The 72,089-nt window shown below is 42.3% G+C and overlaps 1 protein-coding gene and 1 long non-coding RNA gene across 3 annotated transcripts; one reads left to right on the top strand and one right to left on the bottom strand.

Moving 5' to 3' along the window:
* Positions 1 to 23,564: 23,564 nt before the first annotated feature.
* On the bottom strand, positions 23,565 to 32,369 carry LOC309373703. Its single transcript, XR_014170135.1, has 3 exons — positions 28,485 to 32,369; positions 24,341 to 24,551; positions 23,565 to 23,670 (listed from the first exon to the last, which is right to left on the bottom strand). It is a non-coding gene; the product is annotated as an uncharacterized lncRNA (long non-coding RNA).
* Positions 32,370 to 32,693: 324 nt separating this feature from the next.
* TMEM200C (transmembrane protein 200C) lies at positions 32,694 to 43,115 on the top strand. 2 transcript variants are annotated; one of them, XM_081918099.1, is made up of 2 exons: positions 32,694 to 33,063; positions 38,645 to 43,115. In XM_081918099.1, exon 2 carries the CDS (start codon positions 38,688 to 38,690, stop codon positions 40,377 to 40,379), a length of 1,692 nt encoding a protein of 563 aa, XP_081774225.1. In that variant the 5' UTR covers positions 32,694 to 33,063; positions 38,645 to 38,687; the 3' UTR covers positions 40,380 to 43,115. The 2 variants fall into 2 exon arrangements, with proteins under 2 accessions (XP_081774225.1, XP_081774226.1); XM_081918100.1 differs by lacking the exon at positions 32,694 to 33,063 and adding an exon at positions 33,348 to 33,686.
* The last annotated feature ends 28,974 nt before the right edge of the window (positions 43,116 to 72,089 follow it).

Here is a 72,089-nt window from a genome sequence, read left to right as displayed (position 1 = left end):
TAAGAAATATTTTGAGTGGGGACAGGAACTATCCATTCTTGTGCGTTTTGCAAAAGGATCATCACCCTTCTCTCCATTTTCTATTCAAGGTAGCCTTGCAAATGCAGCCCAAACCACACCACCCATGTACAACAGGGAGAAATAAGAAGACTCAGGTGAACTGTGAGGTATGCACAGGTACAAAATATATTTTGGGGGTGGGAAACATAAGGGACATAGTGGCATAGATGGGGGACTCCCCTCCCACTTGCCTTTAACAAGTTTCAGGTCTTTATATTTTGCACAGCACCTTCACCCTCACCACCCACAGATGATTTCCCATCAGTTTTTGTGCTTCTTGGGAAATAAAAATAATGATGAGGACACCCATCTTTATCTACACAAAGGCAGGTAGCAAATGAAAGGCAAGGCTGTCTGCATGACTCATGTTCCCTGGGATCAGCACAGAAATAATTCATTATATTTCTGGGGCATAATTAAGACTATGCTCCAATGCATTTTATCATCTTGCTTTTCAGAGTTCCCTATTTCTGTAAGTTCTATGCAATGTTTCCATTTTTAATTTGCAAATCAGAGCCTAGGCTAGCAGCAGCTGGTACAGCACTGGCTTTATTGCCAACCAAACTAGGCCATATATGCTCTCACCAGTGGGAGAATGCTCTTTTTTAAAGGTGTTAGTGCCCGTGTGCGTTTGCCTTCATGTGTTTGCATGAGCACATACATTTCCCATTCCCAGGTGCAAAAAAAGCATGAGAGCTGAGGTCAAAGTCTGCCCATTCTTTTTCATTAGATGAAGCACTGATTATTTGAGTTTAGATCTTGACATTGTGATGACTCGTGTGAAGACTTAATGTGATATTTTGGCAGTAGCCAATTATGATGTACAAAAGCAGACCCCTGGATGTTGTCAGACTGCATCTCTCCTGAGCCCCAGGCAGCTGGGCCGTTGTTCAGAGAGCATTGGAGTTGTGGTCTTAAACCTCTGGAAACCACCAAGTTGGGAAAGATATTTTCCATGCTAATCTTCCCCATAATAGCCACACCTACAGCTGTCTCAATGGGGGGTGCCCTTTGTCCCTCCTATTTATGACACCTTTCCATTCATGAGATGTGGGCTACTATTCTGTTATCATTTTTTTCGGGGGGGGGTTACTTTTAATCATAGTGAACAAGGCTCATTTAAACATAGGCCCCATCACATATTTAAAACATCATCATGCCTGGCTTTAAACAGCCCTGGCTTTCTCCAAAGAACCCTGGGAACTGTAGTCAGTTAAGGGTACTGAGAGTTGCGAAGAGGCTCCTATTGCCCTCACAGAGCTACAGCTCAGTTTGGCAATCAGGCACTCTTCCCAGGGAATTCTGGGAATTGTAGCTCTGGGAGGGGAATAGAATTCTGGGACAGCATGACAACTGTTTAAAGTGGTATAATGCTGCTATAAATATATAGTACAAATGGGGTTTAAGTCTGCATTTGCCTTCTGCTTTTGATGTTTTTTTCTTCCTGATTGAAACTTGTCTTTCTTTTTTAAGTCTTTCCTCAAAATTATTCCATCAGAATCCTATCAAAGCAACTTTGTGTTCCTAGGGAACCTTTTAACCTACATTTTTCACTTCCTGAACCAATCATTGTATATTCCATCATATGCATTACATAAGACACACAGAATTTGCACACGTTAGTATTTTAAGTATGTAGGCATCATTGCATAAAAAGAAGGAACAGGCATATATGGGAAATATTTGTGTTCCCCACCCAACCCTGGAACCCATTCCTCTCTCAAAAGCCCTTAGTTAGTAGATATAGTCAAAGAGCTTCTACAAAATCATCCCAGCAGGGCTTCACAGCTATGTAGATGACTGGAAACCTCATTCACAGGCAAAAGCCTCCTTGCTTATGTCTGTGGGAGCACTAGTGAAGGAAGTTATGGCACCAAGCCATCTGCTAAAACGTGTAATTAACTCAATGTAATATTTGCATAATAGGTACTATATACTTAAAGACTCAGTTAACATGATACAAGCAATAAAAGGACTTTTCATTATGGCATGATTGCTTATTTGATTCAGTGTGCATATCTATGTAATGAGACTGTTGATTAGCAATATACTTGAGTGTCTCTGTACTCCCTATGGCTGGTTCTTCAAAATACACCACCTATTTCTGATGACAGTCATAAGGTCTCGATCGCTTTCCCCCTAATAGTTTCAAACTACTTTCACAGTTACTTCTTATCTTAAATTTGGAGCACACCTGCTTCAAAGATGCACATTATCCTATTGTTGCAACTTGTATAAGTGACTCGTACCTCAGCCTTAATGCAACTGATTCATGAGTACAAGGCTCATCCACACTTAGCTTTGCTCCACATTTCTAGGCATGGGTTCAGGCTTTTTTCTTCTGCCATTTCCCCCACGAAAATCCACTCTTTACCACTGAATCAGAGCAAACACCATCTATGGAAAACCCGAATTGCTGTTTGTTCTGATTCAATGGTAAAGATCAGCAGCGATGAGGGAGAGGGCTCAGACACAGACCAGGAAAGTGCAGATCTGTACTCCGAGAGCACAGGACAAAATGTAAGTGTGGATGAGCCCACAGCTGCTTCAGAGTAAAGAAAAATATATTAGGAGATCCAGCCACAAACTGTTTGCATCATGTGTAGTTTAGCTTGGAATCCCTTGCTAGTGATAGATAAAGGGTGAGTTCCGGTCTTCCGTCTCAATACAAACCAATTACTAGATAAGGAGGAGTTTCACATTTCTTACTGAATACAAAACAATCTATTTCTAGTAGTCAGGGGATTAATACTTGTGTTCTGCCCTGTGTTATCTGCAGAATTTGTTACTGTGCACATTCAAAATATGCTAGAAGTGTGCTTGGCAGTAACATATTTTCTGTATCTGTAGATTTTTGTTTTTGTTGCATCTGTTCTCAAAGATATTTTTTCTGGGAGGCAAAGACAAAATAGACAGAACCATATGAGTAGATGCTGAGCCACACACATAACCCATCATGGGCCAGGTTACTCACCAAGGCAACATGGTTTGAACATATAACACCAATTTTGGCCAAACTGAACTGACTGCCAGTTAGTTTCCAGGCCCAATTCAAAGTGCTGCTTTTGATTTATAAAGACCTAAATGGCTCAGGACCACAGTACCTCAAGGACCACCTCTCTCCATATGAACTGACCCAAACCCTGCAATCATCATCCGAGGCCCACGAGCGGTCAGGAGGGCGGCAGCACGAGAACTGGCACTTTCTGCTGTGACTCCCCATTTGTGGAATGCTCTCCCCATGGAAGCTTGTCTGACACCTTCATTACATATCTTTAGGCACCATGCAAAATCATTCCTCTTGTCCCAGGCCTTTGGCTAATTAAGCAATCTATGGCATTTTAAACTGTGGAGGTGGGCTATTTTTTTTTGTTTGTTTGTTACTATGTTACACAGTTTTGTGTTTTTATATTGTAAACTACTTTGGATGAAGGGCAGTATAGAAATGTAATAAAAATAAAAATAACGTGGAACATGTGACCCTCCAGATGCTGCTGGACTACAGTTCCCATCATCCCTGGCCATTGGCCATGCTGGCTGGGGCTGATGGGAGCTGGGTCCATCTGGAGGGCCACAGGTCCCCCCCCACCTCTGACTTATTGCTTCCTATTCTAGATGCAATAGAGCAGGCATAGGCAAACTCGGCCCTCCAGATGTTTTGGGACTACAACTCCCATCATCCCTAGGTAACAGGACCAGTGGTCAGGGATGATGGTAGCTGTAGTCCCAAAACATCTGGAGGGCCGAGTTTGCCTATGCCTGCAATAGAGGATGCATGCCCAACATATGCACAAGTGATTTTGTCTTTCCCATCCACTATTAGCCATTTCACAAATGCATAAAGAAAAGAACGTGGTGGGAAGGTCAGTGCAGTGCAAACATGCCAACAGAGCCCATCCAAAGCTCTTGCCAGTGTGTTTGCACCGCATGGACTTTGCTGACAACTCACCCATCTATGTCCTGGTATGCAGTGGTGAATCATCTGAAGAGAGGTCAGGCGAGTGCCACAGCCCCACTATGCCTTCTGCTACTGGGCAAGAGTAGTGGAGGCACCCTGCTAGCCTTCAACAGGCCACCTTGTTTATCAAGACTGATCGTTGATGGTCCAAACCTAAATCCACTAGCATTTAGACCAGCCTTCTCTGATCGGGTGCTTTTCAGTTGTTCTAGACTACAACTCCCATTAGATCTGGCCAGTGCTGGCCAGGGCTGATGGGAATTGTAGTTCAAAGCAGCTGGAGAGCACCATATGACGAACACCGACGTAAATAATCTCCCATGAAGGATGTCAGCCTTGGTATTATAAATCAGTGTTTTATGTATTGGTAAGTCTCCAAGGCTAAAACTTGGTATATGCATATTGCAAATCCCAGGGGAGGGGGTGCAGTTTAATGAATGTGTTTCCTGCAATGTGCTCACTACATCTTGCATACTATAGCAGAAGGAATAAAATAACTCCTAGTTGCAATTTACTTCTCAGGCAGTAAGGGACTATGGTAATTCCAGGATTAGTTCTTCATTTGAAAGGTCTGTTTGCTATATCTAGGGCATTAAGCAAGCCCTAGTTTGTAAATCTTCTGGTATCCCCCCCCCTTTAATTAACAGCCTTAAATAGGACTGTGGGATTATAAATTAGACACAACATGTTTTCTTTTATCAGGTGCCAGCTTCATCAGAGAGACACAATTCTGTGTACGATATGCTCTCATTTGACCATTTCTAACTAACCTGATTTGAACACTTGGATTGTGTCCTGCTTTCCTCCCTATTTGGTTTTTTCTTAATAGGCTGCAGTGTTTTCTTCAATCAACCAAGGTCTGCTTAACAGCCTGTAAGATTGTTGCAACAAGGTTTCTTTCTGTTATTAAGCAAACATAGTGCATCTTTAAAATTAAAAAACCCTTATGACAGAAGACCTAGATTATGTGTTGTCTTTTATCTTGTATATGGAAAGGAAAATATTAATGATTTCTGATTAATTTCTCATCTTATTTGATTTTTGGTTTGATGAGTGAAAACATACAATGCATATCATTATCAACAACTCATTACTTTTTGTCTATTATTTGTGTCGCTGTCCCCTCCTCCCCCTTAGTTATTCTAAGGCTGAAATCTTATGCGAATTAACCGGCAAGGAAGCTCCAGAAAAGTGAGACTTATTTCTGTGTAAACATATTTATACCCTTAGGCACTTACCAGGGAGTATGTGCAATAGAAAACTGTGGGGCTTACTTCTCAATAGATATGTATGGGATTTCACTGCATGAAGTTCTGGTTTTGAATGCCCCTGCCACACTCACACACTAAGTCAGCTTTGGGCATTAATCAAGTCACAGTTTCTCAGTTGTTGCCCTCTATTTGCTAATCATTTAATGCTTTCCCCTATGATTCCTTTTTAAAAAACATTATTATTATTATTATTATTATTATTATTATTATTATTATACATCAAGGTTAAGATACATAAATTAAAACATACAGAACAATATTAATTGCATGTCGAGGTCCCCAGGTCCACCCCAATAACTCACACATCACACAGAATTTTTGTTTAAGGTTTTTGGCATAATTTTTGGCCACAACTTTATTAAAATACAAATTTGTGAGTGGTTGCTTAGGCATTGGTTGCGACTATCTGCCCCCACCATGGGGGACAGACTGACATTCCGCACGATGCAAAAGTCAGAATGTGGGAATACACTTGGGGGTTACGCGGAGCAGGGAACCTGCCCTCACCCCAAATGCAACCAGGCATTGGTTGTGACTATCTGCCCCCACCATGGGGGACAAACTGACATTCCGCACGATGCGAAAGTCAGAATGGGGGAATACACTTGGGGGTTACGCGGAGCAGGGAACCTGCCCTCACCCCAAATGCAAACAGGAGCTCATTGCTATGGCCCGAGCCCCCTTGACAGAGTGGACAAGCAATAGTTAGCCCCCAATTCCTTTAACGGAATCCCTTGCAGCAGCAGCATTAGAGGGGAGGGGCAGGCACAGCCAATCCATGCCCCTCAACCAACCAAACCATAAACCAATGCCTAACCGCAACCTTACAAGTTGTGACGATTTGCTACGCAGTAGGCAAAAAACCAAATGGCCCCAGCCAATCAGCCAGATGGACAAAATTCCTACCAGGCCCCCGCTCCAAAGCAGACGACCCCATGACAGGCATAGCAAGGTCAAAGCGAACAACCCTATTCTAGGGAGGGAGGGACGGGCAATCCGCTGCACGGGCGAAAAGAGGAAGCCCTAGCCTCGTGCAAGGAGTTTTAGCATTTCTGGCTGTCAATCAATAAATGGCAACATTAATTTCTTCCCAACAACAAGGGAAGCCCCAATCGCATCAGTGGCCAACGATCAGTTAGCCCGCCCCCAACTTTGGAGTGTCCTTTTGGCCCCCACCGCAACACGTGCTCTCCATGAAGGAGAACACGCTTAACAAAACAAAAAATGTGAGACAGTCACATATTAAATCAATGGCATGTATGTTCCGAATCTATGTCAAATATACTCCCGAATGTTCCATGACTACTGGGATGATGAAGAATACCTTCAAAGTTAATTATATGCTCAATAAATTTATACCATATGACATAAACTTTATCTGTTTCCGGACCATTTCTTTGAGCTTTTACTTTAAAGGTAAGCTTTTCCAGCAGAGCAATTTCCACATTTCCTTATACCACAGACTCAGCAAGTTGTAGTGTGACTGCTTCCTAATTTTTGGCAATTATGAATCTAGTTTTGAATGCCCCAACCACACTCGCACTAAGTCAGCTTTGGGCATTAATCAAGTCACAGTTTCTCAGTTGCTGCCACAATAAAGGAAAATATTAACTCTTTAAAAATAATATTTTGAGACTTAATTTTTTTTTTAAAAAAGGTGACAATGCCAACTGAAGGCTCATTTGTATATTTTGACCAGTTATTTGGTTCATTTCATTAAAAACCTCTGACCAGAATGTGAATGTTTCTTTGCACGACCACCACATATGGAAAAATGTACCAATTTCACCACAATTTCTGCCACAACTGGGGGATAAGGATGCATTAATTCTATTCAATTTGATGTTTTGGGTCTACAGTTCCCATCATCCCTGACCACTGGTCCTGTTAGCTAGGGATGATGGGAGTTGTAGTCCCAAAACATCTGGAGGGCCGAGTTTGCCTGTGCCTGTTTTAAAGAGTTTTCCCTCATTCTTGCTGAGACTGATTTAAAAGGAATTCTAAACCAGACGGCTTCCCACTGATCTGATTCCTCTGTGCTTCATATGCTTTTCCCTTTCTGCTTTCTTTTTTCTAAATACAACAAATAAGACATCAAACTAAAACGCAACATAAAAATAACCATAAAGGCAAAGAGGGGTAAAACTACAAGATAATAAAAAAATAAAGCTTTTAAAAATAATAACAATAAAGCTTAAAAATGAATGGAGACTAAATGGTGAGATACAAGGTTCATATTTATACAAAATGTATCAAGTTATTCATAAATATTGCTAAATAAAATAGTAGTAATTTGTGAATCATGTTTGGTCATGTGAGTCATGAACAGTCTCTAAAGGCATACTGTACAAAGATGTAAGATGTTTGTAGGGTTGCGGGTGGTGCTGTGGTCTAAACCACAGCACCTAGGGCTTGCCAATCAGAAAGTCGGCGGTTCGAAACCCCGTGACAGGGTGAGCTCCCATTGTTCAGACCCAGCTGCTGCCAACCTAGCAGTTTGAAAGCACATCAAAGTGCAAGTAGATAAATAGGTACCTCTCCGGAGGGAAGGTAAACGGCATTTCCGTGTGCTGCTCTGGTTCGCCAGAAGCTGCTTAGTCATGCTGGCCACGTGACTTGGAAGCTGTCTGTGGACAAACGCTGGCTCCCTCAGCCTATAGAGCGAGATGAGCGCCGCAACCCTAGAGTTGTCTGTGACTGGACCTAACGATCAGGGGGTACCTTTACCTTTACAAAGATGTACAGGACTGCATCATCCGTTGTGGCATGTATCTTATGATTCTGTTTTTCATTTTCCTACTGAAACTGAACTGAGCACATCGTCTTCCCTTATTCATCTTCAAATTCTGTCTTCTTTCCTACATCTTCCTGTGTCAAATTCTAGACAGTATAAGCTTCTCGGGAAAGGGGCTTAGCTTTTCTTCATTACACAATAGCAGCCTTCCCCAACCTGGTGCATACAATTCCCATCAACCTCAGCCACCATGGTCAACGGTTAGGGATCATGGGAGCTGTAGTCCAGAATCCCCTGGGGGGGCTCCTTGGTTTGGGAAGGCTGCTCTATTAGCACATTACAAAGAATAAAAAGAATAGCAGAAAAATCATCATATTGAGTTTGGGCAAATAAAATGAAGGTTGTGTTATTATTAGGATAACTATTTGTGCCATCTTTTTCTGCCAACTCACTCCCGAAGATTGAAAAGATATAATAACCTCTCATTTCTAATATACATTAAAAACTTGGGACAGAGCCTAGAAAAGTTTTCAGACATCACCTTTAGCCATTTTCATTTAAGTTAGTATATAATTATTTTCCACTTCCCATGTAAAACAAACAAAGGAGAGACAGAGAGAAAGACTTAGCAAAAAAGGTTGACCTTTCTTGGCATCTTTCCCTACTCTGGCATGGCAGATATTTTGAAGTACAACCACATCTGGAATAGGCTGAACACTATTTACTTAAACTGAAGGACTAGCTACCCTGAGCACAGCAGTCTTAACAGGACGAGGCCTCCATTTTCTGGATGTTTACCCTTACAATAGGGGAAATTCCATGACTAGTAGCACATCAACTGGAATGGGTTGTAAGATCACTACTATCTTCTTACACAGTTAAACATAGAGATTACTTTCAAATTTCTTCAAATAATAATACTTTCAAACAATTGCATTATTATTATTATTATTATTAATAATAATAATAATAATAAAGAAGACTAAACTAAGCAGGTATAATGCAGCATGTGCAGTAGGACTTAGGGGTACATTTTCAGTTAGGCTCTTTGCGCTATTTCTGCTGGGTGTTAATTCCCACATAGGTATGGCTATTTATTATGCTACCTGACTTTGTTTGCAGTTTCTGGAAGAAAAAAAATATATACCTTTCCCAGTTGTAAGAAACTGAAAAATTGATGCCTTAGTCTTCTCACTCACCATTTCCTCTTTTTTAATCTGACACCTAGGAATCTACATTATCTTAGGCCCCATCTACACTGCACATTTAAAGCAATTTCACACCACTTCAAACACCCATGACTTCCCTCAGAGAATCCTGTGAAGTGTAGCTTGCCAAGAGTCCTTAGGAGATCCTGTTCACTTCAGAGAGCTACAATTCCCAGACTTGGAGAATTTATTGATAAACCACTCAGTGAGGGGCATAGGACTCTCCAGTTCTCTGTTGTGTCAAGATAATCTTTGACCCTATTTCCGCAGTCTAATGTGTTAGCTACCCCATCCAATTTTGTGTCATTTGCAAATACTCCTTCATCCAAATCACTTATAAAGAATTGTAGAAGTACAATTCTGTGATTCTGTGTTGATCCACAACTAACTGAGGACAGTACTAGGAATGTATGTACTTCCCTCAATCCATTCTCACATTCATTTGCATTTCATTCAGTATTTTCCATTTTACTGCAATTGTTTTATTTTGCAAAAGTCTTTCTTGCCATTTGCCACTATATATCTCCCCTAAATGGAGTGGGTGAGAATGTTACAAGATCACAGGCAAGTAATACTGTTTGAGCAAACCATATAATAATGAGCAAATATGCAAATGACAATTTTAAGCTGACATAATGTTTACTTTTTCTTGAACTATAACACCAATTTAATGTGAGTTATGCAAGGAACTGTATTATAAGTCCACATATTTGACTTAGGCTCTTGTGAACAGCAGTTACCGAGAAGCAATCCTTATTATATATTGGCTAAATTAATATCTCAAGCATATTTTCGCAGTTCTAATTTTACCTAAATATGAATTTGTATGTACATGTATAAATACAGATAAATAAATATACAAAAGAAAGTAATAAAATAGTTTTAAAAGTCTGTTTTAGCAGTTACTTTCCTGCTTCAGATAATGATCTTAGCATGGGTACAACGTCTTATTATTTAGGGTTACAGTCCATGCCCAAAAGCAATCTCCAGAACCCGTTAATAATCCCATGGATAATGCCAGTGGACTTCTGTTCATAAATTGTAATGAAAGAGTGTTTAAACAATGCAGGCTAGTCTGGCCACTCCTACCCACTGCCAGCCCATTCCCTATCCATGCCTCCTCCTGTACTGCCACTCACAGCAGACATACTTCCTTCGATGCTAGAAAATGCATATTGATGTCAATGGGTAGTGCTCCTCTGTGCAAGGTGGGTCTCTGCCTGGCCCAGTCAAGGTCACTTCATATATAGTAGAGCTCTATCCAGACACATCAGTATGTGTGGAGCTGCTTCTCCACAGTGTCTGAATGAGTGCCATTGGAAGTGATTTGTTGTATCAGTGGCAGGCAGCAGGGTCTGTGTCAACTTTGCTGAAGACGTAACTTAAGAGAAGGACTGTCTGCTAAGGCCTCAGCTTTGTTTAATAGCAGCTGACAGGATGGGGTGACACTGCTCACCTGGCTTCTCAAGCAGATGTTGCTTGAGAAGGGCCTTCTCAGTAGTGGCGCCTGCCCAGTGGAATGCCCTCCCATCAGATGTCAAGGAAGTAAACAACTACCTGACTTTTAGAAGACATCTGAGGGTAGTCCTGTTTAGGGAAGTTTTTAATGTTTGATGTTAAATCTATTATTATTATTAATCTCTTGGGAGTTGCCCAGAATGGCTGGGGAAACCCAGCCAGTTGGGCAGGGTATAAATAATAAATTATTATGATCTTTATTACCAAAAGTGGGAAGGACAAAGAAAGACAGAGTTTGTTGTGGTGCACAGAGACATACCTAGGCTCCCTTGCACCCTTGGCAAGAAGTCATATCAGCACTCTGCCCTGTCCCTTGTGCCTTTGTCCATCCATTGCAGCCTGGCAAGGAGATGTATCGACACCCCTCATATCCAGAAAAAGCATGACACAATTCAATAATACAAATGACTCTTAAACTAGGCATTTAACAGCACAATCCAATACAGCATAGAATTGTAGAGTTGGAAAGGACCCTGAGGATCATCTAGATGACAGAGTTGATGTGCACAATTATGTTTTTTTTTATATAAATATTTATTAGAGTTTTTGAATAAAAGAATACAGTAATAATAAACATGTTTTGACAAAATTTCATGATATCCTTGAACTTCCTCACGTCTCCCGCTCCCACTTACATCATTAATAAATTTTTGTCCAGCAAATTATCATCTTATTTCCAAATCTGTAACCACTTACTTAAATACCATAAAATAATTCTCCTGCAAATTTGTTTCTCTTAATCTCTCTTATCACCAATTCCTGATCTATTTTAGTGATGGCCAATTATTTATAACCAAGCATCCTTCTTAACATTCCACTAAATCACAATATTTCTGTAAATAAATCTTGAATTTCTTCCAATCTTCTTCAATCCTTTCTTCTCCCAGGTCTCGGATTCTGCCAGTCATCTCCGCCAGTTGCATATAGTCCATCAGTTGCATCTGCCATTCTTCCAGTGTGGGTAGATCTTGGGTTTTCCAGTTCTTAGCGAGTAGTATCCTTGCTGCTGTTGTTGCATACATAAAAAAAGTTCTATCTTTCTTTAACACCTTCTGGTCGACAATGCCCAGAAGAAAGGCCTCTGGTTTCTTGGTAAAGGTATACTTAAATACCTTTTTCAGCTCATTATATATCATTTCCCAGAAGGCCTTCACTTTAGGGCAGGTCCACCAGAGGTGAAAGAATGTTCCTTCACTTTCTTTACATTTCCAGCATTTGTTGTCAGACGAATGGTATATTTTGGCAAGTTTAACTGGGGTCATGTACCATCTGTATATCATTTTCATTACATTTTCTTTCAAAGCATTACATGCAGTAAAATTCAACCCAGTGGTCCACAACCTTTCCCAGTCCTCAAACATAATGTTATGCCCAATATCCTGTGCCCATTTTATCATAGCCGACTTAACCATTTCGTCTTGTGTGTTCCATTTCAACAGCAAGTTATACATTCTTGAAAGTACCTTAGTCTTAGGTTCTAACAGTTCTGTTTCCAACTTCGATTTCTCCACCTGGAATCCTAACTTTTTGTCACTTTTAAAAATTTCCTTAATCTGAGCGTAGTGTAACCAGTCTCGCACTTTATCCTTCATTTTCTCCATACTCTGCAATTTCCAGTTATCTCCGTCTTTTTCTAACAGTTCCCAATATTTTGGCCAGTAGGCTTCCATATTGGGTCTTTTCCAAGCCTTAGCTTCCAAAGGTGAAAGCCACCTTGGAGTTTTATTTTCCAATAAGTCTTTGTATTTTGTCCAGACATTAAACACTGCTCACCTGGCTTCTCAAGCAGATGTTGCTTGAGAAGGGCCTTCTCAGTAGTGGCGCCTGCCCAGTGGAATGCCCTCCCATCAGATGTCAAGGAAGTAAACAACTACCTGACTTTTAGAAGACATCTGAGGGTAGTCCTGTTTAGGGAAGTTTTTAATGTTTGATGTTAAATCTATTATTATTATTAATCTCTTGGGAGTTGCCCAGAATGGCTGGGGAAACCCAGCCAGTTGGGCAGGGTATAAATAATAAATTATTATGATCTTTATTACCAAAAGTGGGAAGGACAAAGAAAGACAGAGTTTGTTGTGGTGCACAGAGACATACCTAGGCTCCCTTGCACCCTTGGCAAGAAGTCATATCAGCACTCTGCCCTGTCCCTTGTGCCTTTGTCCATCCATTGCAGCCTGGCAAGGAGATGTATCGACACCCCTCATATCCAGAAAAAGCATGACACAATTCAATAATACAAATGACTCTTAAACTAGGCATTTAACAGCACAATCCAATACAGCATAGAATTGTAGAGTTGGAAAGGACCCTGAGGATCATCTAGATGACAGAGTTGATGTGCACCATTATGAAATACAAAAATTCATACAGAGGTTCCCCCCCCCAAAAAAATGTGCTGAACCCTCCCTCCCTCTGCGTCACATGTTTGACACACCATAATGATGTGCCAATGAGAACTTTGCAGCATCACTTCCCCAAAGGCTGGTAAGTCTGCGAACAGCCCAAAGGAATATCCACATCAGGACCCACCAAGCCTGGAGAGCATGGATGGGTCCTTCCTTGCAGCTGTCTAGCACCTTGCCCTACTCATTATTATGAGATTACTTCGTATCAAGTTTCGCTGTACATCGGCTGCTAACTCATTATATATATTCTCCAAATAGCACAAAACAGTTACAGATAGCTAGAAGAAATCATTAGTGTGATGGGGGGTGCTTGCCTTACTTGCTAACTTTTCTCATTATCTTAAAGCTTGTGGAGATGACTAGGTTGGGGTGTTTTTTTTTATCCTGCATTTTATCAAGTTCTGTTTTCAGCAAACAACACAGCCCAGACCTAATCCTTATCAGATTAGTGGGTTTAACTTCCATCGCTATCCTAAATGTCTTCCTGCTTCCGCTCCCCCTTCTCATATGTCAGTGAGCCTCACTGAGGCATAAAATGTTGTTAGAGAGTTCTGAATGCCTCTGAGTAGAGAGAAGAGAGCTGTGGCACATGTCGTCTCTGACCCATTTTTCACTTTTCTCACCCTTCTCTGTCCATCAGTGTGTGATTTTTCCCCCTGGAAAGGAGGGGAGGAATGAAATTTAAAAGGCCTGTGTGACTGCAGCTTCTCTCCAAGGGAAGGAAGGCAGAACTCTTGCAAAACAGTGCAATGCCTCCACTTTGATCCCTTTAAACCAGGGGTGGGGAACTGGCAGTCGTCCAGACAATGTTGGCCTCCAGCTAGTGATAGAGTAGAAATTTGATTTTGTTTGCATTTTAATGAGAAACTACCTAATTTGCTGATCCCAACTTTTTATTGGCATGTTGTCCCCAACTAGTTTACTGTACAACACTTGCGAGTAAATGCCGTTGGTGTGGGAGAGCCTGGTGCTTAAGCATGAGCAATAGTTTGGAGCCAGACTCAAACCATTGAACTCAGGGGTTCTTGGGGGACTAGATATAGCTGTGGAGCTAGCCAGAAGCTGGTTACTTACTTACCTACCTACCTACTTACTTACTTACTTACTTACTTACTTACACCCCCCAGTGCACACTAATTTGATCCTGTATGTAGGGAGAGGAAGCACAGAATTGTAGCCAGTACTGGTCTCCTAGAACCAAAAGAGGTATCAAAAGGATGGAGGAAAGGTTGACTTCATGCAGTCAAAGTCTCTGCTTGCTTGGGGAAAACCCTGAAGAAGAGGGGACTTAGCTGGCTGCAGGGAGGTGGGCGCTTTCAGTCTTGTAACTGATACATAAGGCAAGACCTCTTGGGGATGAGCTGCTGTGCTCATTAGGCCTGACACTCTGCCAAGTCTGTGCAGATCGTTTTCTTGCTAATAACTTGCAGTGTGAGATTTACTGCCGGTTCGCTCCTGCCATTTGGAGCGCTTCCACTCCCACTGTCATAGTCATTGCCCACCATCTCCTGGCAAGCCTGGGTGTAGGGGGGGCAGCAGAGGGCACTTCGATCAGGCTTCACTCAGATCTAGAACTTGGCTTGGCTTTGGGCATGCAGCAGGGCTTCTGAATTCCGGCCAATGCCACCCCATGCCACCTAAGAAGGCTTCCTCCAAACAGTGGTGGAGCATATGCCCAGTAGTATTTTTGAGGGATACAATCAATTTCTGACATACACAAAAGGCCAACTCTGGTAGATGGTAGACTACAATCTACTGTGTTTGCAGTGCTCTTTAGAGCTTGTGTTAAAGACGCTATTATTCCCTCTGGATATAATTACCAGTTTTGTATAAGTCCTAAGAGAGGTCATATTAATCACTGAAGCAATGGAAGGCTTGAGGAAAACTCTGAAATCACTGAAAGGAGGCAGAGCAGGATTTTGGTACAGCAATTACTGTAAGAATAAAACATTTTCAGATGACTGCCCCACCAGTAATTTTACAGAATGTTCTAATTAAGGGCCAAGAGCCATTCTTGTTGAAACCAGCGTAGCTTGCAATTTTATCGCTCAGCTGTTAGTACTTATTTTAGCCTGAATTTTGGCATTAAAGCCAACAGCCCAATATAAAATATTCTGGTTTTTTAATTTTTTAAAAATGTATTTTTTTGTTTTGGGCCAAGTTTATTATTCTATAGGAAACAGAAATTGTTTTTGTGCAGTTCTGGGCTACCAGCTAGTGCTGTTTCTATGAAATTTGGGGACATGCTGAAAGGCTACATTAGCTCAGCCCAGAATGCATGCGATATGATATGTCCAGATCCATAATGTGAGCGTATGTTTTTAATGTTTTTATTGTTTATTATTCATTTGCAACATTTATAGGCTGCCCTGTAATAAAGTTATAGGGGACAGCCTGTGGCTCATTGGTGGAACACTGGAACTGCATGCAAAAGAGCTCAGGTTTGTATTCCAGCAACTCTAAGGCTGGGGGAGACTCTTGTTCAAAACCCCGAGAAAGCCACTGTCAGTCAATACTGAGCTAGTTAGACCAATGGTCTGTCTCAGTACAGGTCAGCTTCATCCGTAGGAATGTGTTCTTAAAGCTGTCAAAGCGGCTCGTAACACGAAATGAAGCAATTTAAGATTTAATGACATAAATAATGTATTGATAGAACATAAAACCACAAATTGTTGGGAATAAACTCAATTTAAACACATGACAGGGCAAGGGGGCTGGGAAAATAAAAAGTAGGTGCAGCTAGGAGATTGTTGAGAGGGTTATCAAAGAAAAGGCCCTCTATTCTGTTGTCACCCACAGATCCTCAAGTCAGGGGTTCTTGGGTCGGTTTGTGGTTTCAGTTATTATTTGTGGGGTTTTTTTGTATTATAATTTTAAATTAAATTTCTGAAATTCACAATTTGACTTCAAATCTAATAAACAAATTGTCTTCCCACTCATACCTCCACATTCAACCCTTTTCCCACTCATATCTATTACACAAATTCCTCTGCTACAATTGCTTAATCAGTTTTAGCGTAATGTTAGATTATGTTCTCTCTGGGTGTTGTTTGGTTTCCACCCACAAATGACTGTTGTATTTCATAATCAAAGAATTGTACCATTGGAAGGGGTCCTGAGTGTCACCTAGTCTATCTCTTGCCCTGCAGAAATCCTTTGCCCATCATGGAACTTGAACCTGTGACCCTGCGACCTCATGCTCTACTGACTGAGCTATTATCTGTATGGATGGTGGTTTGTGGCCAGGGGAGCCTTTTTCCCAGCTCAGGTGACGCATTCCCTTCTGGGCAAACTGTGCAGGGCCAGAGGCAAAAGGGGACAAAGCAATAAAGTGTGTGTGGCCTTGTCCCAAAGGCCAGAAAAAATGGCACAGGGTCTCCCATCCACAGCTTGTGGTTTAAATAGATTCTGGAAACCAAATGGCCTGTTTTTCATGATATTGCTGGGCAAACAAAGAGATTTAGGGATCCTGCCATATCCCTGAAGATCCAATGCACAGCTCTGGCTGTCTACCGCACCTCCTGTTTATGCAGCAGCTCAGCATGTTGTTGTTTTCTCCATGCACCGCAACCTTGGGGAGGGGACTGGGAATGGCAATGAGCAACACACCCCACCTAATCCTCATGGCGAGCCGCCGAGGCTGAGCTGCTTGATGCCTCGAAACAGTGACCATGTGGAGAGATTTAAAGCCGCCATAACCTGTGCAGCAGCAGAAAGAGAGAGATGTCACGACTGAGTTCATTCATAAGCAGAAGAGAAGTTCCCTAAGCTCTAAGCTGCAGATGGAGAAAAGACCAAATCTCCTGAATAAACCCCACACGGTTAAATTTTGATAACAAAATAAAGGAATGTTACAAACCAACTTTAAAGGTCAATGCAACTTTTTATTTTTATTTTTTTTAAGGGCAGATTCTGCAATTTAACCTAAACTGAGAAGTCCATTGCTTCCCTATTTGCTCCAGTGAAATAAATGAGACTATTTCTGGAGCTGAAGCACTACTTAATGGGATAGAGTTGGATTGCAAGAGAGGAAAGCAATTAACTAATAGCATTTGAAAGCTTTGGCTTTTCCTTTGGTCCCGATTAATAAGAGAAAGGTCCAGCCTGTATCCAAATAGTGCATATATATATATATATATATATATATATATATATATATATATATATGCTTTCGTAGATTTTCACGGGTACAGGAATGCAGGTTTTGGTGTCCTCGGGTGTCTTCCCGTGTAAAAGTTGGGGTGTCTAGGCGACGTTTCGACGAGGTCTCACTCGTCATCTTCAGGCTGGTTTAAATAGATTCTTCACAGAGAATACAATGCGTGCCATGGGCCTGCCACATCTATCACTTAAAGGCTTGTGTAATTCATTGCATTAAATCCTGTTCTCCATCTGCCACAGGGGAAAGCAAACTGGATCCAGCAGTTGTTTTTTTTAATGCACAATTCTATAGTTTAGTTTCTTCCAGTTTCTTTCCCTCTCCTTACCCCCCCCCCATGCCCTCCTGCCTACCACACCAAATCTGCTCAGGAGGGGTGGGGGAAAGCCCAGTTCAGAGGTGGGGGCAGGGTAGGGGGGCAGCAAGTACTGTTGCATGAGCTGAAGTCACTTCTTTGGGGAAAAACTTTGTTGGATACAACTCAAAGCCACAAAATAAAACTCCTCTTGAAGTTTTCTTTGCCTGTCACGCTACATCTGGAAAACAGCAAAGTATTGCCTTTCTCAAAACATTCATAGCTCTTTCTTAACCATACCATTTTAATACTTGATGCTGAAACAGTGTAGTAAGGATGGGTATGCTTGAAGGACATATCTCAAGTCAGTGAGCTGAACTGAGAAACAGACAAGCAGGTTTCTGGGTAGCACATCAAAGCAGGAGGTTTCTCTCTCTTGTGTAATTTGTCATGAATGATCTGCCTGATTAATTACTCACTTGCACTTAAGCACAACATCTGAGACCCAATCTAATAACATTAGCACCCAAGAGGTTTTTTAAAAAAGAATGATGTCAACATCAGGAACGCAGCCAAGCATAACCCTTTACAGAAGGCTCTGTAGAAGGGGGTGCTCAGGTATCAGCTAGAAATCAATGGGTAATCTAAAGATTAGCAGAAAACTAACAGCAGCTCACACTGTTCTTCTCATAAGTAAATTGCCATGGTTTGCGCTGTAAAAAAACACAACTCCAAGAGCAATGTTTCAAAATTGACTATATGGCACCATTCCTCTCAAATATAAGAGCAGTTCTTCAGCTCAGCTTGTTTTATGAAAATCTACTTACTTGATCTTTATGGATTAACATTTTTGAACATTACAGGCTCCACCTTGTTGGAGGCCACTGGAAGGGCTAATAGATACAAATACAACTCGTCCTGCGCTTGGTTGTGGATAAGGATTGCTAAGTATTCTCTTTGGGATTTCTTGCCTTAGCCAGGAGAGGGGCTTCTCCCTGATGCATCTGTGCCTTCAGCAATATTACATACCTTAAAATAGGTAGTAAACAATCATTCACTTGCCATTTGGGACCCCATTTGCATCCCCTGTGGTGATAGCTAAGTACGTTCAGCAATCTGAGCATTTGATGGGGCTGCAACAAATTTAGTCAGTGGCAAGAAGCAAAGCTTGCATTTCAGGCAGGCAGTCATTTGTGAGATCACTTCGCCCACATAGAATTGTAGAGTTGTTACTCCTTTCTCTTGCATGGTCTCACCTACATCTGATTGCTCTGTCTAAATAGTGTTTGGCTATTAGAAGGAAACTGACTTAGGTCTGTTGCTATCTCTTTAATATACCATAAATCTGGATTTCCATGTGTACAGCTAAAATGGTGGTGGCCATTCTGTTCTTGTGTAATTTACACAATGTGTCTCTCTGCTGGTCCTACTTTTTATGGGAGGTGGAGAGCATGAGAGGAATTGTGATAACCTTCTTGACAGCATATAGAGTATATATATATAGTTGTAGTTTGCCCATGTCGTGAGTAGACTTACTTGGCCTGGTATTAGAGTCTTCTCTGTGACACAGATGACATATTCTTGCAGGATAATGAGTCATACTTTCTTTTAGCTTTAACCTGAAAACCTTCCTTTTCTATTCTCTGAATAGTGATTGACAGTCTCACTTTCTCTCAACATTTTGTGACACTTGTTTTTAAGAATGTTTATATAATTAGTCTATCCTCCTTTTATTTCTTTCACTGAAATTAGACACCACGAAAGAGTCACCAATGTCTGGAAACTCTGATTCATGGCTGTTTTTGATAGAAGAGGTCTTGCTGTGTTAACACATCTTCCATTTTAAGTTCTAGCAATCACAATGAGATAACCTGCTGAAATGTACTGATCTTTCTTTAAGAACAAAAGCCCTGCATCAGTTAATACTTATATGTGGGAGTTGGAATATAAGTAGTGCAATTTATGTATCCTATACAAGCTGAATATCAAACATATGCTACAATTCATGAATGATAGGCAATATTACCCAAACTGACTTTGCTTGTGGTAAATGTCTTCCCCTTCCTTGCAAGCTCCCTGCAGCCCTCATGCACCCTAAGAAATCCCCCAACTACCCAGAGGAGATTTCAGGGTTTGGGGTGTGCAGAGGAGAGGAGAGGATGTGGAAATCTTGTTGTGTGAGCAGAAGTCCTTTCAGCTGGTGCAATGCAAAAACCTTGAGTCACAGCAGGCTTTAGTGACAAGGGTGTGTGGCACCATCAACAGGTCATCTACAGATCTATGGGATCATAGTGAGATGTGAGGGGAGAGGAGGCTTCTCAGATGCTTGAGAACCATAGTAAAAACTTGAATCTAGCTCGGTACTGAATTGGCAGAAATTGGTGACTCCAAAGTATGTGGCACTGACATGAGAACTGGTATTATTTGCTGCTGCTGTCATGGACCATGAATCTGGGAGAAGCCCACCAGAGGAAGGTGGGAAGGCTCAAACCTGGAACCAGCCTTGGATTGAGGGCTAATCCCCATGCCTGTACCATAAACATCTGGCTGCCAGGTATAGAACGCTCTGTCACAAGAGACTAGGGCCCTGCGGGACCTGACATCTTTCCGCAGGGCCTGCAAGACAGAGCTATTCCACCAGGCCTTTGGTCAGGGCGCAGCCTGACTCCCTCTTCTGGCAATCTGCACAGAATTTTGCTTAATGGTTGCCATCAATTTGATTTTAATTAATTTTTATAATGAAATGTTTTTAGAATGTTGGATTATTTGATTGTTGTTAGCCGCCCTGAGCCCGGCTTCGGCTGGGGAGGGCGGGATATAAATAATCAATAGAATTCAATGGGCGCTACCCATTTATTATTTTTATTATTATTATTATTATTATTATTATTATTATTATTATTATTATTATAGACCAATAATCTGCTCTTTTGACTGGGAAGATATGGAGAACTTAATCTGATTTTATTTTATTTTTTTAAAAAAGCTGATTGGCAAAAAGCAGTCTTGGGAGGGTTGCAAGGATGCTTCTGTGGCTTTTGGAGACTTAAGATGCTTTAGGACTAATACGGCTGGGCTACAGACTGCACATGTTGAGGTGCAAATCTTTGGGTGGGCAAGTGCACATAAACTGTCTGCAGCAGGGACGTGCATGCCCACTTTTCACACTGAAGTCGTATGCCCTAAAAGGGGCAATTGAACATGAACATAAACACCACAGTGAGATGTGTGAGCTGGCTGCCGTCTGAAGCCTACACATATAAATGTGGGTGGGGTATGCATGACTACCAGCTTCATATTTTACACAAAACCAGAATATGTGAGTCACTTCTGTATCCTGATCCACCGTCCCCACTTTAGCATAATGGCCAAAGCTTTTGATAAAGTGCTGAGTAATTTGGTGATGAATCAGACTTTACATACCTAACACCCATGGAATACTTATACGAAATGCCAAGCACATCAGAATGACCATTGCCAGTTGTAATGAAGAAAATAATTTAGTAGATTAGCACATGGAATTTTTCAGGGATGGGTGTATGAAATGTAAATGCTCCAAATAAACATGACTAGAACAGGTATAGCATTTCTGGTACGTCAGGTGAGTGAGAGGCAGTGAGGCTTGGGTAGACCTGGCTTCTGGGTGAAGACTAGGCATGGCTGTCAGTAGCGCCCATTGAATTCTATTGAACAAAAATAAAGTGGAACAAGTTGCAAAACTGCCAGAAGAGGTAGCAATACATCTTCTGCCCCCCCCAATGGGTTACCAAAGGCAGCAAAACATTCAGCCCATGCCACACTGGTGTCTTTGAGCACAGACCTGAATTTTATGCCATATAAGGGTCAGAGGTTGGCCTTGCCCAACACTGGAACCTGAATTCTCATCGGATAAGGAGCAGGATCCCCAGCACATCTCCATCTTGCCAGTGACCCTGAAGTGCCACTTGATTTGGACATCCCTGACCCACACCATCTGTCTAGGTTCCTGGTCAGCTCTCTCTTTCACAGACACACACACACACCGCTTCCCCTGGGCCACAGGAACAGAGGAGATGGCAAGCTGAACAGGAGCTTCTGCACCACCACCAAAGTGCTTGACTCCACGGAGGAGGGTAAGCATATGGAAGCACCTGTCCTGTTTAGCACTTGGTTGAGAACCAGGAAGGGGTGAAGCTCCCAACTCCTACATAATTCTGTCTGATTTGTTTCTTTGCTGAACAACACAAAGATTCACCTTGTGATATGCAGGTCCTCTCCTTACTCGCTGCTCAAATACTTATTTCAGTTTTGTCACTTTCACTTCAAAGCAACTCTCCAGTTTTCCACAAATGTAAATGAGAACAGTTTTTTGTTCCTTACATTTACAACGCTAGCCAGCATCAAATCCTAAATGATTCCAGGTGTTTTGAAAACACATCTCTCCAACTGTTAAATCACTTCTTTGCTAATGTTGAACATATTTTTCCTAATGACAAAGTATTTAGTCAGAACATGGCATTGAAATCTTTGTAATTTACTGTCACCAAAACTTCTAATACCACAATACGTGCTTTGTTTCCTAAAAATAAAACAAATCCCCCTTTATTGCAAGACAGGCTGTCCTAAAGGACTCTCCACCCACAATCCCAAAACTATATTAACCATGGCAACTTAAAGCAGTAAAACTGCCACCTGCTTTTAGTTTTGCACCAGCATATTATTTGCAGTCCATCCTACCCCAAAGGCTCATGGGACAGCCAGTGTGGTCTAGTGGATAGAGTCTGAATTTTGCCTGCAGAGTCCTCGTCTCAGATATCCAGTTAGCCCCTTTTTGATTCACCTTAAATGAGCCTGTGCCAGCCTACTGCCCTACAACTTTTGACTACAGCTACAATTGCCATGGTGGCAGGAGCTAATGGGAATTGTAGTCCAAAACATCTGAAGGGCACTGGGTTGGCAAAAGCTGCCTAGTGGTTTATTGTAGCTATTGTTTTTAAAAGAAGAAAGGGTTAGCATCTTAGGAAGAAGAGGATAATGTGTGATAAAATTATGAATGGTCCTGGTAACATATTTATTTTCTCAGGTATGTTATGACGATTTGAAGTGTTAGCAGCAGCTATTTGTGTAGATAAATTTTATTTTATGTATTGAGATTATAGTGTTAGGAAGAAATAAGCCTCTTACCCATGTCAATTTTTATTAAAAGCTCCCCCTGCCTTGCAAAGGACCCTGATGTTATCACCCAACCTCCTATTGGGTAAGCAGCTTCAGGGGAATTTTATTTAGGAATATGATATGGAGACAAATTAATTCCTCAAATAATATAGCCCCTATCAGATCACATTCCTCCTCCCCCAAATTGCATGCAAGCACATGTGCACGCGCACACCTACCTCATATTTTTGTCCATTGATTTCAATAGATCTACTCAGAGTAAGACTTAGTCAGACAAAACCCAATATGTCTAGTTTGTCACACCATGTACCGGTATATTGCTGGCAGACTAAACCAGTGCTTTCTATATTATTGGATTCCACCAAAGTAGTCGAAGACTATAGTTTGTTCAATTTTGATTTTCTTTGAAGTTTGTGATACAACATTCTACTGAAAGCAGCTCTAGTGTTCTAATTCCTCCTTCATCTTTACCCTGCTTCATTGTGTTCATATGCCTAAGCGATTTCCAATTTTTAATGCTGTTAATGTCCTCCCACTAAAAAAAAAAAAGTTCAAACCAATTGTATTTGTCACAGATTAATAAATCCTCTTATTATGAGCAGACAAGCCAGTGGTTACATTTTTAACTGAGCAATCTGTTAGGTTCAATTTGGGCTATGTGCCAGGGTTATTTTAGGCAGAGCAGAGCAGAGCAATTGAAACTGTCCAACATATAAATAAGGTAATGCCTGTGGATTACTGAATGTCCCTTCTTCGACATTTTCTTTACACAAGTTATGTGAAAGGGAGGTGATCCTGATGCTCTCCATTTGACTGAATTCACTTCAATATTGTTACAAGCCACCCCAATCTCTGCCGAGCGGTAGAAGCGATTTCAAGAGTCTTGGTGCCTAACCAGGGTTGTGTTTCTGCTGAGAAATCAAGGCATGGTGCCTAGTGCATTTAAGGAATATGGTTTATTGGCACATATTTACACCTGAGTTTATGGAGAGTTCACAGCATTGACTTCCCAAGAGGGGCTTGTCCTTCCCAGCAGTGCAGCATGGGATTCAGAAGCACCCTAAGTGCCACCCCCCTTTCAGTAACAGCCTGCTCCAGCCAACCAGTATGGCTGCTGCCCTTCAGACCCTGCATGAAGTTCTGCCCGCTTCCTGCTCCTTCTTCCCAGAAGCTCCTGCTCCCAAAAATCTCTGTTGCAAAAGGGAGCCCACATTTCCCGTGGTGACATCAAACCCCATTACCCTGGCAACCTCCCTCTATGCCTGGCAAAGCCTGCTGCCTGCTTGATGACTTCCACTGAGGGGCTAATGACTGACCATCAGCACCATTGTTTCTTCAGTGACCCACCATCAGCTGGCTGGCCTCATGAGAAAGTTGGCTGCTGCTACTCCCAGCTCTTGCTAAATTCGGGAGTTTATGAGTTTGCTCAAATTCTGACCCTTCACTGAACATAGACAATATGGGGAGTTTGCTTCACATAATTCATAACAATATTTTCAATGACTTGTTTTTAAAAATCAGATCGAGGGTGTAATCTTCACCTTTCCAGTCATGCATAAGCAAAAAAATGTTATTTACCCTTAAGCAGGTCTTGTAATAAAAGAAAACACTTTTTTTGGAACTAGGAAAAATGAAAAGCGTCATTTTTCTTCTAAAATGCCATGCACAATGAGGCATGAACTAGGTGTAAAGGTTTTCACTTTAGGAACTGCAGGAAGCACACACGAAGCAATGTTTCTCTTCTGCATATGCCCACCGGCATGATGGCTTTCTTTAGACACGCTTGCCTCTGTAAACAAAATTCAGTAAAAGAGACAGTTTTAAAATATTCTAGCATCAACAGCAATGATGCAAGTAACCTCTGATCCATATTTTGTAGACACAAACATTTTCTACTAGCAGAAACCAATATTTATCTTTCTAAAGGTGATTGATGTCCACAGAATACTTTCCACCATCTTTTTAAGGTCAGAAAAGAGACTGGGGTCTTGTTTAGTGTCAAAAAGTCTCTGTCTTGTTGATTTGACCTTGCTTTTGCTAACGCTAGTAAAACAATGAAGAAATGGATGGTTAGATCTGCCTAAAGCAGGACTCTTCTTGAAGCAAATGAACTTGAAAACTCATATCTCATTTCCAGCCAACCAGTGACCCCATGTGAAAGATGTCCTTAGGATGCATATTGTGGTTTTAGTGATATGTACAAGATGTCAAACAGAACATGTAGGATTTAACCACCCTGATGCTGCTCGCCTATTTCACTTCCTCCTAAAGGAATATTCCCTATGTATTCCTATGGCATTTCTGGACATAAACACCCACAGAGAGAGACATAAGAGTTTGTCTTCAATTTGTTGTTTCTTCCTTTGATTTTAGTTAAGTTGCTATTATATTGAGAACTGGTCATCAGAGTTGAATTCTGACTTTAATTCAACAAAACGATCACAGCTACTGTATGAGCATGCTGTTGAGAAGTCTGTCCAAAGAACTTGAAGATTATAAAAGTGCAGGATGTGAAATAGATGCCGACATTTACATTGAGAGAAAAGAAAGCTGCTCCCAAGCAGGATCCAGTGAGAAGGGGAAATCGCTTGAGGGAAATTGCACATACAGAATACCAGAACAGGGTGAAGAATATGTTACTTAGCCAGGCAGACATAGGAACAGCTTCCTATAGTCCCATGACAGCTCCACAACAGAGGAGAATGAAAAGAGCAGGAACAAGGACATTGACAGATACGAAAACAGGAGTATTTGCACCAAATACCAGTCCAGTAAGAGAAGTGGAAGCCTGAAGTGAATCTAAAGGGGGGGGGGGTTGCTGTCCTGTAGCCCTCCAGACGTTGCTGGGCTACAAGCCTATCATTTGTCACCATTGGCAATGCTGGCTGGGGCTGATGGGAGTTGGAGTCCAACATCTGGAGGACCACAGTTTCTCCATCCCTGATCTAAAGATGCCACTCAGCCTTCATAGGGTCATGCTTGCCTTTTAAAACTATATCAATACTGCTCCAGGCAGCCAAGGAGACGTTTCTTTCAGAATGAGCCTGGTGCTAAGTGTGCTCATTTCAGGTACTTTCAAATTAACTATGGCCCTGCATTGATAGTATCACTTGGGAGCTTTATAAAATGATATAAAAACAGTGTATTGCTAAGAAAAACACAGTTCTGAAACCTGGCTTGTAGACAAAAATGAACACAATGCAATCTCAGGATAACAAAATAATGAAATTCCACTCATTTTCTTGACAGGATATTACGGCTATTTTGTAATGCATAGACTGACATTAGCCCCCGAGAGATTTTGGCTGTATGACAGCCCTGCTAAAGGCTTTAGAATGACTGTTCAAAGCTCCTACATCTGCCATCACATGCAACTGAAAGACTTTGAAGGTTTTGCCTTGAGTTACAGTCAGCATTCAGGGACTTGCGCTTTTTAAATACCTTTGCCACAATTTCTTAGTAGGCATACTGAAATTGCTTCTCCAGCCATATTCCACTTTTTACTTACAATGACATTGGATCTTGATCTATTGACTAAAAGCTTCTTGGGGAAAAACCCTCTTTCATCACATTAAAACTCAGTGCACTTGTGATGAAGAAATTGATTACAGAAGCCAATAGGATAAACTACATTTTCTTGCACCAGTTTGTCTGCAACATGCCCTTGCACATGAAACAGTATGACAAAGGGGACAAAGTACAAAAACACACGATGCACTTAAGGCTGTAATTCTATGCCCAAAGGCAGAACAATCCCAAATATAGCAAGCCATTATAATTAACCCTATTCCAAATTCCATTTGGAAGTCTCTGGGAGGGGCTGCTCTTGAGACAGAGTTTTGAGGACTGGGATACAACCAAGCGAAACAAGATCTGGAACACTTGGAAACCTCCGCTTGCCCTGTCTACCGCTGCCACTCCCTGGAAGGTCCCTTTTGGGGGGACTTAAAGCAGCATGATTTAAAAGGTAAAGGACCCCTGATAGTTAAGTCCAGTCGCAGATGACTCTGGGGTTGCGGTGCTCATCTCGTTTTCCTGGTCGAGGGAGCCAACGTTTATCTGCAGTTTTTCTGGGTCATGTGGCCAGCATGACTAAGCCGCTTCTGGTGAAACCAGAGCAGTGCACAGAAATGTTGTTTACCTTCTTGCTGCACCAGGACCTATTTATCTACTTGCACTTTGATGTGCTTTCGAACTGCTAGGTTGGTAGGAACTGGGACCGAGCAACGGGAGCTCACCCCATTGCAGGGATTCGAACTGCCAACCTTCCAATCAGCAATCCCAAGGCTCAGTGGTTTACACCACAGTGCCACCCGCATCCCTCAGCATAACTTACACCAGTTTACCGGTACCGTAAGTTATGCCAATTGAATTCAGGCTGAGCTGGAGTGAGAAATTTATGCTGGTTTACTTGCGGCTCATCTTGGATGAAAGCCCAAGATGTGCTAAATTCAAATGCTCTCATCCTGTTGGATCTTGGGCTTGGATTGCACCATTACTTGGTAGTAAACCTGTTCAATTCAGTAGGGCTTACTTCCAAATAAACAAGCAGAGAGTGAGGATGAAGATGTTCTTCAGCATTGTAATTCCACCCCAAAGGATCTGCTCTTGGATTGCAGCAATGCATGGAGGCACTTTCCACTTGATAAAAACAGAGCTACTGCTTGAATACTTCAGAGAAATTGTTCATGTACAGAAAAGTAGCAAAAGGGTATCTAAGAAAACCTTCCTTCAGGCTATCACAAAACTGAACTGGGGTTGCTTTGGAGTAACTATTTTCTGCCTGAACATGAAATTACTCATCATGGGAGAGACTGGAAGGCACTTTTACATCAATTGTCCCAGTTTCTAATAATGTACAAATATAATGAGTGACTTGGACAAACCTAGTTATTTGTCAACTCTTAACTGCAATTGTGCGTCACTTTTCATTATGCAACTGCCAACAATTGTAACTTAGTACCAACAGATTTACCCTTGTATGTGTGTGAGAAAACATTTGAGGGAGGTATCAATTCATGTAAATACGAAAAGTAATGTGCAGGCAGGTTCTTAAACCTATGCAAAACCTCAGCATGTATTGTTTTGATAATACACATAGTTTTGTCTATAACCCGAATAATGCTGTAAGTGATTATCTTCAGTAAAATATGCACACTTCCATATATTTGCTGGCCAATTTTTAATTCTGGCACACATGAATTCTCCTTTATCTTAATAAAAACATTTAATTTCACCATATACTTTGTCTTTAGATATGTTCCACTTTTGTTTACACTGAACTCTCTTTTATATATTTTGATGTAAATGTGACTTTAAAACAATGCACACAACACTGCTAACATTGTCAGTAGAGGTTAATTCAGCAAATCACAGCAACCAAAAAGTAAATCAGCCCCTTACACCTTCTGCCATTCCCTGCAAGCCATGACATAAGGAATTCGAGCAGCAAACATGTAATCAAAAGATAAAGTAAAGTTATTGGGGGGGAGATGTCATGATGTATATTACCAACATTGGGAACTTGCTATCAAAAATCTGATCTGTGATTGCACCATTGATTTCCTTGCAGGGTACAATCAAAGCCTGCTGTGTTCAGATTCCTAATGTGTCTTATCTGTTGATGACATTTTCATCTTAACCAGCACCTGAACTGACATACCCTTGGCTTGGTGTGATCAGAACTATTTCTGTACAAGAAAAGTCACTTAAGCAAACTCACGTATTTGGAAAGCAAAGACAGAAGTCAAATGTTCAGCTGCTTACACATGCATTGGTTTGGTCTAAACTTCACTCTAAAGGTAAAAATATCACTGATATGCAAGAGGTTCCTCTTCCCCTTAAACCTCTGAAGGCACTTCTCTCTCAAAGTCAGGAGGTCTTAAGGGAATGCCTGGCCAGGCTGAATTATTGATGTGATGGAAGTCTCCTGTGGAAACAGATGCTTCCAGTTTCTTCCGGTACCCTGCTGCTATTGCTGGAAACAAAGCAATTTTTAAAAAAGAATGTAAGTCACAGGATTCACATTCAATGAAACAGATCAAAGATGTGTTTGATTCATCATGTTTAAAAGTAAATATTCAGCTTTATTACAACACACTGGTGCGTAAGACACATTTCACACACACACATTGACTGCTTGGCATTTTCCCCAAGATAACCCTCAAATTAAATTTGAAAGGCATACAGCTGGATATATCTTACAGTGACACTCCTATCTACATCTATTCAGAAGAAGCTCCAATGGGACTTACTCTCAGGTAAGTGTGTATAGGATTTCAGCTTGAAATATATGGGTGATATCCAGTGCTTTTTCTATAAAATGTGGTGCTGGAACTCACCACAAACATCTCCCTGGTTCTCTTAGAATGGCAATAGCGCCCACCTGAGAGGTGCCAGAGCTGAGTTTGGGTAAGTTCCGGCTGAAAAAAGCCCTGGCTGAATCCAGCAGCTCTGCAGCGGCACAAAAGACGTTTGTCCACTGAACTGAACTTCCTATCTCCCTCCTGTCCCTTCCAGCTCTCTGTAGCCCCTAACAATATCAGTTCTTGTGGGCTGGAGGGATGACCAGAGCAGTTTTTGGGAAAATTTAGGGGCAGAAGAGCAAACAAAGTTCTGCTTCTAAATAACCCATTATATCTAAAATGAATATACTGGGAACTTCCTCTCCGAACACTTTATATGTCACTTCTTTCTTAAAATCCTTTCTCAAAATTCACCTTTAAGAAAAAGCTTTGATTTAACTTATTGGCAGTTATCCTGAACCAATTGCATCTTCTCACAGTCACACATCTACTCAGAAGCAAGCCCTGCTGAGTTCAATGGGACTTTTCTCCAAGTGAGTGTGTGCAAGAGTGCAGCCTAAATATAAAAAAAAATAGGAAAGTCACATTTAAACTCATTTTTCAGTTCTTCCAGCCATTGTTGAGTTCCATAGTTCTAATATGCCCTTATCTACAGGCACCTGGGATTGAATTGGCACAGCATACTTAGAAGCCAGCTTCACAAGGCTCTAAGCAGAACAGGGAAAGGAAAAGCTCTTTGATTAGGGGCCAGAATGTCTCCAGCTTTACAAAAGGCTAGATGCTGCCGGGCTCCCATTTTCAGAAAGCCCATCCTTCAAAATAATAGTATGGCTCACCTTGCTTTACAGGCAGATTGTCTAGAGTTAGGCCTCATTCTGTCAAATGTATTTTCACACGAAATATCCTATGCCATCAAACCATGCAGAATATACAATCATTCTGTTGCAAAGATGTGGTTACACTAATAAAACTGCAGTTATTTTTGGTGGTAAGGAGGACATTTTTTTTAAAGAATGTTCAGAGCAGGGTTTGTCATTAGCCAGTTTTCACCGTGCTAGTTCAACCAAGAGCCTCACTGTTAATACCATATCTTATTTGATAAATCCTCTAGCCATTGCAGTAGCTGAAGGGATCATCAATACGACTACAGCTACAATTTTCCAATGTACAAATGCTGGTTAGCTAAAAGCCTGATAAAATACTCATCTGCAAGTTTTTTGGGGATAGGAAAGAATAGAGCTCTCCACTGCTCCCCAACTGCTATAAAATGAAAGGGTTTTATTTCAGTATCTTAGCTTGATATTCTCTTAGATATGTTGTAGTATACTTTGTGGGAATTTATATATTCTGAATACAAGTGTATTATACAGAACAATCACATAGCTACCTTATTTGTTTTCCTCCTTATCTGCCTAAGTTCATTTCTCCTGCCTTCAAGGAAGCCTTGGGGCCCTTAGACACAGTATTTATAGCAAGTGCCTTCACCGTCCCTTCAGCTGCTGTTTTCTTATCCCTTACCTTTTCAGAGTTTCTCCCGCATTTCGCCCCCTGCCATTGATACACAGCTGCTGCTGGGATTCAATCAGAATTTTTCCCCTCAGGAAAATGCAATGCACACACCTTGCATCCAGTAGATAACAGCAATGCCAGCCTGTCTTTTAATTTCCACATTGTCTGTAGCAGGTGCAGGAAACCCAGGGTCCTTTAGCTTCCTCTGTGAGGTTTGTTCTCATATCTGATAATGGCTACTTACTGCCCAAGGAATTGAAAGTGCTCTTTGGAGAGCAGTGCAAACGGGAGGCAGGGCTGTTTGCACTCTCTCCCTGATAAACTGGTCATAATGCTCTGCTTATCAGAAGGAAAAGCGATAACATCAGACAGGGTTTCACACAGCACAAGGCAGATAATTTGAGTTTTTAAAGGAGAGATGGCCATCCCCTAAAGGTTGAAAAGTGAAGAAAGAAACAAGATAATCAAATTTCTCTAAAAGTCTGGAGCCCTTTTCAAAACCAAGTAATACTTGCCAAAGTATTCCCTTGACTTTTTAACAATGTGCAAGATTTGAGAGAGAGAAATCACACTGATTTCAAATTTTATTTATTTTTTGAACTGGTCAGTCACCAGGCCCGTAAACCAGGTGAACTACATGTTTAGCTGAATGTATGTCCCACTATATTCAGTGGGGATTACTTAATAATACGTGTGTTTAGGTTTGCACACCAAATTAACAGAGAGATAGCAATGTTAGTTACTTGCAAAAAACAAAAAGCAGTGTCTTGAGGCACCTTGAAGACTAACACAAATGTATTCTGGCATAAGATTTCATGGACCAGGGCCCTTTTCATCAGATAACTTTATGCATTTCATGAAGCGGACTCAATCCCATGAAAGCACATGCTGTAACAAATTTGTGATAAGCCCTTAAGGTGTCACAAGGCACTTATTTTTTGCAGAAGAAAGTGTGTGTGAGAGAGCGCATCTCTTACACACACACACACACACCACACCCGAGCCCCACAGTTTGTAACAATTTAGGTTGCAGAAAAACAGTCTTGTTGTACCTTAAAATACTTTCTCTCTCCACAAGACTCTATTGCTTTTACAACCTAAAATAGGCCGTACAAAATGTAGGGCTATGGTGTGTAAGAGAGATCGTGTGTACTTGATGTCAAGCTTTCAGCTTTCTTTTACAAACTTTAACCCAAAATGGTTTGTTAGTTTTTTGAAGAAAAACAACACATATTCTTGAAGAAAGTGATAATAAGGCTAATATGTATCTATTCATAAAACACATTCATAAAGAAAGCACAGTCACGTCAGAAGACTATTTTCAACGTTTACAGCCTGCCCTCTCCCAAACATCTTCAGCGTGGCTCACAGAACAAAAATGTTAACAACAACAAAAAGAGCAATGCACAAAAAGACCATGCAGCATTAAAGTGAAACCCAACTTCTTAATAATAAGAATAAGAATATCATTTCCAGACTGTAAGTCACAACAAATCTACTTTGGAGCAGCAGAACCACCTACTCCAATGAAACTATTCCTGAATAACCTGCTTGAACACTGCAACCCAAGAAGCAGGTGTGTGTTGGGTGGGGTGGGGTGTCGAGGTGGGCTGGGTAAATGAAGCGGGGTGCAAAGGAAGATATCGACGTAAGCTTGCAGGCGACAGACAAGAGATCCCAAAACTGGTTGGTGGTCGTAGATCCAGGCGAGTGGGTGGGATGGGGGCGGGCTGAGTTGAGAGAAGTGCCTCCCCCCTCGCCGCCCGTCCCCTCGACGGCTCTTGGAGGCCAGCGAGCGGGTCCCCTTCCCTTCCCTCCCCGCCGCTCAGCCCCCTTCCTCGCAGCAGGGGGTCATGGGCGGGGGGGCGGCGGCAACTAGGCCACGTGGGAGGAGGAGGAGGCGGTGGCGAGGGTCTGGTCCCTCCTCGAGCAGCGACGCGGGGAGGCGATCATTGCCATCCTGCCGCAATTTCCCTGTGTCATGGCTCCGGTTTCCTAGCAACAGCAGCGAGTCCGGCCGGCGGCGGCGGCGGCAGCGTCGAATCAGCGGCAGCAGCAGCAGCAGCTCCGTCGGGCAGGAGAGGCGAGCGGCTTCCCGCGGCGGCGGCGGCGGCGGCAGCAACCACAACAAGGAGCGGCGCCCGGAGCAGCGTCGCGGAGCGAGCGCAGGGCGACCCCCGTCGGAAGCCGGGCAGGATGCCGGAGGGAGCGGGAGGCGCACTTGGCCGCAGGAACTGCTCGGTGCCGCGGCCGCTGGCTTCGGTGGATCCCCGGCGGCTGCCCATAGCCATACAATCGCGGCTCCTCTTCTAACCGGGATCTGTACCCATGAGCCCGAAGGGGCGCCGGCGCCGGAGGGGGGGCTCCGGGGGGTTGCTTCGCTTTCCGTCCGAGGTGTCCACTCGCCCTGCTGCAAAGTTTCTCCATGGTTTCTCTCTGGGCTCCGAGGAACTTGCCTGCGGCTCCCACGCCCCGCGATTCTCCCCGGTAAGAGAAAAGAGATGGAGCTTCCCCGCTTACAAAATGCTGCCATTTTGAACCGTAAACTCACCCGGGGATCCTCAGCAGCAGCACCCCCACCTCGTCCTCCTCCCTTCTCCCCAAAAGGCTGGGCTGTAGGAATGGGGCTCCGCCAAGATCTCTCTCGGTCCCTTCTCTGCACCATCCTGTCTTTGTGGAGATCCAGGAACATCACTTTGTGATTTCATCCCCTTCCTGAAAAGTGGGGTGGGGGTGGGGAGGGACACACACGCACAGAGAGAGAGAGCCTGGCGCTTTGAAGGTTATGAAATGAGGTGCCCGGCTAAAATGGTCTCTCAAATGGGCGCAGCCGCGCAGGTGACCCCCTTTCAGGCTGAAAGCACCTTGGATGGATTTGCTCCAGGAGTGAGTTTTAAATCTGGAAAGTTGAAAGGGTGGGCTGCTCTTATTCGCTGACTCTCCGGTGCAAGCTTCTTTTTCGCTGCCAGCTTTTTTAGCCCTCCGATCCGCAGCCAGGCTGGCTGCCCCTCATGCAGAGATTGTCAACAGCGTCGCTCGAAAACTCTCTCTTCCCCCCGTAGGGACTGGCAACTTTGCTAATGACACGATGTAGGACAACAAAGCCCCAGGTATGTCAACCACAAATGTTTCATTAGCCTCTGTCCCTGAGGCAGCCCACCCTCCCAGGGACGCAATAATATTTAAACTCTCGCTGCAAGCAGCTAACTCTTTCCCAAGGGCGAGCAGCTAATTTGTGCAGGTCAGGGTTATTTACCCAAATGGAGTGTATTTTCATTTATGCCAGAGAGAATAGCAGAGCAAGTGGCGTAACTCGCTTATTTATCTCAAGATGTTCATCTGTCTTATAGACTTGAAATACAGCTGAAAGCCTGGAAAATAGAGAAGATCTCAAATTTGGTTAACGGAACTATTAGCTGGTATAGATCCCATTGGGCTATATATCTGAGTGTTCTCTAAGTCCTGAATTCTTCCAGAATTTAGGCTATTTCTCCATAGCATAATAATTACTAACAGAAGCTTTCTTTTTAGGAAACCCAATTGCAGGACTCATTCTGTTGTGCTCTTCTAATACTGTTTCACAAACATCATTTAGCATGTGTTTCCCCAGCTAAGTTAATGCGGATCTTTTTCATAGTACTGTATGGTGATTTTTTTTCATTGCATCAGAAGCTGAAGCATGCACACATGGAGATTTAATCAAGCCCTATTAATGAAGTATCTCCCCTCCCCCCATCAATTTACACTCTATAATAGTCAAATCATACCAGAAAAGAGGGAAGGTTAAACTGGCTGTTTAATTACGTTAAGGTGCAGTGTAAGGACTAGGAATGTTTTTGTTAGAAAATGCATGGAGTTGAAATGAATCAGAAAATCGCTGAATCTGGGGATATTTGGGAAATGGGGAGGTTTAGCTGATGAAGGAAATAAGATTATCTAGGATGCTGACTTAACCAGATTTCAAGGCAAAGGATTTAACTTTAGGCAGCATGTTGAACTGATTGCTTTTATCGTTCTTATAATCTATTTTGGACATTCTGTGGAAAGTAAGGAATTCTTTAGTATTTTCAGACTGTCCTGTTGAATACACAGGTGTTGCTTCATTATTTGAATGCTCAGACTATGAACCCCGATTTCATGTAAATAAAAACCTTGCAAATTATTTCAGGCTACTTTGTCAACACAAGAACATGATTTGTTCCCCCCTGGTGATTCAAAGTACTCCATCTCATTTTAAATTAGGTTTAGCACAGAATCTTTCTGTTTCCATCACATTCTCACATTGATGGGCTGAAAATTCACTGGTGTTACATAACCAGTTACCTTGAACATCATACATGATTCCAATCAGGCAGATGTCCAGAGGATATCCTCACACCTTAAGCATAAAGGAGGATTTGTCTAGGTAGTAAAACAAAATAGATTCAGAAGGAGTTGCTTCAAAGAAACATTTCTAACGATGCTAGAATTTGGTTATTTCCTTTGTACATTGACAGCTAAATTTCACATTCTAGTTTTATAAAAGCACACAGTCTGTTCAGTGCAATAAATACATGCATGCCCAGTGACCTAAATAAAACAATTCAAGTTGCCTTTCTAGTATCGTTTCCAACGTTTTCTACTGGAAATGCATTTTTCTTTTGCATGGTAGATCACCCTACCTAAGTCCCTTGTGTAATGTAACCTTTTGGCCTCATTCAAAGAAGATGCCCTGAGGCTCATAAACAGCTTAGCGACTCCTATAACAAAACAGGAGCCTCCACATTCATAATGAAACAGTACAGATTATGAAAGCCAAACAGTCACTCGTGGTGTGATTAAGGCCACATCAGGCTTCCTTTCCTACCCTTAACCAAGATGGGATGCATTTCCTTATTATTTTATCTTAAGAGGCAAGGAAATGCTGTATAAGGAACTTTAAAGCATAACCGAGTTGTCTCCGTAACTACTATTGGTAGATCAGTGTAAGGTTTTGTTTTGGATTCTCTTTATAATGTAGCTCAACCTAACCCTTTCATAATCAGCTGATGCATCCATTTTCGACAAACCTCCCACACTTTACCCACAGGGTATTCATTCAGGAAAGTACAGTCTGCAAAACAAGGACAAAAGCTCCATTCTAGAGTGAGTGCTTTCTTCCACCTGGCTCTATGAGTGTGCATCTGGAGTAGATGGTTAAGCCCATGTTAACATGGTCAGGGAATGCAGGATGGTAGAAGGAAATCAGGATTTTGCCCATACTCCTGATTTCCATGTGTACAAATAAATGGGTGCACCCTCAGGCTGGCCCATTATTCTTAGACCTGTTCTTTTGGCTTCAGTAGTCCCGACTAGATTTAGGAGAGAGGCGAAATAGGCAAAAGCTCACAAGTGAAGTCTGGGAATTACTTAGAGTACAACCTTCCAGTGAAATATTTGCATATTTATAAGGACACCCTATTATTTGTAGGGTGGAGCCAGCCTGCAGCCTAATTTTTAGTCTACATCAGAAATGAGGAGGGATTGGTGTGGAGATTAACAGACATGAAGTATCAATTCGTTCTTATCAAATAAAATACTTGGCATTTCATGCTCTGAAACTACAGAGGAAATGGGGGACAGGAGCAATTGGAGAACCCAGAACAAACAAGGAGGAAATGAACAGGAAGGATGTGACTCTGATGGGGTAGAAAACGGGACAGCTTGAGAAGGTGTTGGAGGCTACATAAAATGAGGCTGGGACTGTGTGATGGCACATATTGCCCACCTGTGTGTTAAAGAAGAAACCAAAATCCCTGCTGAACCACGGACCTCTTTGTGTTGAATCCATCCCAGTTTCTCAGTTCATGAAATATAGATGCTAACACGTTTTGTATTGATTCACGCAGAGCCAATGGCAGTAAATCTGCAGGAGTTTGGAGGGCTTCTACAAACCTGCAGGTCCAGGATGAAAACAAACTCACAACCACTAAAATAAACTTTGGCTCTAGAATGGGAACTCTCTAGCCTTTCAGATGATGTTGGATTCCTCCCATCTTCAGCTCCAGTCAGCACAGCCAACAATGAGCATTGTAGTTCAGCAAGATCTGGAGGGCCACAGGTTCCCAGTTTTTGTTCCAGCTGCATCCCCGCCCCCTGCGCGGCCACCACCCAGTTGTTCAGCACAACAGATCTTGAGAGTGTTTGTGAAGGTGTACAGCACCTTTGATTCTCTGAACTTCACCTACTGAGAAAGTAAAGGCAGGGGGTATTATTGGGTCAGGTGACCAGGGATAAGTTTTACATCTGCTTGCCCAAGGCAATACTTCTATGACAGCAGAGGACAAATGGAAGCCTGCTCTCTAGAGTGAAGTCAATTTAAAACTCACCCCAGCTTACAGACAGGGTATGGGATATTGGGGCTTCCTTCTACCTTTATAGTAGTTGAGCAGAAGTTGGGGGAAGAGGGAAGGACCATCAGCAAACATTTTGTGCAGGACAAAATGAAGGAACATTCGCACTGGCATGCTATGGAGTTGGATTCTTGCCAGGGTGGAGATTAAGTGAAAGCTAGTTAAGAGCATGCCATGTGTGGCCTAGTGGGGAAACAGAGTTCTAGGGTAGACTCTTTATTAACAGTGTGGTCCTATATGTATCTGCTGAGAGGTAAGCCCTGTTGAGTTCAAGGGGACTTACCTCAGATTAGTGTGTGTGTATAAGATGTCATATACTTTGTAGTTAAGTATAGTTATATATTTTGGTTGTTCATAGACTGCTTTTCCACATGCATGCATTCAAACCTGTGTTTAACACATAAAAAGCAAATAACATGAGCAAGTTAATTTAACAGTAATACATTAATCACAAAACTGGTGCTAAACAATAGCAGCAGCACCCAACCAATAAAGGCAAGAAAAACTAAATAAACTCTAAAAGCAAATGCCTTGTCTAGCTACCTAATAGTGAGAAAAGAAGGGGTTTGCCAGATGTCCCCAGGGAAAGAATTCCACAGTTGCTGAGCCACCACGGAAAAGACCCTGCACCTGACACCTGCCAAGCATATGGCCAGTGGCGGCAGACCTGAGAGCAGGGTTTCTGGAGCTCATTGAAGGGCATGGGCAGTTCAGTATGAGTGAAGGCAATCCTTCAGGCATTGGGCTGTTAGCAACCTTTAAAGGTCAATAACAGCACTAAAAATTGGGATCAAAAACAGATAGGCAGCCAGTGCAGCTTATACAAAAATTGGCATCCTCTGTTCTGATCACTGAGCAGTGGCCAGCATCGTCATGAACACATTTAGCATCAGCTGCAGTTTCTGAAGCATCTTTAAAGGGAGACCCACTTACAAAACATTATAATAGTCATGTTTGGATGTAACTAAGGCATGTGTAACCAAGGGTAGATTTGCTTTCTCTGGATATGGATGTAACTGGTAAATCAGTCAAAGCTGATAAAAGATTCTCACCTGCACACCCAAAGACAATGGCAGGTTCGAAAGCACCCCCAGATGGCACACTTGTTCTTTCAAAGCAAATACAACCCTAGCAAGAGCACACTGTCTCCCTATGTCCCCAAACAACAGTTTGCACCCGATCCATACAGCACTGCTCTAAAACATCATGTGGAATTCAGTTAAGGCTGCTTTGCCAGCTTTGCTGTCAGCAAGAAGAGATTCCCTTTCACTAGCCCAACAACTCCCTCTCATCTTTTCTCCCCTTTTCTTTTGTTTGCAAATGCATACAGGGCCTTAATCAACCTTTTATTAATTTATGCTCTGCAAATTAAGTGCCCTGCTACTGTTCAGCAAATGCATAGATAGCGACATTAAGGCCAAGTAGTCAGTTTGGCAAGTGGGTTGCGTCTAAGTGGCTATTTTTGTGGTTAGCGTTAACAGCAATTGGCGGGCTGTTGTAGACCTGCCTCCGTCTCGCACACACGTCCTTGTGTCAGAGTGATTAGTCACTAGTGACTGAGCAGATTTAATAAATGAATGTGAAATGTAATTTGCAGTCTTAAAGGGACTATGCCATGTGGGCGGCTTTGCAATCTGGATCGTCCCCAGGCTCTCACGATCTTTTTTTTTTTGTTTCTATTCCCCATTTTCCTGTAGGAGCCGGAGTATCTATAGGGAACAGTGCCCAGGGTAGCCAGCCATGATCGCCACTGGAGGCCTCTTGAGGATCTCAGCCAGAAAACAGGATCCCCTGCGGCCTCAGAGCCAAGTCCCAAAGCGCAAGCGCAAAGCCAAAAAGAAACGCAAGAACGACGTGGTGGTGGTGAAGGGCAAGCTCAAGCTGTGCTCCCTCTCCGGCCTCATTGCTCTTTGCGGCATCCTGGTGCTTCTCGTGGGAATTGCCTTGGCGGTAGTAGGCTACTGGCCAAAGCCTCTTTACCGGGCAGGGAGCACTGGGGACAGCCAGTTTCTGCCAGCACATGGGACTGCCTCCAAAAGCCGCTCCAGGAACCAGACGGAAGACCCAGGCGAATCTCACTCAGAAGGCTTGGGAGCCAACGCCTCCTTTGTGAGCAGCAAGAAGGGTGTCGCTCCTTCTCCACCTGCCCCCTCGTCCTCCTCCACTTCCAGAAGCTTCCTCTTCCAGCTTTTCTCGCGGTATTTGCATTCGGACAAGCTCAAGGTGCTCGGGCCTCTCATCATGGGCATTGGAATCTTCCTCTTTATCTGTGCCAATGCAGTGCTCCACGAGAACCGGGACAAAAAGACAAAGATAATCAACTTGAGGGACCTGTACTCCACTGTCATCGATGCACATAGCCTTCGGACCAAGGATGGGGCGCCCTCAGCTCCTGTCGCCCCAGTTCCTATCAACGGCTTCATCAACTACGTGCAACCTCGAGGGCTGGAGCTGAAACCCGGCAGTGGCCCTGCGGAAGCCCTGGGGGCTGCAGGTGTGCTAGCCAAGGGCAGCTGGCACCCACCCGTGGGTGCCCCTCTGTCTCCTCCAGACTTGGTTTCCTCGCCACGCTCCTCCTCTTTCTCTTCTAGGCAGCCGCAGCCGCCCAGCTTGGCTGAGGCTGTGTACAGCATCTATCGGGAGAGAGCTGCCTTGGCCAGAACTGCTCGTAGCCCACCTTGTAGCCCCCCAGATGGCTGGGACCAGCATAGCACAGCCAGTTCCATTGTAGGTTCCTCGCTCAGCACTTTCACTTTGCTGCCTCTGGCTCAGGGGGAGGCGGCGGAGGGAGAACGTGGCGGCTGGCGTAGGCCGCTGGGGGAACGAGGGGCTAGGGAGATTCCACGGGGAGATGTGGAGCTCAGCCTGAAAGATCTCAGGAGCAGCTACCTAGACACGGGGCAAGGGTATACAATGCTGCCCAGGGCAGGCAAGCGCAAATTGGTCCTTAGACGCCAGAGCACAAGCTGCCTCCCTGACGCCCGGAGATCCTTCTCCCCAGAACCCTCTCAGACTCTGGACAGTAGCACAGACCTCGAGTCCAGTCTTTTAGTAAAAGCTTCATCTTCCAGCTACTCCAAATCCCTCGATCTGGGGGACTCTCCCCCTCCGACGCCACCTGTGGACAGGAGAGATTCTCAGAGCTCTCAGTGTGATCAACACAGAAGCAATAAGGGCTACACCCCATTGGAGGAGACAGGCACCTCCTTGGAATCTGTTGCCAACACCCCAGCCCATAAAACCCAGGACTGTGAAGCGATCCCCAGTGGGGAATCTGACCCCTCTGAGGGTCCCAGCAAAGAACAAACGGAGCAGCGGCCTTTGAAAGTGCAAAGACAGTACACAAATAAAGAGAAACTTTTCATGATCTCCAGATCCAATGCCATGGCCGGGCTGGAGGAAGGAGACCCCGAGAACAGAGGCATGATTTAAATCGGAGCGAAATGAAATGGAGGCAAGCACCAGAACAATTTGTGACCCTTCTGCCCCCTTGTGGATCTAGGAACTGGTCAACATCCAAAGAGCTTGAGGAATGTTCTTGTGGAATAATGGCATCAATAAATTCCTGTAGATGTATTCAGGAAAGAAAGGAAGAAAACCACCGCCACCATCTAACAGGAGTTTGTTCTGTTCAATTGTGCAACTATGTTCCATTGCAAGCCAAATTGTATTGCACATTGACAGCTGAGTAAATTCTTTGGATCAAAGGAATAGAACATTACAATAATTGTGGCACTTTACTGATTTTTTTTAAATTCCAGTTGCGCCCTTTCATTCTCTCTCCATCTCTCTTGGCTTTTGCCATGGCACTTAACTGCACACTCTTGTCCTAGCTTCAGATAGAGGTGACTTTCAAGTCAGAATCCGTCTCTTTTCCTTCCTTTTAATGTTTGGTTAGAATGACGAAGTACTATGGCAAAGGTGGGAGGTGGGAAACAGCTTTAATTTTTGTAAAAGTGTCGGCTGAGGAAAGATTGGAGATGCCCTATGGCCAGCAAGCTGCAATTCTACATTCCTAAATTCAAGTAATATTACTTTATGAAGTATTATTGCACATGTATGAATCAATAGCATTAATAAGCATTTTTAATTTAAATAAAATATATTTACAATGAGAAAGTAGATTTAGCTAATGTTTCATTTCTGACTAAATTCTTATTAATGAACCAAGCCTTGTTTTCAGTGTAGGACTTTGAATTATTATTTTTAAAGACACAAAGGCAGGGGAAAAGGTAGGGGTGTGGGTGGGTGAGTGTTGAATTAAGGAGAACAATGGTAAAAACTTTATTAAACGAAGCAGAAAAAGTGTGGTTGAGTTAACTAATTTAAAACTTAAAAGTCTTCTGCAGGTGGATAGAGCATCAAGGCAAAATAAAGCACTTAAATTCCATTGTTTTCAAGGAAAGAGACAGTGAACCATGTGCATAACACTTCTGAAATAAATTAAGTTACAGCACAATTCCATCTATGGTGATTCAGGAGGAAGCACCAAACTAGACATGATGTTAATTGCATGCATGTAATGAATGCACTTAAAAATAAACAAGCAGAAGCCACACACCCCCTCCCTGGTGCATGGGTTGTTCAGTGGCTGGGGAGAGGTTAACCCTTCCCTGCCTGTCATCCTAAAATCCTCCTCAGTTGCATCAAGACAGTGTCTTCACCCACTGTGGACCTGATGCATATCAGTGCTATCCCCAGCTGCTGTTTACCCTATTATTGTTATTATTTTATGCACTTTGACTGCATTCACACAATTAACATCAAATCTAGTCTGGCCTTTAGTTGCATTGTGTTGGGTAGGCCTTACTCCTAGTACAGTGTGCGTAGGATTACAAAAGTTAAAAATGCGTAACTTTAATAAATATTTGCGCTTAGGATTGTAGCCTTGTATCCTGGTACTAGGCGCACAATTTGGAAATGTCCTACTGAAATGAAAGGGATTGAAGTCTAAATAATTTGTGAGGGACAGGGTAAGATTGCCAGGTTAACTTTTAACATGTTTTAGCAATTATGAGATGCTTTTAGTATCAGTTTCATCTCACATGCATTTACAAAGACAAAGTAGAACACCTGAGAAGTTGTCCTAACAAGCATTCTGATGCAGCCGGTACCAGCTGGCCTGTGTCTCAAGAAATATTAGCAAAGTGACACCAAAGAAGGTAAAGTGATACTAACAAGGTAAAATGCCAGTGTTTTGGATATGGTACTTAGCCCTGGTTTCCATAGGTATATCCACCCTCCTTTGACATTTATTCATTGGTGGCTGTTTCATGCATGCAAGACATTCCTTAATGTTGCAGTCACAAAGTGATGAATATACATGCATGAATTCAGCCTTAGGTGGGGTTTATTAGATGGTGCTGAGGCAGACAGGAGAGGATGGCACATCATGTGTACAACCAGAGAATAGCCCAAACCACAGTATTCATGAATTATGTATATCTGTGTTTTGAAGCTATGGATATGTACTTGGAAGTAGGTTCTATCAAAGTTAATGCATTCAGTATGCTTAGATAATGTGGTTCCAGCCTATACCAGTCCATATCAAACCATACCTTGATTAAATCTGTCTATCTGGTGCCTATTTGATTATGGATTGGACAGTAAACTACATTTGAAGTTAGTATTCTGACATTTTAACTGGGATTTAAAACAGGGTAGGGCTTGGGTTTTCGTTTTGCCCGTTAACATAAATCGTATGAGCAATAATGTGCAAATAAAAAAAAATCTTTTTTTAAATTCTGGGGAGTGGAAATGCTAAATGTTAATTTGAGATGTCAATTATCAGTGTTGGTCCCCCCCCTTTCATTTTTAAAAAATCTGAAAGATCTGAGGTTTAGGGCAGGCTTATGCCTTGAAACCACAGGGATCAATTATGAATGGGTTAGCTCCATAGGCAGCAGTAATATGTAAAACAGCTTGCTATGATTATGGATAGATTTTCTGTGCCAGCCCCAAGAACAACCCAGAATATGCAGTTCTTGTGTTAACCAATAACATGATCCATTGCTTCCACATGCTGTGTTGGTCCCGCAGAGCTATATTTTTGCTGAAGCATTCCTAACAGCTTCCACATGGTGACTGTAACCTAAGAACTGCCCCTTGGTAATCAGATTCCATTACTATCAGTTCATTTCAAATAAATACTTAATCTCATAAATTGTATGTTAAAGTTTCTTTTTGAGATGCTGCTCCAAGGAAAGCCCCTTTCCCAATGTAGACTGACCACTAAGTAAGCTGCTCATCTGCACATCATCACAGTTCTCAGTGAAATTTATTTCCATGTAAACAGCTTAGTTCTCCTACAAGTCAATGCCAACGGATAAACACTCGTTGTTGCAGTGTGGCACAACACAGGGGTGTACTGTCATTGTGAGTCAACCAGTATCATCACAACAGGATGAGTAATTAGTAGGTGTGGTGCAATATAGTTACAAAGTGGTATGAAATTAGAAAAATGTTACAGAATTAGTCAACACAGAGCCAACTATTTTGGCACAAGCTGATGATCTCATACTACCAGCCCATTCATATGGGATTGCACCCGAGAAGCATCAGGAATCTGCACTCAGCCAGGTTGTGGTTCTGGTCCAGATGCAGATATCCAGGAGCACCACGGCAGTACACACATTATACTCCAGTCTGTGAAGGCATCCATTTCCACCACTTGTACTACTAAACATCTGGTTTGTAGGAGAAAGGAGGGCTTCTTGAAGACTACTGCTTACCGGTACATCCAGGTCCGCAGTTCAGGATGAGAGTCAATTTGAATGAATTATGCATCTACTATGAAACTTTAAGCAATAATCACAAACAAACTGTATGTACACGGTACTTTGAATTCTGATAAGGATTGCTTTTTTCTAATGGATCCATCCTTTCCCTCCATATATTGATAGCCTGTGTTTAGATGAATGAGTTAACAGCTTGCATTCTCCCTGTCAAACATCGGTAACATAAGAAGAGCCTAGCTGGATCAAGCCAAAGGCCCATCTATTCTCACAGTGGCCAACCTGATGACCATGGCGAAGCCTGCAAGCAGAGCATGAATAAAAGAGCATTCTCCCCATTTGTGACTTTCAGCAACTGGTATTCAGAGTCATGCTGCCTCAAGCAGTTGGGGTAGAACATAGGCATCTTGACTAGCACTCAATGATAGCCTTATCCCCTAGTGCTTCATTAATGGCACTCTTAAGCACATTTCTCTGAGATGCCTCCACTGAGATTGCCCTGCTGTTGCAGCTTCCATAATCTGAGTGGGCAAGAGGGTGGCAGGGACGAAAATGGCATCAGCAAACTATGAGCCCGGCCCGGCAGAGTTATTTCAGGGGCAAATCTCTGCAAGAAGGTTTAGAACTATAAAAATAAGCAAGACAAAAGGAATGGATGATTGGAGCATTAGATTGCAGTCCTATAGAAATTTAGGTGGGATTCAATCCCAAGGAACACAATGGGACTATTATGCACTGATAGTCTTCCTCTTATACAGTTTTTCAATTCAGGCATCTGTACAATTTTAACATATCCCTTGGGTTTTAGTTCTTGCTTTGTTGATGCTTTAGGAGAGACTAAAAAGCATGGGATGCTCTAGAGAACCACCATAGCATCTTCTTCTGGGTCTTACTAATTCATCTTATCATGTAGCCAGCAATCACCACAGTGCTGACATCCCTTGGGACCCTGCAACAGCCATTCCTGTCGTGTGTATTCATACAGTTTCATTTTGCTGTCCATTTCTCTGAGCAGAGCCTAGTCCCAAAGACAACCTGTGTCTTATTAGTGAAGAGAAATGGAGACTCATGCTGTCCTCTGTAATCACAACTGTTTATTTACAGTTTCCAGGACCAACCCAATAAATTTTGCTGCCTGAGGTTAAGGACAAGATGGCAACCTTCCCCCCAGTCTACAAAAGTCAACCAGACTGGCAACTGAGTATCTTGCATTCAACATTAGTGACAGGACAATATCCTCTACCACACCTGAGGGAAGCAGGCTAATTTACAGAGGCATAGTAGTCTTCATAGTACACACAGCGCTATCCTCCAACACCTTGCCACATTCCCACCCCCCAGTGTTCACTGCCTAAGGCGACTGCTTTACTCTTCCTAGTGACAGAACTGGCCCGGTCGTTTTTGCAGGTTGGGCAAAGGGGCAGGTACCAAGCATGCACATTGTTCTAGCCCTAGAACAGCATCAGTTGCTAAAAAGCAAGACCATGCTCTCACCCGAGACTCCTTGCCAGTCAGAAGGGAAAACTCAAAATATGTTTCTTTGGCCAGATTTGGGGGAAGGGAGCGAAGTGCGGGGGGATATCTCTGAAAAACACAACTAAACACCCACTCCTCCAACTCCCTCACATCTGATGAAGTTCAAAGAGGCAAAAGGGAAGACAAGGAAGACAAACCCTCAGTCAACAGCAGCTAATTAGTGACAAAGTAAAATTCTTCTGAAGTCCTGCAAAGCAGTAGCAACTAGCAATGGCTCAGTAAGTCAAGTGTTAAGGGTGAGGGAAAAAGCAAAGACAGGGGCCATTTGCCAATAGCTCCAGGAGAAGCAGCCAAACAAAATAAAAATGGCATCATTCAAAACTGGCATCAGTAATACAGTGGTACCTCGGGTTATGAACTTAATTCATTCCGGAGCTCCGTTCTTAACCCGAAACCATTCTTAACCTGAGAAGCACTTTCGCTAATGGGGCCTCCCACTCCCACCGCAACACCAGTGCACATTTCTGTTCTCATTCTGGGGCAAAGTTCTCAACTCAAAGTACTACTTCAGGGTTAGTGGAGTTTGTAACCAAAGTGTTTGTAACCTGAAGCATTTGTAACCTGAGGTACCCCTGTAGTGGTTTCTTTTGCCCACCCTACCACTAGCCTCATCAGTTCTTCCCTCAACGAACCCTTACTTCTGCAGATACAGCTTAGTGTTTGGGAGGAGACAAATTGATAATTCTGAGTAAACTGTCTTTCCCCCCTCCTTCTACACTCCCTTTTAGGCATAACACAGGTCACAAATGCTGGCAAATGAGAGTGACTCATATTCTTCAAAAACCTCTACCTTATGTTAATTCATTATCTGACACTAAACAGGACAAAATGACTCAGTATAGTGACAGACAGACAGACAATAGCAAGGAAGTGAGGCTGAGGCATTTATATCTTAAAGACAGATTATGCTACAGCTTTATCCCTGAAACAAAAAAGATGTTTTATTTTAAGAGACAAAATTAGAGTTCATATTCATTAGAATAAGAACCAACATCTTTAGGACAGTTGAATTTTCAGACTTCCACAGGCAATTTGCTCTGGAGGGACTTTTCTTTTATGCACCTGCTCTCTGCATGTCGACATCGCCCTGATGGGCCTAGGGGGGGCTGGTGGGCAGATGGTTCTGTGCCGCAGCAGGAAGCAATAGGCTGTAATGGCCATCTGGTCCCTTCCAGTTCTACTCGCCATGCCATGAAATAAATTGCTCAAGGATCAAAGCTTGATGACCCAGAACTGAGAACGGCAGTGCAAACACATTGATGTGGCAAATACTGCTGCAGCAGCATGGCCAGGGCAACAAGCCAGCACCAAAGTTCAGGAAGGGAGCATAAATATTTATGGTGGTACCAATATATTTTTCTTCACAAGTGGCTAGATGAGAAGTTATGGCTTAGTGTTGTGGAGGAAATGTGCCGTAGTTTATTCCAGTAATGTGCCATTTAATAACCCCTTGCTAAACTAACTTACCAACATGATCTTCAGATAGCTGGGCTGCTCTCCCCTGCTCTTAATCCCAACCTCGGCATATCAACCATATCCAGCACAATATCCAGTTATTTTTTAGCTTCTCATTACAGCATGGAACCTTGCAACTGGAGCATGTGAATACTGAGAGAGAAAGTCACCTTGCAGCGACTCTTTCACTACACAATTTATTATGTAAATTGGCCTACAGTGAATGCAATTCAAAAGGCTAATTCAATGACCCAACTCCAATTTTATGTTGATGAAAGAGCACATGTCTCAGGCCACGTCTCCTTGCAGCTGTAATGTACAAGCCCTCTGTCAGGGCGCCTTGCACATTTGATTCACAATAGGAATTGGGGGTGTGGGTGGGGGCGTTGTGTAATTAAATTCAACTTATATGCCTGAGAACATTTCCTGATTTATTAGCAATGCTGTTAGTTTTGGCTGAGAAAGATGTGTTAGGAGACTGGAGAGCTATTTAAAGCAAAAGAAGAATCTTTTCTGAGCATTTCACTAACAACATGATAGATATATTCCATATTGCTGACTTTTATTTTAATCACCTGCCAGAATGCAACAACATGTTGAAGGATGATGCGTCAGAAAGAGACTGTGATTCCAAAGCACTATTAGAAATCCCTGAAGTCCGCTAAGAACACAAGCAATGGAGTGAAGAAATATTTAAGCTTGCAGCAAAAGTCCATTTTTACAACTCATTTATTCATAGAAATATCTCCCTCTAGTTTGCTATGTTTATTACGCAATATAAACACAAACTGAGAAAGGTAGAAGTAGATTTGGCAAGTCTGAGCTGAAGAACTGTGGGGTCTGATCATCTGTTTGTTCAACTCTGCTTCAAAATGTCACACATTTTCTACATGAAGCTCTCAGTCTTGTAGAATTTACCATATAAAGTATATGTGATGATGGCACATATATCACTTCTGTTATTCCATTTTGTACATCAACAGCCTTTCCATAAAGCAATATGGTAAAGATCAGCCATCCATAGTTTTCGTGCTATTTCTCATGTGCTTGACCACACTTCATATTTATTTGGGGTGATCTGGAGTTGTCTCATCCTGATCCAGCAGAAGCCAAAATCAGCGCAAATTTGGTCAACTAAGTTATTATCCATGCTTAACTTTTGCCCTACTCTTTCCATGCTGGGTTCTGGACATTAACACCAGAAGATGGAGCCTGTTGATGCTAATACAACTATAAGCTCTTCCCTGATATCACCGAGGGTCGTGCCATGCCCCCCCCCGCCACACAAGCATCAGACAGGATCCTCGACCGCCAGATTCCTTTAACGGAATACCCAAATTTGAAGGGGTAGGTGATGGCCACACCTAGCCCTTCCACACACCATCAACACATTCCAATGCCTAACCACCACCCGAGCCCAAGAGGCTCGCCACCAATACCCTCACAGCTGTAACCAATCCCTAATACTGTTGATGATGCTACCTAACCAAATGTTGTTCCCCCAATCTGAAAGATGAACCCCATCATCCCAGAACAAGGCCTGATCGCCTATCCGGATACCATCATGAGAAATAAATGAGGCGGAATGGCTGGCACAGCAGTAAGTTAAACTGCAAACCACGCCCCCTCCAAGCCGCCCAGTTGGGCGCTTACCTGTGGGTGTGGTGCGTCAGCCAGGTGAGTGGGGCAGGGGGCGCAATAAAACAATAAATTATTATTATTATTAACACAGTGAGTTTTTACCGTGCAAACTGCAAGTTGAATGGTGAAATGCAAGTTTTCTGTTTCACACAACAAAAAGGCATAGCAAATATATAGGGACCTTAAAATTAACACATTGTGCAAATTTCACATGAGAAAATCCTCTTAAAGATTGTAAACGGGTGCATGTTTAGAATGTATTTGCTATGCTCCACTGCCATCTGTCTATAGAAAGTTAATTAATGAGCTTTAATAAAATAATGGCTGCTTGGGAAAATGGTTGTTAATAGGTCACATCATCGAGTCAAATTCATAATAAGAGGTGTAATTAAACAGCTGAAGAGTCATTAAAGATTTTGCTTCTCAATGGTTGTTCTGTTTTTCTGGGGAAACACTTTCTCTGGGAAAATTACTTTGTATTGCCTTTCAACGCTAGTTAAAATGCAACACAAAGTAGCATACAAAAGTAACATGCAAAGTAACAATACAAAAGCAAATGTGTTTTCCTCGTCCTCATAGTTCCTGAAAAGAGTCACTCACACACAGCACAATCTGGACCGAATCCAGAATGGGGATTTCTAACACACGAACCAAACAGATTTACAACAGCCAGCTGCAGTGGAATTGGCTCTTTTGCTAATGTATGTCTGATTTTGCTAAAGTATGTCTGATATGAAGCTTCAAATTTTTTAAAAAATGTCTGTCCCCACCCCCCGATCCTAGCACTGCATTTTGGGACCTTTCATAAGTCTACCTTCTCCACATTAAGCAGATTGTGACATCACAACTCACAGTTATTTGGCCTGATCCAGCATGGGTAGCGCATGCTTTAAAAAGGGTTCCCATATCTCAGTTAGGGGTGTGTACTTTCTGTAGGCGACTTGCTGCATCTAGCACAGTGGTGGTGCTGGGGTAGCCTATATGGCCTTCCAGCTGTTGCTGGATGGGAACTCCCAGTATCCCTGACCATTGGTCACGTTAGCTGGAGCTGATGGGAGCAGAGGTCCAACAACAATGGGTATGGATGGGTGTGTGCACAGACCAGGTGCCCATGATCTAGCACATGGAGTTCCATGGGGATCCCAGAACTGCAGTGAAATAGCAACAACAGGCAAACCACCTGTGCTGCCACTTGTGATGATCAGTTGGGAGAATCCGAACAAGGGGTTCAAGGTCTGGACAAGCAGCTGATCACTGTCAAGACTGACTGACTCATCTACTTTAATTTATTATTCTTATTACTATTAACAGCCTAATAGTAACAGGGTGGTGGTGAAAGTATCCCTATTTGTTCTAGTTCTGGATGCTCTAACCCCCCCCCCCCGTCGTATTTTATTTTATTTTAAAAAATATTTATTAAAGATTTTCTTAATACAATAGAAAAAACAGACAAAATAACATATAATTTTTCAGTAACCACACTTTCTTCACTTCTTTGGACATCCTCGCATCTCTCGTTCCTGCGTTCCAAGTTTTTCGAGCTTTACCCAGCAATTTATCACCTTGTTTCAATTCTTATATTATAATTTTCCAATACTGTGTCCCTAATTTTAGATAATTTTACCCAAACCTTAAAAGCTTAATTTTAGCATAATATTTATACAAAATTTATCTTTTCTTATATTTTCATTTATCTTCATATTCCTTTTAACTAGCTTAATGGTGCCCTATTGTTAATAATCTTACATCTTTCTTAACATTCATACAATTTACAATATTTTTGTAAATAGTCCTTAAATTTCTTCCAGTCCTCCTCCACAGCCTCTTCTCCCAGGTCTCGGATTCTGCCAGTCATTTCTGCTAACTCCATGTAGTCTATCAGTTGCATCTGCCATTCTTCCAGCGTGGGCAAATCTTGGGTTTTCCAGTGCTTGGCGACAAGTATCCTTGCTGCTGTTGTTGCATACATAAAAAATGTTCGGTCCTTCTTTAACACCCTCTGGCCAACGATGCCCAAAAGAAAGGCCTCTGGTTTCTTAGGGAAGGTATACTTAAATACCTTTTTCAACTCGTTATATATCATTTCCCAGAAAGCCTTAACTCTAGGGCAGGTCCACCAGAGGTGAAAGAACGTTCCTTCAGTTTCTTTACATTTCCTTCGTATTTTATTTTATTGTCTGTTCAGGATTCTCGCCCTAAGCAATTGTGAGAACACCATTTAATCCTCTAGCTCAGGAGAGACACTTTCTTTCGTCTCTCCCACCTTGTGATTTTTCTGTCTTATATTATTCTATCTGCTGATTGATTGATTAATGGCCTTCTATTGTACTCTTCTATTATATTTTGTTTTAATATGCTATTTGCCACATTAAGGGGTTTTTGGACTGAAAAGCCATATATAACAGCAACAACCTCTATTTGGTGGAGAGCTGCACACAGACCCACTTGCACAGCAGAACTCATTATTGTGTGCTCATATCTTTGGACAGAAGGAACTCGATTCTTGGGAAAATACAACACCATGTTATAAACCTAGTTTTTGAAAAGCTTAGTGAAGACAATGTTTGTTATTGTTTCTAATGCATCTTTTAAATTTTTAACTCCATGAGTATGATATCTAGAAAAGTAGCCCGTGTCAATAATTTGGGAGTAAAATTCCATTAAAACCACAGGCTGTTATTCTGGAGAGGACCTGTCACCCTCCAGACTCCATCTCTCATCAGCTCCAGAATAATGGGAGTTGGAGGGCAATGAGTTTCATCAGCTGTACTCCAGAGCAATAGATGGTTCCTTAGTTTATGTAGGATTCTTCAAGTAACAAAGGAAACACTTTTCTACCCATCTTCTCCTACAATCCATAGCCCAAGGAGCAAACTTGCTATTTTTACATAATGGATTTTCAGTTCAGATGAGGCAATGAGGAAGACCAGGAAGCGAGGCTTGCGCACCCTGGCAATGCTCCAGAATCTTCTGCCACACACAAGGGTTCAACAGCAGACATGAATGTTCTGTGACAGACAACAGACAAAGTGCTCCTTGAAACAGAAAGTCTGGAAGCCGCGGGCCAATAATGTAGGCCTATTTCTGACCGTTGACATGGCCCTAAAAAAGCCACCCTAAAAATCTAGAAATAAACATCCAAATTCCCAGCGTTTTCCATTCATAATGATAGAAGTAAAACTACTATTGAAAGGTATTCCTTGCAATGGGTACTCAATATTTCTGCATTGGTGGGACTTAAAGTAAAAGGCCCTTCGGCCTGTCAAATACAGTAAATTGTAAATCTCTTTCATTTCTTTTTACTCTGTTTTGCTAGACATTTTCAATTTGTGCCATCTGCTGGTCAAACTATATCAGTACAGTTGGCAAAGGCATTTCAGTTAGAACGCTCCCCCGCCCCTGTGGCTTACCGTAATTTTGCCAAATCACATCACTGGAATTGCTTGCATATCATCATGACTTGACACAGAGCTATTGCAAATTATAGCAATACCACATATCTCACTAACAATGAAATGAATACACTTTTAGATCATAGAGGTTACAGGAATTAATAATAATAATAATAATAATAATAATAATAATAATAATAATAATAATATATTTTTATTTATAACCCACCCTCCCCAGCCGAAGCCGGGCTCAGGGCGGCTAACAACAATAAAACAAGACAACATTTTTAAATCATTTCATTAAAAAATTACTTCAAATCAAATTGATGGCAACCATTGGGTAGAGTTCTGTGAAGATTGCCAAAGGAGGGAGTCAGGCTGTGCCCTGGCCAAAGGCTTGGCGGAACAGCTCTGTCTTACAGGCCCTGTGGAAAGATGTCAAGTCCCACAGGGCCCTAATCTCTTGTGGCAGAGCGTTCCACCAGATCGGAGCCACAGCCGAAAAAGCCCTGGCTCTGGTTGAGGCCAGCCTAACCTCTCTGTGGCCTGGGACCTCCAAGATGTTTTTGTTTGCAGATCGTAAATTCCTCTGTGGGACATACCAGGAGAGGCGGTCCCGTAGGTAAGAGGATCGTAGGCCATATAGGGCTTTAAAGGTTAAAACCAGCACCTTAAATCTGATCCTGTACTCGACCGGGAGCCAGTGCAGCTGGTATAGCACCTGATGAATGTGTTCTTGCAGCGAGGACCCCGTAAGGAGTCTCGCTGCAGCATTCTGCACCCGCTGGAGTTTCTGGGTCAGTCTCAAGGGCAGCCCCACGTAGAGCGAGTTACAATAATCCAGTCTGGAGGTGACCATTGTGTGGATCACAGTGGCTAGGTCAGGGCAAGAGAGGTAAGAAAGCAACCATAGTTTTCCTTTCTAAAGGCTGCTTCAGTAAAGCTCATACCTAACGTCTAGTATTATCAACTTACTACTCCTGTTTTAGACTTAGCCTTTATAACCCTGCTTTAATACCATACTGACACTTTTACATAAAGAATATCCTTCTTCAGTCTAAAAACCAGATCGTCCCAACAGTGAATGTTTTTTGGGGGGGTTTAAAGCAAATGCCCATTAATTCAACCTCAAAATAAAGTCAAGGAACAATGGTGCTTTAGCAAAATGCTATAAACAAAAGATGGCAAGTTTTCTAAGGTTTATTCCCCCAAGTGGATAAGCATATTACTCATGTGTTTAGACAAGCAGTGGTGAACTCCCATCAGTGCAATCTGGAATGGCCAAACCACCAGAGATTATGTGAGCTGGACTTGAGCACCAGTATCAGGAGAATCACATGTTTCCCACCCTGGTTTACTCTCTGAACATCCTTTCCTGTTTTCTCCTTAAGCAAAGCAAAGAGCTGATCGTCCCCTAACCTTTGTGGTTTTTCCCAGCTGCAATTCTGCACAGCCCACAATGTTTTTCCATTGATTGACATCAGCAGTGGCATTTTGCATCTGCTTCTGGCTGAGGAACTCTTTGTACCTTGATGCATTAATGGCTTGTGGCTGAGGAGCCTTTTCGCTTGCCACAACTTTTCATAAGTCATCATCTGTCATCTTTGTGTGGTGTCCCCCCCCCCTCCCTTGTTCCTAATCCTTAGCCTTTAATGCTGGCAATAATTCAGGTACTGACTTGGAACAGAGCTCTCTGTCTGCAGAGAAAGTTTGACTATTGGCTCTCGTTTCGGTGTCTTTTTTAGTCATACCATTTTCTTCTCTTATGGATGCATCTCCATCAAGATTTCCTGCTACTTTGTAATCCCTCTGAACAGCAGGATAATCGTCTCTGGGCTTTTTTCTTGTATTGTCACACATGCTGCCTTTTAAATGGACACCAAGAATATTCTGTTTTGGAGCATCACCCGGCTGCTCTTTGTTCTTATGGTCTTCTGGAATTGTGCGGCATGCATTGATGGAAGATGCACAGTGGTAATAACCAGAAATCTGCTTCTTTTCATGCATAGCGCAGAGATCAATTTGCCTTAAGATCTCTGTGCCAAAAGGATTGTCTTCATACTTTCTATAGAGATCTTCCTGAATTTTTGTAAAGCCCTAAAACATTGGAAAATACATTGTGTATTACACACTGTGTTTTTTAAACTTTTTTTTTTAAGAAACAGATTTTGGTTTTTTTAATCAGCTGCCCAAAGACTACAATGCTTTAAAAGTGATGTTTGATCATTCCTATAGTGCGAATAAGTAGCTAACAAAATCTCAATATTTTTGCTATCAACATTTTTTACTTTGTGTGTTGTGTTGTTTCACTTTCGAAGAATGACTTGCTTTTTCTGTGCACACATTTGATACTGTGGGCATGAAAAGGATGATTTGATAACATTTATACTGCTTTTGTAAGCAGTGCCTTTGAGTAAGAATATATACATATATCTCCATTGTTTGGACCCTAGTTTTACTAGCTACAACTTGGTAGAGCCCCGACACCTTATGGCTTTCCTGAAATCAAAAAACTAGATTTGAGATTGAAAAATCAACAGGTACGTACATAACTGTCATCCAAGGAAAATCCACAACTTATTTTATCTTTCTCAGGTGCAAAACCCTCAATGCATTATTCTACCTCTATAAACTTTTTATGCACTTAACTATGTTGCAAAACTTCTCAACAATATTCTTGGATCACTTTCAGTAGATCTTTTTTCCTCAGAGCTCCCCCGCCCCCATTGTTCAGTCTCATTTGTTTCACAACTGCATTCTTCCACATTAAAGCACACTATCCTGTCTTGCTGTTTGCACCACGCAATGGTCCTCTTTATTCAGGAAGAACATATATTAAAGTGAACCAACAACTCAGGAGTGTACTGTAGAAGGTGCTTCATTCTGTGGAGTGTGGGGGGGGGGGGAGAGAGAGAGTTACGTCTTTTGGATGACTGATTAACACCAAGAGTAAATTTGGAAGATGGATATTACAGCAGCCACAATGTGCAAAATGAAATGTCAAAGTAAAACACCTCTTAATAAATATCCTCTTCTGCCACATATTAATGCAAAAAACACTCTCATTGAGTCACTGCAGTCTAGACTTCCTGTTCAGTGATCTTTGTCATTTTCTAATTGTAAAAGCATAATAACTTCTCACCTCTCACGCTTCTGTTCTCTAGTCAAGTTCTTTAATTATGGGCTCAAATACAACAAGGTCTAGAGAACTTCATATGATATGAGTATGGTAATTGTACTTTGAATTTTCAAAAGCTTCCAACCCATCCTGCAACAAGGATGAGACGACGCACACTGAATCCCAACCAGTTCCAATAGGGCTTGAGGGTTATGGAGTCCTTCACTGTAGCATAAATACATGTCCCTGCAACAAACTGCCCATGAAAATATTTCAACTGCTACTACAGCTGTACAGGGAGATATAGAATTTGGAGAAAGAAAGGGGCAGGCACATCTGTAAAAAGTTTTACAAGTAATAAAATGTAATACAAACAAGATTCAGCCCCATAATAACCTCATGGCCATGAATGTTGAGTGACAGAAAGGGGAAGGGGGCTGAAAACTGGATGAGTGGGAGCAGTGCTTTTTTTCCTGGGGGGGGGCGCACAGGGGTACCCCTAAGCATTTTGTGAAACTTTGTACTTTTGTCCATTTACTGTATTTATTTTGCCTGATTTGAAATATAAAATAGTTTTCTTGAGTCAAAATGAGAGTACCCCTAAACATTTTTTTTAAGGGGAAAAAAGCACTGGGAGGAAGAATAGAATGGAGTGGCTGAAACAAAGAAAAACACAGGCATATATAAAGGGTAGAAAGAACCATCTTGCTGTCTCAAAAGGTCACTTCCTGGTTCATACTGACACAGCTATTTTTTAAATTTTCACCAGGGATATGAGAAAGAGAGAAAGCTCACACTGCCCATAGAAATCAATTGCAAAATCCAAGATTTTAAGATGGACGATGACATGGGTTTTTTGTGACATAGTGAGAGCTGCTTCAGTTTCTCATTGTACGGTCCACTTCCTAAATATAGACACAGTATTGGGATCCCTACACTGGTCAGAAATGCCCCATGGGAACAGGTTATCAGACAACATGGACTATCATTCTAACTAATTAGAGCCAGTGTGGTGTAGTGGTTAAGAGCGGTAGACTCGTAATCTGGTGAACAGGGTTCGTGTCTCCACTCTTCTACATGCAGCTGCTGGGCTAGTCACACTTCTCTGAAGTCTGGGCTAGTCACACTTCTTTGAAGTCTCTCAGCCCCACTCACCTCATAGAGTGTTTGTTGTGGGGGAGGAAGGGAAAGGAGAATGTTAGCCGCTTTGAGACTCCTTCGGGAAGTGATAAAGCAGGATATCAAATCCAAACTCCTCCACCTCCTCCTCCTTCTAATTTCAGCAGTTTTCATATAGCACTAAAAACCCATATTTGGAATAAGCAGCAACCCTATCACTTTGTTAGATAAGGCTACCTGATGCAGCTTATTCCATTTATTTAGTGTGTACATTGCTAAAAGGGGTGAGAGAGAGACAGAAAATGGCAAATTATTAAGCATAATTGGCACATATACTAAAAAGATTCAGCCAAGCCACTAGTGCACAATTGCTCATTGGGTCTAAATAAGGCGTTGATATCACACTTGGCCTGCCTTCTATAATCTTTAATTACATGATCACATTTTTACAGAGCTCGCAGTTAATGCTTGCAGAAGTGCATAATTTAGAGGGGATCAAATGCTAATCTTTTTTTAGATGCCAAATGAGTCCTTAATCTTTTTTTGATGACAATTTAGTCCTTTAACTGTTATACTTCTTGATTACTCTTACCACGGAATACCAGCCAGATGGGTGGTGTATAAATTATTATTATTATTATTATTATTATTATTATTATTATTATTATTATTATTAGTGTTTCTTTTTCAAAGGGAGAAGATCCTAGAGCTATGTCCAGCAGATGTGATGGGACATCTTCCTCTTCTCCCCCCTTGCCTCGCAGGCTCTCATGTGCTCCTCAAGTCTGCTCCTAGGGGTTGTCCTTTGAACCCACCAGGAACAGATTTTGGGGGGTGGGGGGTTACGCAGGGATGCGGAGAAGAAGGGAAAATATTATGCAACTAAACTGACAATAGGTTCAGATATCATGATACCATTAGATTGTCAGAAAAACACTGGGGTCTAATTCGAATAGTAGAGTGCTTGGTATTTGGTGGGCGGGGCTTGTGTATTTTGCTCCAACTGCCTCTTCTTGTTTCTTGCCTCAGACTTGTCTCAGGGTACTGTTTTAGTTTCTCTCAGACATCATGTTATTTTGCTACAGTTTTCTCTCAGTTTATTAAAACTTGTTTATGTTTATGTGAACCACTTGCTTTTCTCAAAGAAAAAGAAACTCTGCTGAAGAATGGTAGAATATCCTAAACTTGGCTGAATGAGGTGATATTCCCAGTTTGCCAGGAGGACTGATTTTGTTAATCATGCCACAACACAGATATCACCCCCAGACATCCAACCATTTCTGTATAATTGCTGAATTTAAACAAGTACTTAAGTGAGGCTCAGAAATAACCAAGGAAAATGTAATGTACAACCTGGTGGGAAAGTACAGCCAGCAGATGGCATCAGAATAGCTACTACAATGCTGTGTCTGTAGAGTCATCTGCATATCCCTTTTATTATCTCATATTCAGCTTCTTTGCAAAGGAACAAAAATATTTCATTCTAGTACCCCTTTCCTGTGCATTTTTCATCCATCAAAACAGGGAATTTACTTCAAAATGATGCTTGATGCAGCACCACAGCATATCTGGCCAAACTGATCCAGGCTCCGCTTAACACATCCTCTAGCACATCTACCACCTAACTTCAAACATTTTGGTCGAACCTGACCTAGAATGAACTGAATCAATATTGTGCTGCAAAAAGTCTGCAGGAAGAAAGTGTCTCTCAACCCTGGTGAGCATAGGTCTCCTAAGGACAGTGCTTTTTTCTGGGGGGACGCAGGCGTATGCATACCCCTAAACATTTTGTGAATCTTTGTACTTTTGTCCATTTACTGTATTTAATTTTCGTGATTTGCACTATAAAATGGTGATTTTCTTGAGTCAAAATGAGAGTACCCCTAAACAATTTTTTGGGGGGAAAGCACTGCTTAAGAATGTAGGTTAAGTAGTACTTCAACTGATATAACAAAGTTGCTTTGACAATGTGGCCAGTGCTGGCGTGGCTATTTTGCAACCTAGGCCAGGCTAATGTCTTGCATGCATGCCCCAAATTGTTAGCTTCTATTTTCAAAAGCAGATATTTTGTAGAAAAAAATGAAAAACACAAAACTATATAACCAGAACTAATCCTTATAAAATTGTGCCCCTCAAAGGTCAGTATTGCACCCCTTTGAGGTCTGCACCCTAGACGGCTTCCTTGTCGGTCTAATGATAGCACCAACCCTGAATGTAACTCAAAACTTGCAACTATTTTTTAAAAAAGAGAGAGAGAGCGCATTTCTATGTAAGAAAATGTATAGGAAAAACACAGATCATTAGGACTTTCTTTTTCTTTCCCAAGTAAACATGCAATACACCTGTGCCAGGACTGTGGACAAATGCACTTCCCAGCATTTTTGTATGTAGCAGAAAGAAGTGCAAAAATCGACTCATGGTTCTAACTCATTTTTTCACATCAAAAATTACAACATCTAAGGTGGCCATTATCACTCCTTAATGTTGTGTCTATTAAGCTCAGCAGGACTCCTCGTGAATAAAGGCAGGATAAGGGAATCAAGGGCAGACAAACAAAGACATGTGTTTCATTATATTAGATAAGAGAGTCCTGAATCAGAATTTGAACAATTCCAATTCCATAGAGGGCTGAGATTTATGTGATGGGGTTGCTCAGCACTTAGAATGACATATTTATGTCCCTTTTTTCAAAGCACAAAACACTCTGAGCTTCTCATTTGATTGAGGAAGTGGCGTAGGAAAGAGGGTCCAGCTATTTCTTCCCACATGGTTTATTTAAATAGCTCAAGCTCCAAAGCTGTTGTTTGCAACCGTGTTTTCTCCCTCCTGGGCAAATAGCAGCTTTGGGGAAGAGGATTTAGACTGGGAAACCTGCACAGGAGGAATGACTTGCTTACACTGCCCCCATAGCAAGGTTCATGCTAACTGCACCCCCCCCCATGTGGCTGAGATGGAGACAGGCCCATTTGTATAGGGTGTCTGTGTGCAACCCTAAGACAAAGACTGCGACATGTTTGTTCTATCCCAGAGAAACGTAGCTAAGAGCTCAAACACATAGACTGAGGCAAAGAATAGGAATGAGGGATGGATCCCAGCATAGTGCAAGCAAATGGCTTATGCCACTGACTTGATGCGAGGGTGCTGCAATAGCCCCCAGAGCTACTATATCAACACTAGGAGGGGAATCCGAGGAAATTATCTTCATCAAAGGGGGAGGACGGAAGCCAGGCATGGCCCACCCTGAGATACAGAGTGGATGAGGTTTGAGAGGCTGCCAGGGCAGTGGATTAAAATTTGGCCCAGCCTCTACTTGCGACGGGGTGAGCTCCCATTGCTTGGTCTCAGCTCCTGCCAACCTAGCAGTTCGAAAGCACATCAAAGTGCAACTAGATAAATAGGTACCGCTCCGGCGGGAAGGTAAACGGTGTTTCCGTGAGCTGCTCTGGTTCTCCAGAAGCGGCTTAGTCATGCTGGCCACATGACCCGGAAGCTGTACGACGGCTCCCTCGGCCAATAAAGTGAGATGAGCACCGCAACCCCAGAGTCGGTCACGACTGGACCTAATGATCAGGGGTCCCTTTACCTTTACCTTTAAAGGTCCTAGAAATAAGGTCTACCTTTTACAGGACAGTGTTTTGTTCAGAAACACATTTTTGCAGAGTCATTCTTCCAATGGAGGAACACTTTGTATCGTTTGCATTTATTATCTTCCCATCAGCCTTGCTACTGAGTGCATTTCAGCTGTGTGCCCTACATTATCTACTTAATGGAGATTTACAAGACAAAACAAAACAAAATACACCATTAGCTCAACATCACTCATTCCTATCCTCCTGCATTTCTCCCTAGACAACAGAAATATTGTCACCCTCAGCCTTAGAGTAAATATCTTTATAAATAAGCTCTGCTATTTCCAAGCTGAATGAGAGACATCAAATATCTGAAGAAATACTTCATACCTGACTGGCAGAAGCTCATGGTCAGGGAACGCTTTCTTCCACTATTAAAGCATTCGCTTCACGTCCTGAGAGTGTATCATTATTGTTTCCTTCTGCTTATTATATTGACCTCATAAAAACACACAGCTATTCCAGGAAACAAGGAAGACAGCATTTGAGCAGGGAAAACTTAATCTAATCAGAGCCACGTTTTTACTTTAATTGTAAAGCAATAAAACCCAACCAAATCCTATATCCTGCTGCAGTTAAAGGTTAGATCAGCATATCATGTATTTATATTGCAAAGTCCCAGAAGCCTTGAATGCTACCTGACATAAATCCTGCAGTCAGCTGAACATTCCCCAGAACCTCTTTTGCTCCTTTGGTGGAAACAGCTCAGGGCTGCATTTCCATGCCACTGATATAAGCAAAGGCAGTAAAAGCAAAACTGCAGTTTTGAATCTCAAATCACTTTATTCTCAAGTAATTCTACTGATTTACTATGGAGTAAATAGTTTGCAGGCTGCAGTTTATACATACATGAAATGGTTACCCTATGGCCTATACAAAGTTCTTTTCTTGACTAGAGATAATACCCTACTGTATTTCTCACTCTCACTCCACTTTGCCTGAGAAGCAGGTGGGGACATGGAAGATTCATTTCCTGCTGGGGTCTTTCCATGCTAGGCCTTTACTCTCTGCATTTGTGATTCTGTGTTCACTCTACATGATTATGTCTGCATCAAATTGTTGTTCTGCAGTGTCAGTAGGCACAAATTGTCTCAGCACCACTTCTTCTATGTTTTTTCAAAGAGGCATGGTTTTGACATGGCTGTGACATTCCGAGCAGCCTAACTCTTCACCTTGGCTTGATTTAGATTTATTGTATGTCTATACCACTTTTCATTCAAATGAATCTCAAAGCGGCTTACAAACTTCCACACACTGTGGCTATTACTTTCTAGTTAGTGCCACATTAGCAACATGGATGTTCAAATTTCATATATAAAAAAGGGTTAACACACCTTTTGTTTATTTTTACTTTTAAATGCAGACATTGATGTAGTAGCAATTACATGAAGAAGTGCTTTCGTGAAAGTCAAAAATATTGATTTTTAAAATGGCATGCTCAGTTGGTGTTATCTATGTTAGAAGTGCAACATCCGGGATCGTTGTAGCTCAAGAGATACCTCTGCTAGTGTTAAATTAAATCAGCCAAGAGAGGATGTGTGGAGGTGTTGGTTATCTAGCAGACAGAGTAGCATGATGTTTGCTGAGGTAGCAGATGCCCTAGATGGGGCTACACTTCCTCTGAAGGTGCAGGTGTGTAGCTTAGATGTACTTTTGGATCCATTATTGTTGCTTGAGGCTCAAGTCGCTTCAGGGGCATGAAGTGCCTTCCATCAGTTTTGGCTGGTCACCCAGTAATTAATTAATTAATTAATAATTTTATACCCCAGCCACCCTGGGCGGCTTCCAACAAAAGATTAAAAATACATTAAAACATCAGTCATTAAAAACATCCCTAAACAGGGCTGCCTTCAGATGTCTTCTAAACATCAGATAGTTGTCTATTTCTTTGACATCTGGTGGGAGGGTGTTCCACAGGGCGGGCGCCACTACCAAAAAGGCCCTCTGCCTGGTTCCCTATAAGTTCGCTGCTTGCAGTGAGGAAACCGCCAAAAGGCCCTCGGCACTGGACCTCAGTGTCTGAGTTGAACAATGGGGGTGGAGACGCTCCTTCAGGTATACTGGGCCGAGGCTATTTAGGGCTTTCCAGGTCAGCACCAACACTTTGAATTGTGCTCGGAAACATACTGGGAGCCACTGTAGGTCTTTCAAGGCCTCTACCTGGACAGGGATAGTCTAACTTCTGTTATCTAGGCTCTGGTAACCTCTAGGTCAGATTACTGCAATGTGTTATATGTGGGACTGCTTTTGAGGAGTGCCTCAGAATCTGCAGCTGGTGCAGAATTCAGCAGCCAAGTTGCTGACCAGGGCAAGATGGTCTGAACAATCACACTAATTCTTGCATGACTGCATTGGCTCCAATTAGCTCCTGGCCCCAATTCAAAGTGTTGGCTCTGACCTATAAAGCCTTGTACAGCTTGGACCCCAGTACCTCAAAGAATACCCCGCCACACATGAACCAACCTAGACCCTTCCTTCATCATATGAGGACCTCCAGGCCCCTCCCCCCAGGCAGTGTGGAGGGTGGCAACAGGAGAACAGGCCTCCTCAGAGGGGCTCCCCATTTATGGAATGCTCTCCCCAGGGAGGAACATCTGGCACCATCACTATCTGTTTTTAGGCTCCAGGCAAAAACATTTTTGTTCTCCCAGGCTTCTGGGTCTTAATTTTCTGTTTACCTTTGACTGGAGCGTTGCTGTTTTGTGGGTGGAGGTCAAGTCATGTGAGAGAAGTTCACGATGCCCTGAATAAGATAAAATCTCCTAACAATTTGATATATCGTTGTTTTGCATGCAACATGGTGATCCAAAACATTTTTAAATGTTCTAAAGGAGCAAGGAAACAAAGCACAAAGAGGAGATAATTCCATCTGCTTAATTATCATGCATCTCAATGTGTGTGATTTGGACAGTTTCAGAATCCTCAGGTGGGTCTGAAATCTTTGCTGCCTCTGATGCCTACATTCATTCTGGTGAATGAGCTCGCCACAGCTTCTAGGAGACAAGTGATGAAAATAAAAGACATTTGTTTACAGGACATTCAGATACAGGCACTCCACAGCAGTTCTAAGCAAAACAGGGAGGCAGACTAAACACACCATATGCTCCAATGGTGTACAGTTTCTTCATCTATTTACATACCATGGCAATCTTACTTGGAAAACATGGGAACCTTTATTTTAAAGCAATTATTGAGGCAAAATGTGAAGAGCTAGTATGAATAATACAGCACCATAAGATCAGCCATATCTACAGGCTGCACAGTACACAAGTAAAGAAGTCTTACCTTCAGCTGGTCATTCATTCCAGAGAGCTGGAATGGCAACACCAAAAGCCTGGTTTCTAGTATAGGTTAAGTGCACCTCTGGGGGTATCTGGTACTCCTAGTAGTACCCCAAATGAGAAATACAATTGTCAGGCAGGAGTATACTGGGCAAGACAGTACCTTTGATATCCTGGTCCCAAGTTGTTTAGAGCTTTAATGCTAAAAGCAAGACCTTGAACTGCACTTGGTAGCATACTGGCAGCTGGTGCAGTTCCTCCAGCAGAGGTGTTCTATGGTGTCCATGGGGTGCCCCGTGGACAGCATAAAACACCACTGCTGAGGAATACCAACCTAGATGCAGCATTCATTCTGCACCACCTGCAGCTTCAAGTTAAGCTCAAGGGAAGTCTCACATGCAGTGCAGTGCATTGCAGTAGATTTAATGGATCAGCATTTCAATCCCTTTCCTAATGATCACGGAATTCACCTTTTTTAGTAGCTGCCACGCACTGGCTTGACATCTTCACTGAGTTGTCCACTAGAACCCCAAGGTCTATTCCTGGTAAGTTACACACCCCTTTAGTAGATATGTGAAGTTTTGTGTATCAGTTTACACTTGCTTACAGTGTTCTGAGGGAATCTGAAACACAATGGCAACAGTGGAGAAACCTGGATGCCCAAGAAAAGCAGGGTCTATTTTAATATATGTTAACAGAATAATAATCAATCAATCTTTATTACGGCCAGAAACCCAACAAATCATTACAAATCAATACACAATTCATACAGCCTACCTCCAGATTAAACAAGCATTTTGTTTAAAATATAGGGCTCATTTGTTCTTGCAACCACTGATAAAAACTTTGCCACTGCTAACGTTCTAGCATTTGTCCGGTCTTCCAGTAGGAACCTGACATAGTGAGCCTCTGATTTGCCCAGGAAAGGTACCAGCAAGGGTAGTATCAATTCAGCCCTGGCCTGCTCATATTTTGCACAATGCAACAAAATATGTTTTATGGAATCGATGTCTTGAGCACACGAGCAAAGTCTGTCCTGGTAGGGAACTCCTCTCAACCTGCCATCCAACACTGCAGAGGGAAAGACATTTAGTCCGGCTTTGGTGAAAAGCCTTCGGTAGTTTGGTACTGTCAGGTTTTTAATGTAAGATGTTAACTTAAAGACATACCCATATTGAACTCCTACTGCCAGCGGACTACAGACTGCGTGTGATCGAGATCGCAAGTCACTGTGTGCATTATCCCATAATCTTTGCTTTTAAATCTTTTGGGCGCCTTCATAACCAAGGTAATACAGTGGGGGGGGGGGAGACAGACCAATAGAGGTGGCTTTTTTAGCCATGATTTTCTGCCATTTGCTGACAAATTCCTCATTGGTCAGGTGTTGGTACAAACCCTTCCCTAGATTAAACACTGAAATCCCGAGCCAATGGTTTAGGGCAGCCCACCACGCTTTAGTTGAAATTGGGCATTCACCAGCTTCTAACAGAAGTACGGAGTTGGGGACACAGTTGGGTACCTGCAGCAGAGATCATAGAAATTTTGCCTGAAAGCCATCTAGCCTTGGCAGGTCCCCATTATGCCAGACATTTGCTGCATACAGGAGTTGGGAAACAAGCTTTGCATTGAAAACCCTTAAGGCTGCCGGAACATATTTGCTGCCCTTTGTGAAGAAGAATCTGTGTATGGCTAGCTTTGTAATCTCCGCCTTTTGAAGGGAATTTGAAACACAATGGCAACAGTGGAGAAACCTGGATGCCCAAGAAAAGCAGGGTCTATTTTAATATATGTTAACAGAAATTTAACGAAGCAGGAGAAATCTACTTTTTACACTCAAGTAATCAACATCCATAATTGTGTTCAACGTTGATATGCTATTTCAGTGTTTCACTGAAATAGTAATCTCATGCAAATTGTGAATGCTTAAATACTAACCCACAATTCTGCTTAGCATTTGCTGTTCATCCTCTGACATTTTAATATAGATCACTTGGTTGTTAAACTGGCCAATCCCATGAAATGCCACGCTGAAGAGTTTTCCCTGCAACAAAGCTTGCACTTTGGCCTTGCTGTGCTCCAGAGCAGAAACAGCCCTTTAAAAGAAAGAAACACACTCCTAAGTAGGAAATCACCAGCCAAGCAGCTTTGGAAATAAATACTAAGGTCAGGATGGCTTTTTGGAACGTCTGCTTGCATAGATGCAAAATATTAATTGCAAAAGCACAAGGTCAGCATAAAAGAACAAAATGGGATAGATCTAGATAAGCTTTTCCCTGACCACAATAGGATCCAGCAGAGGTTCCCACTGGAGGAAGGTAGGAAGCAATTCTCATCCATTTCCTCTGCACACATACCCAACACCACCTCCACCGCAACAGAGGATCCCATAATGTTGTGGAGCAGTTTTTCAGAGGACATGATGCCGGAAGGGGAAATTGACATAATTCACCTCTTTCTTCCAGTGCAGCAACATGTGGAGGGAACTCCTCAGCAGCCTGGATCAGACCTTTTTGGTCCTGAAGGTCACATGCAGTGGTGGGTGTACATTTGCCACAAGCCAGTATGTGGCCAGAGTCAGCCACATTAAAACTGAGGGAGCCTGCCTGACCAACAGCTGTTTGGTAGGCTAATGATACATTTTTAATGAGGAGATAAATATTAAAATTATGCCCCTTCCCTTGAATGGAGAAGACCATCCCTGTGTGTCCATCTGCTCATCAAAATGCAGGAGATTATTCTCCTAGGGGTTGTCTAAGCAGTACAGGGACACCAATCTTTACAGGATTGGGAGCACTGCAGGGATGAGGTTAAAACCCCCTCCCACTGCACATGAAATACTGTCCTTTCCAACTTATGGCTGAGCAGCTGAGCAGCAAAAGGAAGGTGGGGAAGCTCCTCTGGGTTTGGTGGCCTATGAGTTGCCTGCCTCAGATATTGGAGGTTCATCCACAGATTGCACTGTCCTCTGTTGTCTTCCATGCTGACATTGTAGTAAGAGTCCTTGAGTTTGCTTACTTTCAAGTAAGTATGCTTAGGTCTGATAAGTTACCAAGCATCAAGCACTGAAGAGGCAAGTAAAATGTTTGCTGTGTTGCAAGCTCTGCTTGTGTTGAAGGTAGCAGGCCCTTAAAAGCCTTAGAAAAATAAATTGGACTTCTTCCTGTATAATATTAAACTGTAATTGTACCACATCATTGTATTACACACTCTTTATTTACTATACCCCAGAACAAATCCATTATTCAATTAAATTTAATTGATCGTTATCTGTTACACTGCAAGCTCCACAATAGGTTTAGGTTTTTAGTCGTTCATTTTCTGTCAGGCTAAAACCCCCAAAACATACAGTGGTACCTCAGGTTACAGACGCTTCAGGTTACAGACTCCGCTAACCCAGAAATAGTACCTCGGGTTAAGAATTTTGCTTCAGGCAGCGGGAGGCCCCATTAGCTAAAGTGGTACCTCAGGTTAAGAACAGTTTCAAGTTAAGAATGGACCTCCAGCACAAATTAAGTTCTTAACCTGAGGTACTACTGTAAATACATTCTAAACCTGAAGCTCAACCAGTTACTTTAATCATACTCCTAAAAATAAATCCTGAGATATAAAAGATAAACATAAATATTAAATAAGACATTGTTTAAAATAGCTTCTGCAACATAAAACCCTAAGAGATTTCTGAAGGTACTGTACCTTGTAGAGCTCCATTTAATTTTATGAAGTGCTATTCATATAGCAGCGCAAGTTTATTTTTTATAATATAAACATTTACAAAAACAGACATATTGATTATTTCCAATGGGTAGGATTGCCCTCAGGCATAAACTATCAAAAACACTTGTGTGATAAGAGTCTGCTATACCAGGACCCCTCTGAACCAAGGACATTGGGTTGCCTTCCTCCACCTCACAGCACTTCAGCCCAGAAGCCCTAGTGGAGCCACAGTCTCCTATTTCACACTCATCTTGAGGATGAACTGAGCTGCAGAAGCAGCAGCTGAGCTCAGCTCACATGGAGCTTCCATTGCCTACACCTTGCACAGAGCTGTCCAAGGTAAACATTGGAACCTTGCCTCACATTGCCTCTGTACTGCCAGGTCTATTATTCAAAACAGGATAAGACCACTAGCTATCATGTCCTGAATACTATGAATGTTATGATACAGTTATGAAAATTTCAATTTTATAATAGTCTTCTAGTAACTCACAATAAAAGTTATTTCACCAACGCCAGTCGGTAGAGCACGAGACTCTTGATCTCAGGATTGTGGGTTTGAGACCCACATTGGGCAAAAGATTCCTGCATTGCAGGGGGTTCAAAAAGAAGACCCTTGGGGTCCTTCCAACTCTACAGTTCTATGATTCCATGGACAGTTCACACATTCAGTCAGTGGAAGGATTTCCACTCATACAGCAGAAATTCTCTTCCTTTCCTTCTCCCCGGCACCCCCTAAATCTATTCTGTAGTAGATTTGGGGAAGGGGAGGTGTGTGCACAGGGAGAGGGAGGGTTCCACTGTGCAAGCAGAAAATCTTACACAGATGAACCTAGTTCGCTGGATAAACTTACTACCTTGGCTGACCCAAGCTGGGAAACGGACAGGGGTAGCCCAACCCTCACAGTGGCATTTGATCCCACGCTGACCATGGTATCCAACACAAAATGTGTTAAGAATAAAAACCATTCATTTAATTGCAAAGCAACATTTTAAGTTATTTCCTCTCCCTGTTTTAAGTTTCCTTGCCTTCTCACATCATATTCTGTCCTCAGATGAGCTACAGTAATCATAAATGCACCGTTTGATCTGGAATTGGGGCTCTCAAGAGGTCAGGCTCTTTGGTGAATATCAACTCTTGGACATCTTCAATTTTATCTCAAATCTAATGATAAAAAGGAGGTTTATCAAAAATAATGCACCCACTTTGTTAACGTTTTAACCCTAGACCCAGAGATAATTTATTTAGCTTCTTAAGACACTTGGGAAGTGTCCCTGTTCAAGATGTGTTCAGTCATTCTCCAGGTGCTAGGCAGTGATTTGAAGTTATCTCTCTTAAACCAAAAGCAATTTTTAACATCAAACTGAACTCATTTTGGGGTTCATGAAAACAGACTGAGATAAGGAACTTTTTTAGGCTCTAAAAATAAAGTTCTTTGGGAGGGGAGGGATTCCAGATTTACCATCCCTAAGAAACACATTATTGATACATAATTCTTATGTGCAACTTCAGACTTCCAGTTGAGTTGTATCTACTTGACAGAATGCAGAATGCATCTTCAACTTTGCCTGCATCCCAGAATTTCAATAAGATCTTTCCTTAAATTTTAAATATATAGAGTATATTCTGAGGAAGCAGAGACTGATTGTGCTATTTCTGAACCTCAGCTTCACTGAGGGCACAAAACTAAGAGAACTAAGTATTGGTGTGGTCTTATGCAGCTGCCAATTGTTAACAGACTGGAAAATGGAATAGCATTTCCATAATTAATTGTGGGCTACGTGTGTGCTACTTTCTGATTACATGAAGAAACCGATGCGTTTTCCCAAGTGGGAAACTGTGATGGCAAATAAATCCGTTCAGATGACTAAATTTGCCACTTTTAAAGACATTGTTTTTGCTGAGCTGCACGGCCCGTTCTCAGCATTTTCCAAGTCTGTTTCATCTGTGTAGCTGAAAAGCTGCAGGAAAAAATATTATGCTTTTTGAAAGAACCTTCAGTAGCATTCTTAGGATTAAGATGAATGAATTTAACCAGGAGAGGGAAGTCCCAATGGCCAGAAGCTTAAACATGCTCTGAAAAGAAGTTATGCTGCAATTCTAATTGGTGTGGTTCAGTTTTGTTCACTTGAAAATGCTCTTATGTTTCTGGGGCACCAAAACCTGACTATAATATTTTCTATACTTCAACAAAAAAAAGTTAAACATATAGACATGCTGTTCAAGGGCATTCAAGTGGCCTGGTGTACAATTGTGTGCTTATATTCCATAACCTTTTTTTATTATTAGTGCTGCAGGCTTGAATTCTGGGGTGGGAAACCCTTTTTCAGCCTGATGGATGCATCCCTTTCTGGGGTCCATACATCTGTAGTCAACAGGGCCAGAGGTCAATGTGCGTGGAGTAAATGTGAATTTCACACTTGCACAGTAGTCTAGTGTCTACACACACTCACAGCTTACTCTAGCCTTAATTCAGGCAAGCAAGAGGCATTATCAGAGTTCAGACAAAAACACTCAAGGAGCATGTGAAGCAAGGCGCAGGTGGCAGGGGGAACATCCCAACAGTCAGAGAAAGTAGCCTGGGGGGGCACATACAGACCACCCCTAGGCCTGAGGCTTCCCAGCCCTGCTTAAATTGATGGATTAATCCAGTGGTGGGAAACTTTATTGGTCTGGCAAGCCATGTCCTCATCTGTTTCCATCCCTGTGTGCCCAGAGGAGAAACATATGTCTGTGCTTCCCAGGGCGGACGCGCTCCTGAGGGGGGGCATGGGAGTGCTCTCGAGTGGGGTGGGGGGCAAAGGGTGCCCTCCCATGTGCCACAGTTCAGGGTAGGAGAGGGGTGGGGAAGCTGCTGCTCACTGTCCTTCTGCTCTTCGCAGCCGGGTCAGACATGACCCGGCAATGGAGCGGCTGCAGCCAGGTGTGCTTTGCCACGGCTGAGGTGGGCTGCTCTCTGCTGCTGGGTCAGAAGAGCCGCTGCCACCAGGTGCCAGGTGTGCTGCCCATTCGCCTGCCATTTTGTCACCCCCCTCAGTCATGACACCCGGGGCGGACCACACACACCACACATCCTTTCCTACGCTTCTGTGTGTGCCAACTTTGATAGGCTGACATCACCTGACAGCATTGCAAGGAGCTCTGCCAACCCTGCGCTCAGGGCTTATCCTGAGTCTAGGGCTGGCAAAGCTGCATCCTGCAGGTCTTGGCTGCATGACTGAATTCACAACAGTGAACTTAGTCATGCAGCTGATGCAGCCCCCTAACATTTGGGTTTTCCAGATCTTTGTAAGAGCATTTTTATTTATTTTTTATTTGTCTGCAATTGCCGTTTGCTCTGATTCAGCAGCAAAACATGGGTTTCCCAGGGAAAGCGCTGGACGAAAAACAACAACAACCACTACTTGGACCTGTGCCCAGAAATGTGGCATAAAAGGAAGTGTGGATGAGCCCGTAGTTACAGCAAATTAAGTACTAATTAGGAACGGCTTAATGATTTTTAATCCACATCACAGCATTCCAATTATTAAGCCAAATTTGCCTTACCTGGTCATTTGCTATTGGAGTTGCAACAAAATAGGCATATCCCTTCTGTGTTTCTTAGATACATTTTTTTCTTTGTGTTCCTGTTCCTTCTCTTCTACCTTCGTCTTTTGGGTTCCTTCATCTGAACCATGTTGCTGCCGATGAGAGAAAATGTCATCTTCATTTTCATGTTCCTGCTGCTTCTCTGTGGTTGGGTCTTGTGTGTCTTCCTCTCTCATACTACAAGATTGAAGTTTTAGCATATTTGTTAGTTCTGCATGTTGGCTGTCATCATGCAATTTCTTCTCCATCACCATCACCTCTAATCTTTCTTTTTGCTCTCTTTGTAGCAGGTCTTTGGCCTTTAGCTGCTCTGTGCTGCTCTGGTTCCACTTAAGTTGCTGTTGCAAGTTCTCATTCCCCAGTGATTGATTCATGTTCTTCCATAGAGACTTTGAATCCAACAGATTTGTCTCTTCCCGATCTTGTTGCTCCTGCTCCTCTTCCATTATTTTCCCATTCTTACACTGGGTTTGCTGCTGGTCTTGTTTTTCATGAGGTGCATCCTTGTACCTCTTATTGCGTTGCCAATGGGCATCCTCCCTCACAAAGAATTTCTCCTTCATGACCATTCCGCTGTACACGTGGGTTGAAATTTTACAGACACACATGATACCTCTCCAATTTTGTTCCACTCTTGTTGCACCTTGACTGTTACTGATGGCATATTTTGTCGTTGTTGTACCTGTACGGTCATCTTGGGAACCGCTCCTCTTCCATTCCGAAGTCACTGTCACATACTGTGCTTTATCTCTTTCCCCTGTTGTTTTTGTTGACATGAACCATTACAGATGGCATCTTCTTTTCCTCAGTCTGAGTTTGCACTGCTACATCGAAAGTAGGCCTTGCTTTGGCCTATTGTATATTCCCACCCTTGCCTATTGACCTTCACCTGGAAGCTTTGGAGACTTCCCATTCCCATAATTTTCTTCAGACAGTAACAGCTGCAGTTGAGCCATCATCTTTAGTCTACAACACCAACACTGTTTCTTCCAAAACGGGTTCCTCCTCCAGAATATTGTCCTTTTTTTTCTGGGTCTGAAATCTGCTTTGTAGAAGAGATTGAGAAATGGACAGATGCTAACACAAAATTCCAAAACCATGAATAAGAGGTAAATAATAATTCCACTTGATTGTAGCACTGTAACACATCCTGAGAAAGGTCTAAGCTAAAAAAGGGGGGGGCATGAGGACAATAGGGCCATATTGGTTCACATTATTTCTGGTTGAACACAGGTTGTCCAAGTGTCACAAGCATTTGGGGATGCTGAGAACTGAGTGATAAGAACAAGGAACAGTTTACAGACCCAAGTAGGCAAAACAGCTGCTTAAAGGCAAAACCAATATGGAATGATTAGCACCAGAATATATGTATTTGACAGGCATGAATTGCTCTGTGTTATACTGTAAATGGATGCAATATATAAGACTTCAGGAAACAGTCTCTGTGATGAAAATCATAGGATGACACTAGAAAGCTCACAGCGGAGAAAGAAAAATATGCAATTTAGCATGATACTTACTTTCAAATATTTCTCTAATGTCCGCATCAAGGAAGGGATGTTCTGTCAAATTCACTTTCTTCTCAGTCCTCAAGCTATATTTTGTATAATTACAATACATACATACAGCACAAAATATTACGAAATATTAGTAAAACCAGCAAATCAAATAAATTAGTGAGACCACAAGACTTGCTATGTAGCTAAACATGCTGTATGTGCTGTATTGCTCCAGACAATTTTAGTCTAAGCTCTTGTACACTATCTTTGTGACATCTTGGTTGGCATAATAAAGGGATTGATGCAGTGCTTTTTTCTTTAAAAAAAAGTTTAAGGGTTCTCTCATTTTGACTCAAGAAAATCACCATTTTATAGTTCAAATCAGGAAAAAATAAATACAGTAAATGAACAATAGTACAAAAATTCACAAAATGC

Source organism: Podarcis melisellensis, assembly GCF_964234715.1.
Source record: "Podarcis melisellensis genome assembly, chromosome: 7".
Taxonomy (NCBI): Eukaryota; Metazoa; Chordata; class Lepidosauria; order Squamata; family Lacertidae; genus Podarcis; species Podarcis melisellensis.
The sequence above is the reverse complement of the archived record's forward strand: the minus strand, read 5'-3'. Positions and strand labels throughout refer to the sequence as shown.

Coding starts and splice junctions, on each gene's coding strand:
- TMEM200C (XM_081918099.1), top strand. CDS start 38,688: ATGATCGCCACTGGAGGCCTCTTGAGGATCTCAGCCAGAAAACAGGAT.